This window comes from Marmota flaviventris, chromosome 4 (assembly GCF_047511675.1).
Source record: "Marmota flaviventris isolate mMarFla1 chromosome 4, mMarFla1.hap1, whole genome shotgun sequence".
NCBI classification, from domain to species: domain Eukaryota; kingdom Metazoa; phylum Chordata; class Mammalia; order Rodentia; family Sciuridae; genus Marmota; species Marmota flaviventris.
Genome location: NC_092501.1, coordinates 43,544,409 through 43,616,497, shown reverse-complemented (window position 1 = coordinate 43,616,497; position 72,089 = coordinate 43,544,409). Strand labels below are relative to the sequence as shown.

Genomic DNA, 72,089 nt, shown 5'->3' with positions numbered 1-72,089 from the left:
GAAGTTCTAAGACCATGCGAGGATTTGAATGCCAAAGTGACAGCTGGATTTCTCCTTCCCCCATAGGAAGAAAGCAGAAACTTATTGAAAACACTGAAGGGATGTCAGGAAATTGAAGTGAAGCCTGTAGGAGTTTCTAAGCAGGGAGAGCCTCTGGGAGGGAGGGCGCTGATGCAGGCAGGGGGCAGCCTCTGTCATCAGGTGGGCTGGACCAGGGGATGTTCCGCAGGGAAAGTCTCGGGACACAGGTAGGGTAGAGACAGAGAAGGCACTGAACAGAACTGGAAACAGGTGACAATGGGCCACACACAGTGGGCTTTCAGGGTGAGAAATGGGGCTCTTGATCTGGAGGGACATGCAGGTGGGCAGATGTGAGCATTGAGCATGTGAAGGGGCAAGTGGGACCCACAAGCATGAACAGAGGGAGGGAGCACATGGAGGAAGAGGTGCCAAGACTTTGGGGGATGACATGTTGGAATGTGGAAGGGAGCCAGTGCAGGAGGCCACTGGGAAAACAGTCATTGGGGTCATCAGGGTTAAACAGGGAGGAGCCATGGGGACTCAAGGGCAACAGGAGGCCTTCACCACATGTGCTAATGCTTGCATCACCGCTGACCTTCAAATAGGGACTGCAGGACAGATTTCAACACAGCAGGGAGAGAGAGGCCAGGGCCCACAGGGTTGGCTCTGGAGGCAGTGCAGGTAAAGGCCTTTTATTGAACAAAGATAAGTAAAAGGACCACAGTGAGACCCAGGCGGAACTGACAGCCTTCCCAAGATGTGGCGAACTGTGCATGTGCAAAGGCAGGGACCCATATGTCTGAGAATGGTTAAGAAATAAGTTTGTGACGGGAAGTGGGGAATCCACATATAACAGCAAGGCAAAAAAAAAAAAAAGAAAGAAAATCTAGAACAATTTGAACAATGTTTTTGTATAGGGGGAGAGACAGACAGGGAGGTACATCTACAATGGAAGAGTTTTCAAATAAGTAATTCTTTTCAAAGTGGACAATTCTTTGAGTGCCCAGATTGTGGAGGGCTGAAGAGGCAGCTCACCTGAGTCTTGGAGTCTGGTCTCAACCAGGGAAGGACACCAGAGCGCCTCAGATCTGCCATCCGGGCATTGAGCTTGTGAGCGAGGATAATGGTAAGGGGCATGCATTCTTCTGTCTCATCAGTGGCATAGCCAAACATCAAACCCTGCAGCCGAACATCAGGGAATGATAAGCAACACCCACTTAGACCAACAGGACCATGGTTTTCTCCAAATCTAAAATTTCACTAGTGCTTCAACATTATTAGATGCCTCACTCATGGAACACTTTGCACTGGGCATTTTTGAAGGGAAAGACATCATCCCTGGTCCCCAGCACTGTAGGAGGGGGTGGGATGAGAGAACCCAGGCTCTGGGAGTCTCTCTACACTGGTTCATCCACTGTATTTTTTCAGTAATTGCATACTTGGGTTAGATACCTTAGCTTCTAAATGATATTTAAGGCCCTTGATTTTTATTCAATGCAGTGATTTTTCAAACTGGGTACTGGGGGGGCTCTGGAAAAACCTAAGGGATATGAACAATCATAGCCTTTCACAACACAGCATGGCCATACCCTGAAGTCACTGCCATGAAGCAGGGATGTCCAAGTCACTCCGGGCATGTTCCCCTATAACTCTCATGCAGCATGCTGGGTCTGCCTGATAGTACAACTAATCCATTGCCTGTGAATTTTCTCTTGAAGCCACACATGTCATAGTCTGATCCAAGAGTGAGATCACTGGAGTGATGTCCCACACAGCTCCCACAATGTTGACCTACCTGATCTCCTGCACCAACATCCTCTTCATTTCTGTCTAGATGGACACATTGGGCAATATCTGGGGACTGTTGCTCCAGAGCCACCAGCACATTGCAGGTTTTGAAGTCAAAGCCTAGGCAGAAGGGACACATGTCAGAGAGACAGGGGTTGCCAGCTTCCTGGTAGACTACTCATCCTTGACATGGCCCTTTGTGAAGGGGTCTATGATCTCTAACCAACAGGGGTCTACCTAGGTTCACAGCTGCCACCCAGGATAGTGTGGAGAGGCCATGTGTCTTCTCCACGCAATCTTTTGTCAGAGAAAATTCTCCACGGTACATTTTACTGTATTCAATTATACCTTGGTTTAAAAAGTATACCTTACATGGAACTGCAGCATAAAAACCAGGTGACAGTGGCTGATAAACAGGTTAGTGACACTAGGCCTTAGGTTTTTCCAGAGGCGTCATCAGTACCCAGTATGAAAATCACTGCATTGAATGAAAAATCAAGGGCCTTAACTGTCATTCAGAAGCTCAGGAGCCTAACCCAAGTATGAAATTACTGAAAAAATACAGTGTGGATGAACCAGTGTAGAGAGACTCCCAGAGCCCTGGTTCTCTCATTCTGAAATGTTCACGGGGCCAGCAGCAAATGGAAAAACCATACCCTTGGGGTCAAGGCCCCTGTCTGCAAAGCTGAGGCACAAAGTTGGAGGCTGGGTGAGACCAGTGTGTTGGGTGCTGGTGCAAGGAAGTCTCGCAAATTGTCGCCCACTGCAGATAGCCCTGGAGGAAGCTGCTAGGTGTGAAAAGCATGTTCCTCTCCCAGTTGGCCCTCACAGAATGAGGAGCTAAACACAGATGCTCACCATGAGTTCTCTTTCCCAGAACCCCAACAGCCATCCCCTTTCCAGTCTGTTCTCCTACTCACAATGCCAACTTATGTTGTTTATGTTCAAGCCTCAGGTGGGGATCTCCCACCAGAGAATAAAATGGAAAACGCCTCTGTTCAACAGAACTCTTGCTGTGGGAAATCCTTTAGGGTTAGTCTTCAGCACGACATGCTTTTCCACCTCTATTGGGTCTCTCTGCCTGCAATGCTCCCCTCCACACACATGCCCAAACCCTACTGGCTCTCAGCAAATGTCCCTGGGTGTTTACCCTTCAAGTTTGGCTCACTCCTTGTTTACTATGCCACAGACTCTGCATTCTCAGTGATGTCATCTGAGGTCAGGCAGTCCCTTCACCACGGGAAATCAGGTCATCTTTGCCCTTTGCACCCCTCTTTCCCCAGTGACTGTCATTGAGCATACAAATCAATGGCCAGTTTTTAGAGAGCTGTGAAAGGACTCCCTCATTTCAAATTAGACATTTCGTATTTTACCTAATTACTTTCTGTCTAAATAATAACTCTCCCCAGTGCCAAAAACCAAGCAAGGGCTTCAAAAGATTTGGGGAAGCAGAATTTTAAAACCAAAGGGAGAGGGGAAGAGTTTGAAAAGGGCTCTTCCCCTTTGTGTAAGGAGCAGCTGGCCCTGCCAAGGTGGCTGTCACCATCCACAATGGGCCATCTGGCACAAGTCCATGGGCCTGCTTGGGTAAGGGAAACTCAACCAGCTGAGCCCAACTTAGCCAGAGCTGGGTGCTCTTTCACTTATCTCTTACTGGGGGACATTACCTCCTGGAAAATTTCTCTGCTACAGAGAACAAGGTTTGCTCTTGAACAAGGTCTAAATATATATACACAAATTGGCTTTTTCTGGTACAAAGAGGAAGGTTCTGCATGGTAACGTCTCAGGAAGCTGCTGCTCTAGAACAATGCCTCCCCTCTATGAATACCCTCATGTCCTGATGGGGGAAACTCATTTGAAGCCTTGTTTTTCTTTCCAGTGATTCTTGACACATTCCTGGAAAACACTTATGCATTCTAGTGACTTCATTGCTCATGAATGCTTTGGGCCAAGTCAGACTATGGTTGAACTGAGTGTCTCATACTGTGATTGGCTCTCTCACTTATAAACTCTGGACATGGGCATCTCTCTCCTCCATGACCCACAAAGATGTGACAGAGGCACAAACAATCAATATGTGACAGATGCAGAAATAAGCATCTTTCAACAGTCATGGTCCTGTTTGTGAGTCTTGATTATAGGTCTGAGTATCAGCAGGTTGTTCTGAAAATGGACCTTCTTGCCATTGCCTAAGATCACTACATTTTTCATGGTGACTCCAGAGAATGAGAACCAAGCCAATAAAGACTCAAAAGGAATTTTTCTTTTAAAAAAACTGAACTTGTCTAAATATGTACTACCAGGGACTATCACAGAATCTCTAAGAATTGGAGCCCAGTGCTCTTCACAGGAGGCCAGCTTAAATAAACAGCCTTTGCAGTGCCCATGGAATGGTGCTGTACACAAGTCCTCAGTACCCAGCATTCATACTTGGGGCCTTTGAAGTACCTTCAGGCCGTGTTGCTCTCTGGCCGCCCAAGCTCAGACACTGGGATCTGCTTCCAGGCTCTCATTTCTTCCAAGCTTTCCCCCTCACCTGGTTATATTGGTGCTTCTCCTCAATTCCATCCTAGGACCTGTGCCTCTATCCTGGGTTTTGGCTTCTGCACCATCTGGCACCAGGGCTAACCCGGGCCCTCCTGTCTTCTTCACCTGCCTAGTTCTGGACCAAGACATCTTTCTCCATGCCTATAATGAGGGAAATCATGGTTTGGTGGAAAGAACAGGGATTTCAAACCTGGTGGCCTTTCTCTTTGTTACCTTAGGTAAGTCCCTAAGTCTCCATCTGCATAAGAATTTCAGAAAGGATGAAGACAAATGATGCAAAGAGTAGCACCACTGCCTAGCAGAGAACATTCTCAGCAGAGAGCATCTCCCTCCTTTCTGTGCTTCTTTTTCTTCCAAAGCATCTGCCAGCAGCAAGAATTAAGACTTCAAATGACACCAGTCAACAATGGACAGCCACATGCTGGTTCCACCAGGTATGTCATACACAGTCAGACTTTCATAATTTTACCAGAGCCTTTGACACCTGAAACCCAGCAGATAGGTCTAGGAAAGGATTTTTTTTCTTCTAGCAGGGTTTGTACTTACATAAAACTGAAAGCTCAGATTTGACAGCTTCAGGGGGGTGTTTTCTGCAGAGACCAACATGGATCCCAGACCCAGGGGCCCGCCCTCACCTTTGGCAGAGTCGTCATAGCCAATGTGCTTGATGGTGTCCCTCACCACCCGCTGGTAGTCCACCATGGCCATTGAGGTGATCTCCCCACACAGTAGCACCATGCCTGTCTTGCATACTGTCTCTGAATGGGAAGGGGAGAGGTTATCAGCCATGGGCCCTGGAGGAAGCTCAAGTACCTAGACCTCTCACAGTATGGAGAGGGGAATAATGAATGTATTCCAGAAAAATTCAATACACAGAATATCATGGGATAAAGAAATCTGTTGCAGACCAGACACCTCTTTGGAACTCAAGAGAATGACTCTATGATTTTATGCCCACTAAGACCCTCAATGCAGCCCACTCAGGTCTCTGGCAGAAAGGGATGTGGTCTCTTACCACAGGCCACCTTGGCATTGGGATCTTGCTTGAGGTGGGCATCCAGCACTGCATCACTGATCTGGTCGCAGATCTTATCTGAATAAGAATAAACATGAGTGAGAATGACACAAATAATAGGTCTAACAAACTGACATGCTAAAATAATTTGAGGTGGTCGATTTACATATCAAACTCACCTGCCAAAGAGAACACTTTCAAATACAAGAAATCAGATATATTTTGAAATTTTTATTTCTTCTCATTTCTGCCTACTTTTTGGAGGGCACATACTATATCATAGCATTTACTAAAAAATGAAGTACATTTCAAACTTCAGCTCTTTGAGACTCTAAGGCAATTCACACACATACATTCATTTAACTAAAATATCTCTCATTCTTGGGCACATTCCCTTTAATTCTAATATATGGAAAAGCCCTAGAAATAGAAGTTAAAATTATTATTGATGCCAGTCAGTAAGATTAGGTGCTATGATGAAAAAATCAGATGGGACAGAACAGCTGCATGGCTGTATGGGTTCCAGAAGATGCCATGCACCATGTATAAGATACCACCAAAAAGGGACGAAACTTGAGAACATTTTGTTAAATGAAGTGAGCCAAACTCAGAAAGTCAAGAGATGTGGTTTTCCTCATATGTAGAAGCTAGAGAGGAAAAAGGAAAAGAAATTGGGGTGGATCACATGGAAAGTTGAATGGAGATCAGTAGAGGAAAAGGACCATGGGAGGGAGGAGGGAGGAATGAGGAAGGAGGAGGGAAGGGAAAGTGGAAATACCAGGGAATGGTTTTGGCCAAACTGTATTGTTATATTGTGTGCATGTATGAATATGTAACAACAAATCCCACCATTGTGGGCTTTTGTACACTGTGCTATACATTATGAGTGCACAATAGTGCACCAATAAAAATATGGAAAAAAAAGACACCACCCCCAAGTACATGGTTCCACCTGCAAAAATTCTACAAGCACACACTGTACAGCATTGCTATTCCACAGAACTTTTCCATCAACTTCTCTCAGTTCCTCCTCTGGTTTCTTGGCCTCCTGAACGTCAGATGTCCTCATACCTGAGTCAAGGTAGGACTACCAGGGGTTCAACATGGGCTGAGTTTTGATCATATTCTTCCACAATTGGCCTTAAAGACATTACCTGGTCTAATAGGTGGATCACTAAATGGCATTGTGGAAAACTCTACTCTTGCTTTGGGGTTATGCAAACTGTGAACACCCACAAAGAAATAAAAGTGACCTCTTTTTACACATGTTACATCTCATTTAGTGTTCAAAATACCCATGGAGTCTGCTCCTCTAAATAGGTTAATATGTTTTTAAATTAAGAATCCAGATCCAGAATCAAGTTGTTCAGCTCTCAAAAGCAAATGTTAAGTTCTGAAATTAAAGATATTAGTTAATCTGCCATTAAAAGTGAATTTTCTAATGTCTCTTTTAGAAACTACTCCTAAACATATTTGGGCTTTCTTCTCTTTCTTGCCAGTGGCAAATACTGGTTATAAATCCAGGCATGTCCAAATCCGTAGCCTCTGTACATCCCTACCAACAAAGCCCTCTTTTGGCTAAAATATCCTAAGATTTCAGGCCATCAAATTGCAAAAAGTTATCACAGGTTGGTTATTAATGTCTCTGCTTATTTAAAGGACTCAGCTTAGATGTCCCACTCTGGGTGGGGAAAAACAATTGCTATAGGTACGAAACCAGAGTTCAGCAAGCTTGTTGAGATAACAGTACAGAAAGCATAATGCCTGACAGAAAACAGTCTTTTTAGGCTTACAAAATTTCTCCAAGTATCACTCAAAAGGCTTACAATAGCTACTAGTTGCTTTTCTTGGAAGTTGAACAAGAAACATGAATTTTATCTTTCTAGTGGAGAAGAATTCATCCCTGAAATAACAAGCAGAAAGTCACCAAACATTAGAAGAAACTGACTTAGTTGGACAGTTCATTTACCTTGGCAAGTAAGAGGGGAATCAGACAGATTGGTGGTCTGTCATTAAGCAGACAAGAGAACCGATGGCTTGGTGGGGATTTTCATTTTCTGTCCACTGAAGCACATGACTGTTATGTAAAATGGACCATGCTTGGGACCACTGGCCACTGCATGCCAAAGAACCCACTTCCTTTAGGTGGAACAAATGTTTCTCCTAACCTGCAGATGATCTTTATAGGGCATGGAGCTGAGCAGAGTACATTGGATATCAGCAGCTTACCTAAGATAAGTATAGTAAACCTAGAAACTATAAAGTTGTGCACAATGAAAGAAACTATTTACATTGAATTAAGTCTCCTACAAATTAATCTAATTCAAGGTTTTCAACAGCTGCACTATTGACATTTTGGGCCAAATAGTTGCGGTGGGATTGTCTTATTCATTGCAGGATGTTCAGCAGCATGTCTGGCCTCTATCTAATAGAAACTGGTAGTATCTTCCTGCCACCCCCATAGTTCTGACAACCCAAATTGTCTCCAGACATTAAAAAATGATCTTGAGGGAAAGGGAGCAATATTTTTTCTGATTGAAAGCCACTGGGTAACACACACAGAAGGATTACTGCAAGAAGATGTCCAAAGCCAAGTTACAAGGTATGAAAGTTAAGTTTCTTTGAGAAAGAACAAGAATAGGGAAGATGGGAAAGGCAGAACCGGTGATCAGTTACCATACACTTCAACTTCTCAAATGGATATGAAGGAGTGTTTAAATACATGCATCAATCTGTCTAGCCCCCAAAGTTCTCCTAGAATCGCCTTTCTCAAAGTGTGGTTCCCACATCAGCCATCAGCATCTCCTGGGAATTTGTTGAAAATGCAAATTCTAGAGCCTCTACCAAGACATACTGAGTCTAAAACTCTGAAGATGGGGTCCAAGATCCTGAGTTTCAACAAGCCCTTGAATAATGCTGATATGCCCCAAGGCTAGGCAACTTTTGTCCTATAATTTGAATCTTTGCATATCTGAGCATTGTCCTCATTGTCACCAAGGAAGCCTCTCCCACTTTCCCATGTCTAAGTCCACCCACCTTTCAGGGACCAAAACAATGCTTGTATTTACTTCCTCTTGGAAGTCATCAGTCTTCCTCTTGGAAGATGAAATAGACCCCTCAGCAACTGAAAATCTATGTCAGCACTGCGCGGAGTGCAGGGCTGTTCATTTCTAACCTCACATGCTTTACATGCAAAACTTAGTGATCGATGGTCTTCTGTTGCCTTAAAATGCACATTGATAACAGGTTAAAGCTTTAGGGGGAAAAAGACTATAAAAAGTTAAGATCTGAAGGTGCATTTTTGTATGTATCATATACATATAGATAACCAACTGCTTGTTCTGTCTTGACCCCACTATGCTGAGATGCTGGTGGCGGGCAACTGCATGGACCTTTGACTTCATAATGAGTAACTGTTTTACAAAACTATTATATATTGTTTCTCCAGAGATACCTTATAATAAGTAAATCGCATACATTATTTTAAGACATCTAGTAAAAGTGGCTACCTTCGTACAGGCTGGGAATGAAGGACTTACCAATCAGTCCAGGACAACCTACTTACCTGGATGTCCCTCTCCTACAGATTCTGATGTGAACATGAAGGCTCCTTTTTCACTTAGAGAATAGTCACACAAGCCATCCACAGGTCCATTCATTTTTCACACTTTTCTACTCCACTCCTTCAAAGTAACAATTTCAGTGCTATAACTTCACCTGGGGTTTTTCCTACAGACCCACAGGCTTGTCTTTGGCAGAGTCACAGGGATCACTTCTGCCTAACTGCCCAGTGAGCGAGCACGTGAAAGTAAGGTGAGAATGGGCGAGAGGGAGGGAGTGGATGGAATAGGATATGTCACTCCCCTCGGCTGGTCTGAGCTTGCTCCTGAGTGACTCCTATATATGGAAAAGTGAAAGTGCATGAATAATCATGTGAGAACATTGGAGGAGTCCATTTCCTGGGAGGGGAGTCTTCTTACCTTGAGGAATTTCAGTCCTCTGCTCTGGTTGCCCAAACCCTAGGCATCTGGTCTATGTAAGGTGAAGAAAGCTGTCTAGATTCTGCAGAAGTGAAGCTTCTTTGGGACTTTCCTTCAGCTCTCCAGCTAATCTCCGTGTTGTTTCAGGGTTAATAGCCCACTTTGGAGGGTCGACGGTCAGGGGGAAGGGGTCAGTGGTTACTCAGACACAAACAAGCAGCAAGAAACTCTTTCCCAGAGGTATGGTTTAGGCTTAGATTGCAACACGGTGTGGCTTTGCTGTTGGGTGCTACCCCCTCCTCCCCCACATCTTATCTGGATCAGGCTCCCCACCACCTCCTCAGGGCACAGCAGGAGTGTACACCTGTACTCTGAACCAGAAGTGATATTATATAACAGACTTATTTTAAAGGAAAACTTTTGAGTCCACATTTTTCTGCTAACAGAAATCCTCTAGACTATTAACTTCTCAAAGCAGCTGGCAGGCATATATCAGGCAAGGTTTGTTTTGTTTTGTTTTGTTTTGTTTTTGTTTTGTTTTTTAATTATCTGAACAGGTAATGGAGAACAATAGATTCTTTTGGAAAGGGTTTTTTGAGAGGCACATTCATTACAGGAAAATTATCGGAGTCCAGTTTCCCAAAACTTCCCAGGGATAAAGTAAACATCTGTGCATTTACTTCTACACACTTGACAAACATCTTGTTCATATAACTCCTACATTATTTTTGCCTTGACACAGAAAAATAGGTAACAGGATTATAACTAGTTTGTGTGCCAAATGACAGCATCTCTTGTCTCGTTGTCTCCTACTTTCAGATCTCCTATTTCAGATCCTCAACTTATGGAATAATAGAGAATTGAGATCACAGAGACTGAGTATGGATGGAGTAACCAGTTTCCAATAGAATGCAATAAAAAAGCAATCAGCCACAACCTTGTGCATCAAAGGTGGAACTGTGGGAAGCAAAAGGCAGGAGGCAATAGCTCCAACTAGTAATTCTGCTGACCCAAACCTGGCATAAATGTTCCAGAATGTTTTCCTGGCATAAATTCTAGTGTTCTAAATCTTGGGTTTTTGCCAACTGGCCAGCATGATCCCTCCAGGGAATCAAACAATGTTGAAGTGACCTTTTATGGAATAATCTGAGGGATTCTACATACACATATTGACCAAAGGCCTTTAAAAAAGAGTGAACTAAATTGCTTAGGCACAAGACTGCTGGAAGTTCAGAGAGGAAAAGGGCACTGGGAAGGGACAGACAAATGGGGAATCCAATTGGGACTTTAAACAACAAACCTTGACAGCACACAGGACCTCTCCCATGTGTACTTAAGTTATTTCAACATCATCATCCCTCTGTAAATTTATTTGGGGTACATTAGTTTCAAAGCTAGAGATAATATGAGCTAATTTTTAATTTGAACTATAGACCTAGGTTACCCTAGTAGTTAGAACTGTGTAACACCATTCTGTTCTAAATTAGCCTGAAGAGTAAGATGAAGTTCAAGTGTCAAGCACTCATCAGAGTTCTTAGATCTAGCAAGAAGACAAAAAACAAGGCAATGACTGCCCTTTGAATTCCAAAATGAATAAAATCACTGGGTAGGGAAGTACTAAGGCTAGGAGATGTCTTGTGCACAGAAGTGATAGTTTCAAAAATGTATGCCAGATACTCATGCAGCCTGGCCACCAATTCAGAGTGAGCAAAGGATCTGGGAAGGATCTTAGTTCAGTACCCATATCATGTATGAGTTTCTTATAACATCCCTAGTAAATACTGGGAAGCTTAATATTCTTTCAGAAAATAAGTGTTAAGAAACAACATACAGGACATGGTGATTAGAAGTGCAGGCTTTGAGTCTGGTGACCCAGTGTTGCCTCTAACCTACTAGGCTGCCTAGAGTCAGCCTTCTAGCCTTTCTAGGCTGTTGTTTCTTGAGTTATAAAACAGGTAAAATAATTTCCTTTTAATAGCATTGTTGTGAGAACTAAATTAGACCATTTAGATATGATGAATGCTGAACATACTGCTATCAAACAATAAAAATTTAATAAATACTGCAAAATATTATGATTAAATCTATATACATACACATGATTTTCTTCTGAACAAAAAAATATCATTGTGTGTATATGTTTGGGTGAATGCATAAGTGTGTATATATGTGTATACATGCGTGTATATATGTACATACATACACATATTTATTTATTTGTTTGTTTGTTTTTGCATCTTGCTTTTTCCCACAAGGTCTTCTTTTCACATCTCATCTAGATAGACCTCATTTTGAGCACCTGATTAGTATTTCACACTAAAGATGTACCATAAATTATTTAACCAGTCACTCCCCAATTGTTGAATATTTTCAACTTCAGCTATTTAGTATCTCAATAATGCTGTAGTGAAGATACCTATCATAGGCATATTTTTGTAAAAGATAAAATGAAAGGCCCTGGCAAAGCTGAATGAGCCAAAAATTTTCACTTCTGGAATACATTTTTCCAGTTAGATAAAAATCAATAGCAATCCACTCAAGAGTTAAAATCATAGCTTCAATCTATTTCAGAAAGAATCAGCAGATCTTGGCAAAAACATAATTGCTTTGATAGCTGAAACCACAAGGACTTCCTAGCCCTAATTTGCCATCATAAATGCAAATTGAATCTTACCTTTTGCACAGACTGTCCTGTTCTCCCTTCTGCATGAATTGTCCTAATGCCCCCAGCCCCACTGATTACTCAAGTTCAATGTCAAAGGCCCACAGTTGAACTCACTTTCCAGGCAGCAACCTTCAACTCTGACACTTCACTGATGAGTCTCAGAAAACACTTGGCTTTGAAAATAGATCTCACTGCAAGCCAGATTCGCTCCTAATGAGTCTCTGAGTGTGAAAGGGAGAACCATTTTCAATGGGCAGTGTATTCAGGACACTCTGACAAGTTTATGGAAGGAGCTTTGAGGGCATCTGATCCTCAGCACCACCATGAGGCTAGTGGAAGGGTGCTGACCAGATGGTGCCCTTCATTGGCAGCCATACTACCATGGCTGATGGACATGTGACAAAAAGAAGAAAGGGCAAATCTGACAACCTGGAACTCTAGATGCAGAGACACCATGTGCAGGAACTATTTGCTTATTTATTTTTTAATTTTTTATTTGTTCTTTTTATTTATATATGACAATAGAGTGTATTTTGACATATCATACATATATGGAGTACAACTTCCCATTTTTGTGATTGTACATGATGTGGAGTTACACTGCTTATGTAGTCATATATGAACATAGGAAACTTATGTCTGATTTATTCTGTCTTTCCTATTCCCATCCACCTCCCTTCCCTTCATTCTTCTTTTTCTAATCCATTGAAATTCAATCTCCTCCACCCTACTACCCTGGCTTATTGTGAGTTGGCATAAAGGAGCTATTTAAATACAAACATTTCTAAACTTCAGTTAGAAGCTCCTCTGGCTTAAATGGCATAGTAATTACATAGAATATTTTCAGAAAGAAAGATCTATTTCTTTTGTCTTATTAATTGATTTAAATGCAGACTTTCCCCCATGTATGTCATCCTAGAACCTGGATAACTTATTTGTGAAAGAAAAATGAAATCGATTTAGAATGTACATTTCTAAAATTTTTAGATAATTTTCATGATATATGGCCTTCATTGGGTAAAAAGTTCAAAATGAGATACACTTCATGAACAATAAACTATTTTGAAAAGAAAAAAATAAATATTGAAAGAGTTCATGCAAAAAGCAGGACATGAACTGGAATGATGGACTTTAGGAAGGCAGCTGAGAGGCCAAGAGACCCTGGAAAGGGGCAATTTCAGTCAAGAGCCACAGCAAAAGATCATTGTCCAATGCCACCTGAGGATGGCAGGGTAAGAGAGCTGGGCAGGGACACAGAGGTCTGGGAAGCTGGATGCTTCAAGCAGTGAGTAGCCCTGAAGAGGCAATGAGATGGAAGTTACAACAAATTATGTTGTTGTATTGTGTGTTGTGTGCATGTATAGGTATGTAACCACAAATCCCATCAGTATATTCACCTATAATGTATCAATAAAAAACAGGGGTGGTGGTGAAGATGGGAGTTACAGCTTGACAGGAAAGTGCAAGCAAGGTTGTAGGAGGAAGAATCCAAATTCAGAAAGAAGAGTTAAGATTCTTGCTTTTGATTTAGGAGCAATCTAATAAGAAAAAAACAGACTCTGCAATGTCCATGTAATTGAAGGCAAAACCAGCTATGCCTTGTCATTTTTCAAAACCATGTGGCTTTTCTTGGTAGAATCATTCCTTCCCCCAAATATGCATATTTCCACTTTAAACACTTGAAATTCTGAGAAGTTGATTCAATTCCTGATTAGCTATCATCAATATTCAATTTTTCACAAAACCTGTCAATTCTTCTTCAACAATGCATTGGAATACTCCCTTCCATTTCCAGGTCCAGGTATAGGTATCTGTGCACCCCTCCATGTTATTTTAGATTTGATTCAGGCCCCAGCTGGGCCTGCCATGTTACACCAACACACCTTCCACAGGTGGATACCATGTTGCCTATGGTAGGAATTTTAAAGCTACTCTTTGACTCTTACATAGAAAAAGGAGCAATCTCTTATGCTAACTATCCCTAGTTAAGGCATACAAACAATGTTTACATAGTGAAAGCCAAATCACTCTCCCAGAAACAGTCCCACTCTGCAATCTCTGTCAGCAGTCAAAACATGAATCAGAGTGTCATACACAAAGACAGGGAAGAATCACAGCAGTATAGAATTCAGTACCCCCCGCCAAAAAAAGCCAAATAAAATATATAATATAATTCTCCTTTCACAAAAATAAACACATTTTTATTTTTAAATATTTATTTTAAAATATTTAAATATATCAAGATGAAATAAAGGATATATAAAGGTAAAGAAGGGAGCAAGCTCACTAAAACTGGTGAGCTCAAGAACTCCAGGGCTCCACAACGTCATCTAATGAGCAAAAACTGTTGAACACACTTTTGTAGAATGGTAGAAGCTAGTCAAGAACTTGAGAAAAGCTCTGTGAGGAAAGAAGCTGTCCCACAGCTGAAAGACAGGGCTACAACAGTAAAACAGTTTGCCTACCACCACTCTCCAGGTCAGGGCAACTGTGAAGGAGCCAGCCCAAGCTCTTTGTCTAGGCTGCAAATGCCAGAGGGTGCACATGGAGCCTCATTTTCAAAGAACCATGATTGTATATCTGATAACTCCCCGAGGGATGGGTACAAGGGCTGGCCTTTGCTCCTCACTTTGAGCAGTCCCAGGACTGGACCAGTTTCCCAGGCTGTGAGTGCTTGCAGAATACATTTAAAGGAAAAATGGTATCTGCAGAAGACTTGGGCAGACCAAAAAGACTGGAAGAAAAAATGTTGGAAAGGAGATACATGGGGTTGGGCAATAAAGACTTTTAAAAATACCACATATTCTGGAGAATCGAGATAAGGCTCATGCCCAGAGCTGCACGTTGTGTTCAGAAAAGGCCTGAGAAGGTTCTAAGCTATGACTTCAGGCTAAAGTTCAAGATTTCTGCAAAAATAAGTGAAGGCTTAGGCAGAGGTGTCAATGTCCTGGCTAAGCATTGAAGAATACCCTGACTCAGAAGCAATCTGAAAAGAATGAAAAAAGTATTGAGGTATTTTTCTTTTTTTTTTTTTTTTTTTTGCTCAAATTCAATTTTATTATTTTCCCTTGCCTCCCCTTCTCCCTTTCCCTGTCTCCTTCCCTCTCCTCTACTGATCTTTCTGCTATTTTATTAAAGAAATTGGGGGGAGGGGTTATGTATATCTACAAGACACTAACCAAATTCCATTAAAATAGAAGAAAAACTGGTAGACTAGTTGAAGGGGACTGATGGGAAGGAAGAAGGAACAGGATAAGGCAAGAACAGAGGAATGAATCTAACCTACCTTTTCTAGTATATATATGAATATATCACAGTAAATGGACAAATCCTAATGGAAACAAATAAGAATATCAACATAGTGATAAAAATTATTAAAAAAAAAATTGGATTCTGGAGCCAAAAAGTATAACAGAAATACAGATTTCACTAGAGGAGTTCATCAGTAGATTTGGGCAGGCAGAAGAAAGAATCAACAAATATGAAGAGAAGCTGTATTAGTCTGCTTTTCTGATACTATACCAAAATACCTGACACAGGTTAACTGCGTACAGCAAAGGGGTTTATTTAATTCACATCTCTGGAGGTTCAAAATACAAGATTGGGTAACCCCATTGATTTGGCCTCTGGTGAGGGTCTAATGATGAATTGTGTCATGACAGCAGGAGCTTGTTTGTGTGGGAAAGGATGGCAGAGTGTAATTCAGGGCTCAGATTTACTTTTTTTTAATGTTTATTTTTTAGTTGTAGTTGGGCACAATACCTTTATTTTATTTATTTATTTTTATGTGGTGTTGAGGATCAAACCCAGGGCCTTGCACATGCTAGGTGAACGCTCTACCGCTGAGCCACAACCCTAGACCTCAGATTTACTTTTAAAACAACTTACTCTATGAGTGCTCATGAAAAACTACCCATGAAAACTACTTTAATCCCTTCCAAGGGCATCTTCCCCAATGACCCAAGAACCTCCCATTAGACTCCACCTCTTAAAAGTTTCACTCCCTACATCACTATACTGGGGTCAAGCTCCCAACATAAAAACATGTGGGGGTACACTCAAACAATATTCAAACCTATACCATAGGCCAACTGGTACATTCCAGCTGAGGAGGAGAAATGAAAAATAAATAAAAATGAACCAAGCCTAAGAAACCTATGGGACAATATCAACTATAACAACACATGTATAATGAGAGTTTCACAGGGATAGGAGAAACCAAAAAAAGAAGATAAAAAATACTTGAAGGGATAATGACCAAAAACTCCCCCAAATTTGGTAAAATACATGAATCTCCATATTCAAGAATATCAACAAACTCCAAGCAGGATAAATTTTAATATATCCCTACCAAGACAACAAATGGGTCAAAGAAAAAAATCACAAGTAAAATTTAAAAATATTTAGAGATAAATTAAAATGAAAAGAGACATACCAAAACTTATGAGATATAGAGAAAAGGGTATTCAAATTCATATTTATATCCATAAATCCTTAGACTGAAAAAGAAGAGGGGTCTCAAACCAATAACCTAACTGTACATCTCAAGAAATTAACAAGAGCAAGATAAACCCAAGCTTGGCATAAAGAATTAAACAGTACAAATGGCAATTATCAAGAGTACAAACAACAATGAATGTTGGTGAGGATGTGGGGGAAAAGATACATTCATAAATTGCTGGTGGGACTGCAAATTGGTGCAACCACTCTGAAAATCAGTGTGGAGATTCTTCAGAAATCTTGGAATGGAACCACCATTTGATCCAGGTATCGCACGCCTCCACATATACCCAAGAGACTTAAAATCAGCATACTATAATGATGCAGCCACAGCAATGTCTATAGCTGTTCAATTCATAATGGCTAAGTTCTGGAATAAACCTAGGTGTTCTTCAACTGAATGAAGAAAATGTGGTATATACACAATGGAATATTATTCAATCTTAAAGAAGAATGGAGTTATGGCATTTATCTGTAAATGGATGCAACTGGAGACTATCATGCTAAGTGAAGTAAGCCAATCCTCCAAAAAACAAAGGCTGAATGTTCTCTCTGATATATGAATGCTAACACTCAACAAGGGAGTGGGGAGGGAAGAATAGAAGTTCATTGGATTACACAAAGGGGGATGAAAGGAAGGGGCGGGATGGGAATAGGAAAGACAGTAGAATTAATCAGACATAACTTTCCTATGTTCACATATTAATACACAACCAGTATAACTCCACATCATGTACAACCACAAGAATGGGAAGTTATACTTCATTTATGTATAAGATGTCAAAACACATTCTACTGTCATGTACATATAAAAAGAACAAATAAAAAATTTTAAAATGACAAAAAAAGAATTAAACAGTACATAGTATATTGAAGGTAAATGAAATAGAAAAGTAATGAAGCCAAAATGATTGAGAGCAACAAAATTGAAAACATTTAGATCAACAGACCAAAAGAGAAGAAGAAAGAAGCCTCAAATAACTTAAATGAGAAATGAAACGGGGAATATGACTATGGACTTTACAGAAATAAAAATAATTATAAAAGAATACCATGAACAACTATATGCCAATAAGATAACCAAAATGAAATTATCAAATTCTTAGAAGTATAAAAACTACCAAAACTGGCTTTAAAAGTAATAGAAAATCTAAATAGAAATATAAGAAGTAAAAAGATTGAAATAGTTATCAAAACATAGAGAAGGTGTGGTCCAAAATAGGTGGAGTCAATACCTGTTGCTTTCTTTGTCTGTGTCCTCCATGATTTGACTTCAGGTGTAAACATAGTCATGGAAAGTATGCAACAGACTGGGTTAACTAAAACTGGGTTTCTGCATAAAAAGCCAATCGTGGGAATCCTAGAGAATGAGGGCAAACTAAGAACACAAAGTGAAAGCTGCTCAGGAAAGTATCATTGGAAAGTTGAACATGCATGGAACTGATCCTTAACAGTATGCAAAATATATTGATAAATGAACTAAATGACATATGATTGCCCTGGTCCCAATTTATTTGAGCTAATTAACTTAAGTCCACTATGATTGAAAAACACATTTTGTTTGATTTCAAATCTTTTAAATTTCTTAAGACTTGATTTATTGTCTTGCATATGTGGTCTTTTCTGAAAAATGTTCCATCTATGCTACTATGATTTGGGGATTGTTGGATAAATAGCAGTTAGAGCAATTTAATTGATAAAGTTATTCAAGTTTTCTATATTGTTGTGGGATTTCTGGCTGGTTGTTCCATAAATAACCACAAGTCAGTATTGAAGTCGCCAACTATTTTTGTTGATTTGTCTGTTCCTCCATTCATCTTTGCTTTATGCATTTTGGGGCACTGTTATTAGGTACATGCATGTTTAAAATTGTTATATCTTCTTGATGATTTTGACCCTTTTATTATTATGTTACTCTATGACATGTTTTTAACCTTGAAGTTTACTATATACATTACCTTTCCATATCTCTTGTAGACAACATATGTCTGGATCTTGATTTTTCATCCAATCTGACAAATTCCATGGAAGTGTTTGACCATTAAAATTTAATGCAATTATTGAAATGGTTACGTTAATATTGCCATTTTCAATCTAACTTTTTAAATTAAATCTTCAGAATTAGAAACATTAGTGTGAACTCATGTTTAGCTTAAATATATACAAATATTTCCACATAGAAATATTTATATATACATATGTATAACTGTGTTTGGATTAGTATACATAAATATATCTCTTTATTGTATTGGCTGAGCAATAGCATTTCTGTAACAACCAACTACCTAGATCCTGGCTTCTAATATCATTCTCTAATTAAAGGAAAGAGAGCTCCTTGATTCTAGGACTGGGGTAGAAAAAATACATAAGATGAACCTGGAACATCTTTATAGTGCCAGAAAATGAGGAAATGCTAAAAAATAATGATGAGGTTATGTCAAAGGGATCTAGGAGACAACTGAAAGAGCTCTTAATGGTCAAAGCTAAAATAATTTGAGTAAGAAAATAAATGAGGTCGAATTTATAACCCAAAGTATAAAATAAAAATTCATGTGTCCATACCAACATAAAAAAATTATTGAATAAACAAATATGGAATACCAGATGAATCTCCCATTTATGAGAATTCTAAATAATTTGTTTTGATGCTGTAGAGGTAGAGTGTAACTCATGCTCCTAAAGTCTAAGCTGCACATGTAACTTTTTTTCCAAAAAGTACACCATGGAAAGGGAGGGGAGGGAAAGTGACTTTACAGTGCACTCACGTGACAAATACTAGCTCAGCCAGTGACCAAAGTGACAGATATCAACAGTGATCCAGCATACTGATGACAGTTTGTGCTCTTGATATGTGATAACAATGATGTTGCTGTCTTACTCTTCCTCCTAAGAACACACAACTTCAGTCTAATAATGATAAAAGGATCAAACAAATGCACACTGAAGGATACTCTACAAGATACCCGACTAGACTTCTTAAAACTGTGAAAGTCAACTAAGTGACGAAAATCTGAGATATGTCACACTCAAGAGTAGCCTAAGAAGACCTACCTCATAAATATAGGAAACCTAATGGGATCCTAGAGCTAGAAAAAGAAAAGACATTAGGGAAAAACTAAAGAAATGTGAATAATGTATGGATACTAGACAATACTAGATGAACTTATTAATTGTCACAAATAAACCATATTAATATAAAATGCTAATGACAGGAGAAACTAGGTATAGGCTACATGGAAACTTTCTGTGGTATCTTCATAATAATTCTGTAAAGTTAAAGTAGTTCTTATTTTTTCCCGAATTTTTAAAACTTAAATAATGATCTTGGCTTATTCATTCCTGTATTCATTTAATCATTTAATTTAATCATTTTCTGAGCACAAACTATATCCTAGACACTGCTCTAGACTCTGGAGATACAAACCACAAATAAAATCCAACATGTCTTGCTTTCAAAGAGCTTATCTTCCAGTGGAAAATGAAAGAACACTAAGTTACCATTAAACCCCATAAGAAATAAGCAACTACCTTCCAACTCAACACTCATCTTCTTGAGTCTTCATTACAGACAAGAAAACTTTTGAGAAAGGTCTAGGCAATCTGACAACTGAGAAGCGTGATTTTCAAAGAGGAACAGAAGTCAGCTCCTGAACCAAACAATGCAAATCCCTAGGAGGAAACTCAGCTTCCTGACCCTAGCAGGAAAAATTATTCTGAGTCTAGGGCTATGCCACAGGACCAGGCTAGCTGTTGGTTCTCTAAAAGCCAGATGAGTGCTTGACAATGTGATATGGTTAGGAGACATCATGCCCTTGGGTGCTGTCTTAGCAGTAGCCGTGCTGGCAGGAAAGATGGGTAGGCAGCCAATAGAGAGACCAGGCTCCACTCCAGCTGCGCAGGCAGCCACCTGTCCTCTGTTCTCCATCCCACTCCTCCATTCTCTGACCATGAATTAAACACCGCCTGAACACTACCATTAGACCTAACGGGCATCAACATGTATACCAGGTGACACTGGGAATCAGTGTTCCAGGCAACTAGAAGAGCAGGTAAGACCCAGGAAGTGAGCCATGAGTAAAACCCTCAGGACATTTCAAGGGGTTCCATGGGTTGTGGGTTGAGAAAAGGAGTGTGCGCTGGCAAATGGCGACAGAGGATAGTGTAGATGGTGGCAGAGGCCAGATATGAACAGCTCTGTGGCTCCTGCACAGAGTTGAGACTTTATCCTGAAGACAAAGAAAAACAAATAAAGGGGTTTGAGCAAAATCTGTTTACGCCTGGGGCAGACAATCAGGTATGGATGTTTAGGAAAACTGTGTTGCTAGCTGCTGTTTGTGGTACCCGGGCTAGACAGGGCTGCCCTGAAGGCAGGAAATCACATGGCAAAGTCAGAAAGCAGGGGTAGAATTTGATACCTCCCTGGATGTAGTAAGGAAAGGAGCAGGAGGATTCAGGGATGACTTCCAAGTTTCTGGCCTGGGTAAATACGCAGGATTCCAGATTAGAGTAATAATGACAATAAACACAAATACTGTGTGTTGCCAGGATGTATCAGGCAAAGCAAGGGGGTAAATGCTGGTCCCTAGGGGAAAGTGAGGGACCCAGTCTAGATTCCTACCATTCAAATACTGGTGTTCCCTCTTACACGCAAGCCAACATCTCACTTGACAGATAAAAATGCGTTTAATGAGCATTAAAATATCTGAAATATCCAGGTGCTGTGGCGCACACCTGTAATCCCAGCACCTCGGGAGGCTGAGACAGGAGGATTGTGAGTTCAAAGCCAGCCTCAGCAACAGTGAGGCACTAAGCAACTCAGTGAGATCCTGTCTCTAAATAAAATACAAAATAGGGCTGGGGATGTAGCTCAGTGGCTCAGTGCCCCTGAATTCAAACCCCAGTACCCCCCCAAAAAAACTGAAATAAACATTCTTTTTATAGATATAAAATATAAAAGTAATCACAAACCATGAAGAGCAACTTGTACAAGGAATTTTAATAATATATGAGTGTATATTAAATAAGTAATATTTCACAGGTTGTTAGGATCACTAAGTAAATCCTATTCATCTTACACAAGCAAATGCATCCACCAAGATAAATATACAACCGAGACAAAAATGAAAATAGCATGAGTGTGTTCGGAATTAGTAATTTCAGAGGGGAAAGTACAGGGCTGGGTGGAATAGAAAAGCGGGATGTGATTGGCCAGTTAATTTCCCAACCAAGGGTAACATCAATAGAAGGGAAGAAGGAGGAGGACTGTAGAAATTCAACTGTTGGACAGAGTATCATGAATTACATGTGCCTCTCTGGGCTTCTCTTTCCAGCTACTAGTAGCTTCTTCTGTAAGATGGCTTTTAACATTTTCATAGAAAAACACCAAGCCAACTCTATGAACTGAAAAGTGCTACATATGGTTTTAGGAAATTAGCCATGATGTCTCAACTCTAAACCTCTTCACTTAGAACACTGCTAAGAGGTATCTAGATTTCTACCAGGCATGCCTGAAGACTTCTATGTGCACACAAAAATCTCCATTTTGAAATAGAATCATGATGATCATAGATAGTGTAAATTAGTTGTATTTTTAAAACTGAAGATGATCTCAACTGACATTATTAAATCTATAAAAAATTTAAAATATTACGTCTTTCCCTCTAAGTCAACTCACCATAAACTCAACAACACACTGGGATGTACAGAGATTGACAGGGGACAATGTGGCCTCAGTCCATACTTCACTTGCTGGGATTGTGTCATTGGCCTAAGGTTACACAGCACCACCAAAGACTATAACAGAGACAGATTCTGTCATCTTCTCCCTAGTTTCTTCACTAAACAAATCCCCATCCCCCAAAATGAAGCAGAGTTACAACATTTGAAGGTAAAGTTGGTAGAAAAAGATAATTATAGTTGTGGTATTAGTTTTCTCTCAACATTCTATTTTTCTTTTATTTTCTCTGAAACATTTTTGATATAAATACTATATCATTGGAGTCTAGATATTTTAAGTGAAATAAAAAAACTAATATTTAGGTAATTTGAGCCAACCTGGGTCCCCCCCACCCAAGCTTTCATTCCCAAACCAGGAATGCTGCTGTGCCCCCAAACTTCTGGAGAAGCTTCTATCAAACTCTTTCCTTTCCTTTCTAGTCCACACTCTGAACTTCCCCTCTGCCTCTGTGAAATGTATCTGTGCTACAAAAGGAACCAAGATCATGCAAAGTGTGTTGTGTACCATGCTTGGCTCACAGTAGGTGCTTTTTTCCTTTTAAATGAATATACAGTAATGTCAGAGATAACTGGATGTCAAGATACTATTGATGCAAGTAAACATCTAGCTGACGTCCCTTCAGCCAGGGTGATCACGAGAGACACTCTGGAGAATGTAAACATTTCTTGTAATTCATAAAATCCCACCATCAGCCTAGCTACACTAGAAGTCACCCATGAGGTCTCCTTGTGCTAATGTATTTTGGAGTGTTATGATTTAAAAACTATTTCCCTTTCTTCTTAAAGTTTTCTGTTTCATCAGCAAATTAAAGAGCCAATGTAACAGCAAGGCTGTAAGCAGGTTGAAATGTCTAAACTGCAATAGATGAGCTCATTTGCTGCTTTAAAAATAACTTTTCAGGGCTGGAGTTGTGGCTTAGTGGTAGAGCACTTGCCTGGCACTTGTGAGGCACTGGATTCAATCCTCAGCACCACATAAAAAATAATAATAAACAAATAAAATTATAAAATAACTTTTTTTCAGCAATATCACCAATGTACAAATAATGAACTAGAATTTTTATTCTTCAGTATAACTGTGAAAGTGTGCTTTCACAAATGCACTATCCTAAAAAGGTAAAAATAAAAATAAGAACCTACTTGGATCATTGCAAACATATTTTTAATCTGTTGAATTGCAAACAAAGTTGAGAATTACTTAAGAATATTAAGAAATTTACCTTTGGGAAGGTACCCTCCAGATACATTTATCACCGAAAATTTCTATTTTTAAATGGATATAGTTTAAAAGTATGAAATGTGTAGTATCTGTATTAAAATAACTTTTGTTTGGGGAAAAAAACAGTGTGCTTTCACTCATATTTAAATTGTCAGTTTCATCATTGGCTATACTTGAAGGGAATTCACTTGAAAAGATAATCCTTAAATCAAACTACATATCCCAGAAGTTTTCAGAATTAATACTGGTTCAACTCATGAAACAAGACAAAAAAGGGACAAGACATACATGAAAAATAACACATTTACATAAAATCAAACTTGACATTCTTGCCACAAAAGAAATATGGTAAACCACGTTAAAGGACAACCTGCCACCTGGGAGATTTCCCAACACATACAACCAACAAAGAAAGTCAATAAGAAAGAGAAAAACAAATCGATAGTGAATGTAAGCAAATAATCTGAACATGTACTTCCCAGAAGAACAAATCTGTTGTCCATGAACCATGAGAAGAGGTGTAGCCTCACTATTAATCAAAGAAATGCAAATTGAACAACAAAGAAGCTACCATGTTACACTAAGGTGGGCAAAAACTGTTGAAATGACATAATGTGACAGGGCCTCCCATATCCTGCCTGTCGGGGTGTACACTCACATGACCACTCTGGAAAGCAATTGAGCATTATCTAGTAGCTTGAGAATGGACATGACCTGTGCCCAGGACTCTCGCAAGTGTGCCTTGTATACCCTAGTAAGGTTTTTCCCTTCGGGTGATTGCTGACCAACCACAGAAGCAGAATCTGGAATTATTTAGAAATGCATATTCTCCAGCATCAGCCGAGGTATACTAACTTAACCAGGAGTGGGTTCTTTTTATTTAAAAAATTGGTTCTTCTTAGTAATACGTGGCAGTAGAATCCATTTTGATAAAATTATACACACATGGAATATATCTTATTCTAATCAGGACCCCATTCTTGTGGGTGGGCACAATGGTAAGGTTAACTTAAGTATTTTCAAATGTATACATAGGAAAATTATGTTAGATTCATTCTATTGTCTTTCCTATTCCTATCCCCCCTCCCTTCCTTTCATTCCCATTGTCTAATCTACTGAACTTCTCTTCTTCACCTCCCCACCTTTATTGTAGTTCAGCTTCCACATATCATCGAAAACATTCTGCCCAGGAGTGGGTTTTAAGGAGCCCTCCTGCAGATTATGATACATGCTGAGGTTTCAAAATTAATAGAGAAATTTCTTGCTTGTTTCAACAGAAGATTGCATCAGAAGGATACTAGAGACATGGTCCTTGACACATTCTGTAGACAGGATGAGTCGGAAAGAACTTGGCTTACTAATAAATATAGTGTCACTTAAGAGTCAAAGGGACAGTGTGCAATTTGATTTCCTCAAATGCCTATATTTGCATAAAGAAATACATATATATATATATATATATATATGTATGTGTGTGTGTGTGTGCATTTAAGTATATACAAAAATAGAGTATTAAAAACCATCTAAACACCCATCAATAGAAGAATGGGTACAATGTGCTATGAAGTCCACTGAATTTCCATCTGTGTCTCCATCTGTTTCTGGCGAGGAGGAAGGCAATAAATGAAGTAGTTATATGTGTATTGATGGCGTAGATCTTGAAAATAATGGAAAAAAGCAAGTTGCAGCATAACAACTATAGAATGATACCATTGTACATTAGTTTAAAAATCACACTCAAAAGAAACTGTCTTTTATTTGGATAAACAAATACACATGTATTTGAAAACATTGAGGATGTGTAACTGTAAAGTGTATCTGCTGATCTCAAGATAATGGTTACCTGTGGGCCAGAAAGGAGAGAACTGGGATGGAGGAGAATTATCAACTGGTTAGTTTTTTTAAAAAGCTTCAAGCTTATGGTAAAGAGATAATATTTGATAAATTTGGATCAGGAGAAAAGATACTGCTAAGGTATTCTTTGTACTCTCCCACATTCTTAAACTATTTCATAATGACTTTTAAAGTAAAAAGGAGTAGAGATGGTCTGATATGAAAGTTTAACTTATGATTTCTTTGATTTTGCAGAGCTTTCAGTAAAATCCATACTTCAAATTTTGAATTTTGATCTTTTCCTTGGCTAGCGATGTATAGTATCATGACACTCCTGCAGTTGGCTGGGCAGTGAGTCACAGCTCCCAGCCAGCCACGCCATCATGAAGAAAGCAACTAACACTGGACAGAGTACTGTGTTGGCAGCAATGTTGGGATATTGTGTTCTATGTTTTCCACATGCCATCACGTCCACGGAACTCCCATCTGTGTCTCCAGTCTCTGGTGAGGAGGAATTCCTTTTGAGAGGCAACTTAAGACACCTGCCCAGCATGAAGGCCACATGCCCAAAATGGCCATTGCATGTGAGTTCAGACTTTCACAGTAGATATCTTGAACAGCTTAGAGGATAAGAAGTGAGTTAGTTGGTAATTCAGTGAAATTATCAGCTTTAGTTAATTCACCATCTTGTAAAGGAAACAGCCAGGCCAACTGCTGATGGGTAAACATTACTTGCAATGTGGGTGGAAGACCAGATGCAGAAGTGCATGCGATATAGTCTCCTGATGACACAGTCTTGGGTAAGATACCTTTCCCATGAGCATGCTGGAGACCCTACAAGTTTGCCAATATTTGTAGATAGAAAGTGACAAATGATACCAACACTTCAGAAGGCATCAGTTTAATTTTCTTAACATGAAGGTCAGCAGCAAGCAGCAAGGTGCTAGTCCTGAAGGTGTTAAGGGAGAGCTGCATGAGACAACTGTGTATGAGAAATATTTGCAAGACAAAATATTTAATGTGGATGAAATTAGCCTGCTCTGGAGACATATGATGAAGCATACATATATTCATCAAGAGTCCCAGATGATGCCAGGTGTCTAAACATTCAAAGACTGTGTGATGCTGCTTTGGGGGAGAAATGTTGCAGAGTTCACATTAAAGTCATTCCTCATCAACCACTGAGAACTCTAGAGCATTCAAGAATATGTGTCATTTCATATTTTTTTATGACCACACAATAAAGCCTGAATGACATCAGCATCGTTCTTGAATTGGTTTTTGGGCTATTTCATTCTATAGGTGAAACCATAGGCAAAACAAACAGCTATTCAATCAGCAGGGCATCTGAAGCACAGGGCAATGTGCATCCTAATGCAAAGGCTCTGTATTTGTCCGTGGACACGATGGCACTCATTCAGCCAATGGGTCAAGTTGTGATAGCAGAGTTCAAAGCATACTATTTATGCCTAATGTTTGCTTGAGTTAGTTGTCAAAGTGACTGATTCTGGCTGAAAGCTCACAGAGTTTTGGAAAGTTTTTAACATTCTAAAGGCTAACCAAAATATTGCCGAAGCCTAGGGAGAAGTCACACAGTGATGCAAGAAGGGCATTTGGGAAAAAAAAAATTTAAACATGAATGCATTCAAAAGTTTTGACAGAGATTCTGCTGTTAATGAAATAGTAACAAGGTATTAGGGCTTGGGAGATAATTAGGATTGCATGTCGATGAAGAGGAGACTCATGAGCTTATTACAATGGAGGCCAAAGAGCTTTCCAATGAGGAATTGATCAAACTGGAAGAAGAAGAAGAAGTAAAAAAGTTGAAGCAGAAGAAAAGTACCCAAGGAACCAAGAGTGTTCACGGCAAAGAAACTGGTGGAGGTGTTTGCTGCTATCAGCAATGGTATACGGATATTGGAAGAAATGGACATCAACCATGAGAGAGTCACATGAACTGACAGGTAAATACAAGATGTTCTTGCTTGCTAGAAAGAAATATGTGATGAAAAGAAGCAACACACTCTACAGTTAAAAATTGATCTTTATGAAGAACACTATGCCTGCTAAATAAGCAAGTGTTGATGTCCCAGTGCCTTCTAACTCCTATTCTTTTTTTTTTTTTTTTTTTTGGCAGGAAGGTACTACTGGGGATTGAACTCAGGAGAACTCTACCACTGAGCCACATCCCCAGTCCTATTTTGTATTTTATTGAGAGACAGGGTATCACTGAATTGCTTAGCACCTCACTTTTGCTCAGACTGGCTTTGAACTTGCAATCCTCCTGCCTCAGCCTCCTGAGCCACTGGGATTACAGGCATGCACCACAGTGCCCAGCTCTACTTCCTATTCTTGAGTCTCATCAAGAGAGAAATGGATACCCTGTCACTGAAGCAGCCCCATCAACCAGCAATGGATTTTAATTTAATGACTTAAATTCCTTCAGGCCCAGTTGTGCTTTCAGTTAATGTATGTTAATAAATTATATGAGTTATTTAACACTTTATTATAATATAAGGCTTGTGTTCAACAATTTTGGCTAATGTAAGTATTCTGAGCATGTCTGAGGCTAAGCTATGATGAGTGACAGGCTACTTGTATTTAAATGCATGTTTAACTTACAATTTTTTCAACATAGATTGGCATATCAGGTTGCAACCCCATCAGAAGTCAAGGAACACTTGTAGTTTGTCATACTTACGAACACTAGAAAACCTTATTTCTGCAAAAGAAATTTTCCAAAAGGACCACAAGAGCTTTTTAAAAATTGAACTTTTGTGACATCTAGTGGTAGTATAAATTATTACAATTTCAAACAAATAGAAACAAACTTGGCTTAATATAATATTAATATCTGAATTTTTGGTTTAATTGGGTTTTCATGAAAATTTAATATGAATTTTAAAAGCTTGTGCTTTTGTTTTTTATTTGCTATTTCGAGTGGTACACACCTGAAGGTTTTTATGAATGTGAGGCTTTAAAAATAAGCTAATTTTCTTGTATATATTAACTAATGTGGTTAGCCACTGGCTTCTTAGAAAATGTATGAATTATATACAGATGAACCCCTGCTGTCCCACTCTCTAGGTCATAGATAGCAACAGGAAGAAATTTTTCCCATCATACCCTGCTACACACCAGCTGGGACAGGTGTCCCTCCCAACCCAGACCTGCAACTCTGCCTCACCTCCTGAGCTCTCAAAGCCCACCACTGTTCCAGAAACCAGGCTTTTCTTTGTCCTTCACTTCCATCCAGTCAGCTTCCAAGCCCATCTTTGAAATGTATCTTACCCACCACTGGTTTTCTTTATATCTTCTACAAATTTTGAATTACTTGAGAGCAGGGAACATGTCTTGCACACATGCTCCCCACAAGAACCTAATACAGTGCATTTTCACCACCATGACCTGGGTTCAGGCCTTTACTACCTCAACCCTGAACCTCTACTTTTTAATGCTTTTGGTATATTCAAATACATTTAGTAGTTATATGTCAAACATACTAGGTAATAAGACCAGTTCCCACCCTTAGTAGTCATATGACTCTTAACATTAATTTCTACCACCACGACCTAGGTTCAGACCTTCACTACATCCGTCCTGGACCTTGACAAACAACAGCTTCCTAATCTCTAAATACACCATTTGAGCTTCTTAATACATCTTTTTGCTCTGCCTCCCCTGAGCCACATCTCCAGTCCCTACCTCTTGACTTGCCTACTTTCTTATTACCAGAACACTAAAAAACAACTTTGTCCACACAAGGAGAATATCTTCCAACCTTGCTACAGCCTCAAGCCACTCACTCTTCATCACCAAACTTCTCCACATAACTTAGGCTTTACCATTCATTCCCTTCTTTCAGAATTCATGACTTTAAACCACATGATGTGAATTTCACTCCCCCCCCCCTAGAAAATAGTGAAAAGTCCCAAAAGGACATCAGCTGTTGTCTGTCAGGAGGTGAGGCAGAGTTGCAGGTCTGGGTTGGGAGGGACACCTGTCCCAGCTGGTGTGTAGCAGGGTATAATGGGAAAATTGCAAGGGCACTCCTTATAAGCCTGAAAACCACAAAAGGGATGTTCCGGGGGTCTAGCCAATGCAACTAAAAGAAATCCTAGAACTGAAAAATTTACAAGTGGGACTCAACAGCTGGTCTGAGCTGGCAGAAGAATCAATCAGTGACTTCAGAGACAGGTCAAATGAGATTATCCTTCTGAGAACAAATGAAAGAGTAAAGATTTTTCAAAAAAACAACATCATCTCAGAGCCCAGTGGGACACTATCAAGTGTAACAAACATATGCATAATAGTTACAGGAGAGAGAAAAGAGTAAAAAGAACATTTGAGAATACCCAAAACATCCTCAATTTGATGGAAAACAAGGTACAGCTGCACAAGGAGACAAATCATATTCGATCTTCCCTAAGAAAAAAACAAAGACTGAATTTGAGTAAGAAGAGAGAAGACTCAAATTATTAATGAAAGAAATGGACATTACTACTGAACTTACAAAAATACAAAGGATTACAAAGGAATATTATGATCATTGCATGCTAATAAGTGAGGTATCCTAGATGAAATAGACTAACTGCTAGGAAGATACAAACTACCAAAACTGACTCAATAATAAAAGAAACCCTGAAAGTAAAGAAAATTAATTAGTAATCAAAAAGCTTCCAAAGAAGAAAACTCAAGCCCATATGGCATCAGAGGTGAATTCTATCAAATTTTTAAAGAACAACTAGCATTGATCCTTCACTACCTGCTTCAAAAGTAAAAGAAGGAATACCTCCCACTTATTATATAAAACTAGTATTACTGAGATACCAAAGCCAAACAAGAAAAAAATTCCAACATGTTTTGAATATAGGTGCAAAAATCCTCAACAAATCACAATTAAAATGACTCAAGCAATATATAAAAGGATCAGACATCAAGAACAAGCAGAACTCTCTAGCTGCCATCTTGCATCCTCACATGTGTATGCCTAATCTCAGCTGGTCTGCCTGAGACCCCTTAAGTGCCAACCCTAGTCCACCCCCCACCAAAGTATTGAAGAGGTGAATATGTTTACATGTGATGTATGTACAGTGATTCACCTTAACAACCCTAAAGTTCAGGCATCTCTGACAGCAAACACTTTCACCATTACAGGCCATGCTGAGACAAAGCAACTGACAGAAATGCTACCCAGCATCTTAAACCAGCTTGGTGCAGACCATCTGACTAGTTTAAGGAGACTGGCTGAAGCTCTGCTCAAACAATCTGTAGATGGAAAAGCATTAATTGCTATTGAAGAGGATGATGATGATCAAGTTCCAGATTTTGTGGAGAATTTGGATGAGCCTTCTTAGATGCAGTAAACTGAACTGATAAACTTATGAAGAAGATAAACTTGAAGAAGTTACTGGGAGCTACTATTTTATATTATGACTGATATTTAAAATTGTTTTGTTTCTGGAACTCATAAAATTGAGATCTCTAATATTTTTAAGCCCAAGCTCCTTGGACACTGCAGCTCTTTTCAGTTTGTGCTTATATACAATTGACTCTTTGAAGCTAATTAAGCTGAAGAAGCCTGGGAATAAAGTTTGAAACAAAGTTTAAAAAAGAACAAGCAGAACTTACCCCCAAGACATCAAGATTTGTTCAAAAAATAGAAATCAATCAATGTAATACATTGTATTGATAGAATAAAGGACAAAAATAAATAATCCTCTTAGGGCTGGGGATGTGACTTAGTGCTTTCCTGGCAGGTGTGAGGCCTTGGGTGTGATCCATAGCATCACACACACTAAGAAAAATGATCATCTCAGTAGATACAGAAAATGGATTTTGTCAAAATCCAACATCTGGACTGGGAATGCAGCTCACTGGTAGAGCACATGCCTAGCAAGTGTGGGGCCCTGGGTTCCATCCCCAGTGCATGTGCACACACACAAACAAAAATGAATTATGTATACAAACCAACTACCTCAATTTGCTTAAAAGCATCTATAAAAAAAGATAGTAAAATCACACTAAATGGTCAAAGACTTAAAGCTTTTTCTATTAAGTCCCTCAAATCAGAAACAAAACAAGGATGTGCACTTTCAACACTTTTATTCAACATCATGCTGGAAGTTCCATCCAGATCAATTAAGAAAAACTGTGTGGGGAGGAGGGAGGCAGGGCTTACAAAGTGAAAAGAATCAGGAATGTATAAAAATAAATAATAAAATATAAAAATAAAGAATCACATATATTACATATATTTAATATTTATAGAGGACATGATCTTGAATATAGAGAATCCTAAAGAATATATATATATATATATATATATATATATATATATATATATATACACATACATACAGAGAGAGAGAGAGAGAGACACACAATTAGATCTAATAAATGAATTCAACAAAGTTGCAGAATACAAAACTAGTTTTATTTCTACACACTAACAATGAATTATCTGAAAAGGAAATTTTCAAAAGTTTCATTTATAAAAGCATCAAAAAATACCAATAATTTAGGAAAAAAATTAATCAAGGAGGAGCCCAAATTTGTACACTAAAACTACAAATATTGCTGACAGAAATGGGAAAAAAAAACTAAATAAATGGAAAAACATCCTATGTTCATGGATTGGAAAAACTTAATATTGTGCAACTACCAACTACTCAAAGCAGTCTAGAGATTCAATGTAAGCCCCATCAAAATTCCAATCACTTTTTTTACAGAAATGAAAAACAAAAAAAGCAATTCTAAGATTCATGTGTAATGGCAATGAGTCCCAATAGCTAAAACAACTTTCTATTGTTGGAAGAACAAAATTGGGGGACTCACAGTTCTCAATTTCAAAATTAACTACAAGCTACAGTACTTAAATTATGTGGTACTTGCATAGGAATAAACATATAGGTCAATGAATGGAACTGAAAATCCTAAAATAAATTCATTTGTCTATGGTCAAATGATTTTCAGTAAGAATGCCGAGATTATTCAATGGAGGAAGGATAATCTCTTCTAACAAATGATGCTGGGAAAACTAGATAGTCATTTGATTACCTCACATAATATGTACAATTACTTTCTGCTATAGATAGAAATTAACTAAAAGTAATCAAAGAGCTAAATAAAAGCTAAGATGTATAAAACACTTAAAAGAAACCATAATGTAAATCTTTATGACTTTGGATTTGGCAATGTTTTCTTAGAGATAATGTCAAAAACCTAAGCAACAAAAAAATGTAGATAAGTTGAAACTGATCAAAATCAAAACCATTGAGCCACAAAAGATCACTATCCAGAGTGTGAAATGACAGATCATAGAACAGTAGAAAATATTTGTAAATCATGTAACTGATGATGGTCTATTATCAGAATGTATAACTAAATAACTCTTATAATTCAAAAACAAAAAGAGAAACAAATTAAAAAATAAACTGACTCTCCAAAGAAGATACAGAAATGGCCAAAAAGCACATGAAAATATGTTTAGCCATTAGTCATTAGGGAAATGTGAATCAAACCACAAAGAGATACCATCTAACAGAAAGTCTATCAGAATAAAAGCCATATCCCTCTGTACCCTTGGGTGGGTCCATAATGAATCTTCCTGATATCAGCAATAAATCCTAGGATACTGAAAGACAGCTCAGGGTAGCCAATCTAACTGTGACTCATCTTCTTCAGAGTCAGGAGTCTCTTCCACCTTCTGCCTCTTGTGTCTGGCTATGGCCAGGAGGGCTTTAAATAAGACTATAATATCCAAACTAAGCTCAGATTCTCTTGCTGCCACACCCCAGACCCTAACCCATACCCCAAGGATGACCTTCCCAAGACTGCGTCCCCCTCCCAGCCTTTCATAATGGGCCCCTTGTAGGCTGAGGCTGAGGTCTGGAAGGAAAAGATGCTCTCAGACTCTCATGCCTGGGCAGATATGAATGTAGGTCATCCATGGGTCACAGTGCCTTGCAGCCAGACTGTCATGAAGTCATTTCTCCAAGGTCCATGGGACTTTATTCTGAAAAATGTACATGGAACTGATACAGGATAACATGTATTTTTAACAAAAATGAACATTTCTCCTATTTTTCTCTTTTAGTCTTTCCATTTAAGCAGTGGGCTGTTCAGTTGTAATTGACTCAGGAAAAGCAAATTATAAGGAAAAAACACAATTGAAAAAAAAATCTCTGAAATGGGTGTTTTCAAACCAGTGTCCTTGAGAAAACACTCATCCCATAGACTTGGATTTGGAAGAATTTTGTAAAGTTCTCTCCAGAGTCTCAAACTAGGCCTGAAGTTGAAGGAGCCAAGAGCACAGTGCATAGTCTGAACCCAGTGAGACCCGCCCTTCAGCAGTTGCCCCCATACCTGAGCCTACTGATGGGTCCAGAAGAAATGATACCTTTTAGCACCCTAAGACTTTGCCTGGACCCCACTCAATTCTTTCCATATGGACATTCTATACAAGGTCCCTGGACTTCATAAACCCCAAAGAGGAAGGCAGGATCCTGGATATCCCACTGGGCAGAGAAGTGAAGAAGGAGAAGTTCCTATGCCTATACTTGAGGGGGCTGAGCAAGCTAAGCTTGAGAAAATTCCCCAGCAGGATAGTGGAGAATGTTCCTTCCCCAGACCAGTCACAACATCGAAGTGGGGATTCAGAATTTCCAGCTCCCAGCAAACTGGAGAAAGCCCTGCAGTCCCCTCCCAGGAAGAAAGCCATATCTAAGGCATGCTGAACTGTGCTGAGCTCTCCTCGGTGGCTTCCTCCTTCATTTCCTGCAGACAGCTCATCTTTTTGCCTGTTTTTGCTTGCTTCAGCAAACTCCATCCGTCCTGTTCTCCCAAAGTAATCACACAAATAACCAGATGCATTGGAATATCCAAACAATATTTTAAGGTACTCCTTTGAAGCCCATTTATAAAGTTATCCTTAGAGGGAAAAAAATGTAGAGTTCAAGATTGGAGGTAAAAAAAAAAAATTCTTACAAATCAAGAGCTCATAATTTGAAACTTAAAATAAGCAGACAATTTTTATTGTTCTTAGATTTATTGATCCTGCAAATCTTGATCAATGTTTAATGCGACCTAGAAGCAAAATAAAAGCAAACAGACTTTAATACAATGAGAACTGTGAAAAGGTACAAGAAAGGAAATAGAGCTTACATAATTGCTATGTAAATGAAGTTTTTTTTGCGAATTTCAGATGATTTAGAAGAATATCCAAATAGAACATGATAATGAATGTGTTCTCCAGGTGGTCATCTCCCTTCCTTTCTTCAACTTTTCTTGCTTCCTTTCTCACTCTCTTTGTGAGGTCCTCTTTCTGCGGCCCACCCCTAAAATTCTGGAATTTCCCAAGCTTTTCCCCTGAGCCCGCAGGCTTATAAACACTCACAGCATGCTCTCCCAGGTGCCTTGCTCACTCTCCTTGCTCACTTGGCACCTCTGCCCATGGCTGCTGAATTTGAATCTCCTGCCTGGACTCTTCCCTGTTCTTCAGACCCATACCCTACATCGCATCAAGTGGTCATTTTTACCTGCATATCTCAGAGCTGCCAGAAAGTCAACCTCTCCACACTGAAGCCCTCTTGTTCAAAAACCTTCCTTTTCTAATATTCATCAACTCATCAGATGGTAACACTCAGCTCAGTTGCCTGAGGATAAGAGTTTGGCTTTCTTCTGGGATCCCTCTTCCCTTGTCCACTCAGCCAATCTCGAATTCTCTTAGGACTCATCTCTACCTAATCCTGGTTACTTTGCATCTGGATAACCATAATAGCCTCCTAAATGGTCACCCTTATCCACTGCTGCCCATTGCAAACCTCTCTGCAGCTTATAAAAAGACAGATCTAATCCCTAAATCCTTTGAATAACTCCCACTGCATTTAAGATCAAAATCCCTTACATGAACACTCGGAACCCAGTATCATCTGACCTTTACCACCTCTCCAGCTTTCAATCTTCCCATCCTCCTAGCTTCATGCAACTCAGCCACAGTGCTGGACTGTTTCAGTCCATTCTCAACATCTTGTGTGTGGGCTCTCTCTCTCTCTCTCTTCTCTCTCTCTCTCTCTCTCTCTCTCTCTCTCTCTCTCTCTCTCTCTCTCTCCATCCTCTGGGCTCATCTCAGGCTGAGGCTTCATCTTCATTTCCTCAAGAAGACTCATCCAGCCAGGTCTTGTGGCACATGCCTATAATCCCAACAACTCAGGAAGCCCAGGCAGGAGGATTGCAAGTTCAAGGCCAGCCTTGGCAACCTAGTGAGAGCCTAGGCAACTTAGCGAGATCCTGTCTCAAAAATTAAAAGGGCTGGGGATGTCTCTCAGTGGCAAAATGTCCTGGGTTCAATCCCTAGTACCAAAAAATAAAAATAAAAAAATTTAAAAATCTCTGCCTAGTCCCTCAGAGCACCTTACTCACTGGCCCAAGGCCCACAAAGGGCAGGTACATTGTTCAATAGTGTTTTCTAGCTCCCACCACAGTGTCAAATAATAGCAGATATCCAATAAAAATATAGCCATAAACTGACAAGCACTGAGTCCTTCTAGTCTAACTTTTTGAACAGCTCTTGAAAACAACATTCATGTCCAGCCATGGCTGCCTGTCTCTAGACTACTCGCAAAGCTCCTAACAGGTATCGCACATTCTCTTCCCACAAGATAGCCAGCCTGGCCTTTCTGAAATGCAGCTCTGGATATGTCAGCCTCCACTACATCAAACTCCACTGCCTGTAAGGAAATATGATTCTCTGGGCAGCTATTATAGTCCTTTCAGGGCCTGGCCCCTGCTTTGTCCCTTGCCTCATCCCTTACCTGCCCCCGCTAAATCACTCCACTCCATACTCTCTCCTGCCTGGATCTTCACACTTTTTGTGTTACCTGGAACTCCTCATCCTCCACCTTACCACTGAGTAACAAGTAGGTGACTTCCTTCCCTGACCAAGGTTCCCAATCTGCGCTGGCAGTTCCATCTCATCAAACTAAAGTGCTCCAATGTGCCCTTCTACCAGTACCATCCAGGTCCACACCTGCTAATCTAGCTCAGTTATTGAAAGCTCCTCCTTTCATTCTCAAAAGCATACTAGTTTGGACAATAAATTACCTGGTCATTCTACTAAATTCTGGCCTATTTTCCCTCTAGAGAGTAACCTTGTGTTCAAGGTCAAAACTCTTATTCACAAGTGCATCTGGCACAGAGCCTGGCACACAGAAGACATGATATGTTTGCTAAACAAACAAATGTATTTATACACTGAAAAAGTATGCACTCTCATTAGGATGTGTATGTGGTTCCAGGGCTTATTAAAGAGAAGCAAAATGGTGTGCCTTCCCAAATATAAAGATTATATAATACCCATGTGCATGCACACACATACACACACACACACACACACACACACACATACACACACACACCTTTTGAAGAGATTTTGTTATTTTCAAAGTCTAACCCCAAAATAGACAGATAAGGTGACATACATAGATAGACATAGGCAGATAATAGGCATAGACAGATACAGATATAAGTATGGATTTTCCAATGACACACTTCATTAAATAACATAGTGCCGGGGCTGGGGATGTGGCTCAAGCGGTAGCGCGCTCGCTTGGCATGCGTGCGGCCCAGGTTCAGTCCTCAGCACCACATACAAACCAAGATGTTGTGTCCGCCGATAATTAAAAAATAAAATAAAATATTAAAATTCTCCCTCTCTCTCTCTCTCTCTCTCTCTCTCTCTCTCTCTCTCCCCCTCTTCAAAAAAAAAAAAAAAAACATAGTGCCAATTATGCAAATGGTCAGCAACCAGGGAACTGACTTTCTATGAAGAAAAATAGCCTATTTGCCAACCAATTCTGGCCTTATATGTATTAGGCTTTATCAAAGTAAAGAAAAAGATGAAATAATTTGCTTTTTAAAAAAAATATTTGGGGGTTGGGGTTGTGGCTCAGTGGTACAGCACTTGCCTACCATGTGTGAGGCACTGTATTTGATTCTCAGCACCACATATAAATAAATAAATAAATAATAGAATAAAGGTCCATCAACAACTAAAATATATGTGTATAAATATAATTAAAAATTTTTGATACTTACATCAGAAAACATTGATTCATCAAGTTCTTCTACTCTGCTCAAGTTAGGTGCTCCATATCTATCACTAATTTCAGCAAGTGTTTTGCTTGTGTCTAGAAATCCTTCCTACAATCACAAAACTCACTTTCACTTTTAAGTGACTTGAAACTAATATCTTTCAGATTTAATATGAAATTTCTCAATAACATCATAAAAAGTCAACATTGTTAATTAGTGGAATAACTAATATCTGCTAAGGACAAGAAAAAATTAGAAAAACTACATTCAGAAACTTAAAATACATAATTTGTAAATAATTCTATGGCCAATATTTCAAGATATTCTAGTTTTTAAGTATATAAACACACTGAATGCACAATTTTTGTTTGCTTTGAGATTTAGCTTCAAAGCGCATCACGCTTGTGATCTATCACAAGAACATATATTTGTACTATTAGTTTTGATAATACCCCTTTAGCTACTTACTGATGCATCAAAATTAAGATTTACGTCCTAGCATAGTCATTCATTTCACATAACATAGATAACTTTTTCTTCTCACCTCTGAATAAAAAGTATCCTCATTCTTCGGCATACTTTCCACACTCGTTCTCATCTCCTAGAATATATAAAAGTTAATAAAATACTTTAAATACAGCCCATTTGATTTCATGTTTAATTTTCAAGCATTTTTATTTTTACATAATCAAACTAAGAGTAAAAACCCATCACTCTTTAAGGTGTGGTCTATACACACCTCACACACAACTGCAGATCACAGTTTAATTGAAATACTAGCAGAAGACAGCTATGCTTTATTTATAATTAAGTAAAACTTTTTTAAAACTAAATGAGCTAAAAACATTAAATCTGAAGCCAAGTTATTAGCAAATGTAAAGAGTGACAAAATAAAAGTTCTAATAAAATCTTAAGAAATTTTAAAGAGAATTTGCAGGTATAAGTAGAGTTTTATACATAGTATGAAAGAAATAAGTGTTTGTGTTTTCCCCAAATTCCTATTCGATGAACAAGTCTTCTTCATAGTGTGTAGGCAACACTCTCCATAAGTCTACAGTAGAAATGTATTGCCTAACAGGGGAGGCCTTTTCGTGAATGACAAAGTGTTCTCCCAACCAAGCCAAACCTTGCTTACTATCCACCTTTTCATTCTAAAGCAGCAGGGTGACCTGACAGATCATTTGCTATCGGAAGGCAATAACCTTGTACTCATACATATGGTCATCCTAATTATAGGAACATATGTGATACTATTTTCCAAAGACAACTCCATTTTCCTATGTTCTTATAGCCCCCAACCACAGAAATAGATATTTGAAACAAACAAAACCAGTCAGAATCTTTCCCCCAAATTCTTTTCTTAACTGAACCAAAAGAGAAATCCATTCCTCACCAATGGTGTCAGCTACACACACATAAACCCAGGAACCATTAAAGACCACATTTCTCACTCAAGTGCTACAAACCAGACCATCATGAGAGAGACTGGAAATAGCAACCAGAGAACAGCAGAGGTGAGAGCCCTGGCAGCATTTGATTCTCTTGCTCTCAACAGTCTGGAAGGCCCAAATGTACCAGAGTTCTTCACAGTTGAAGTGTTCAATACTTTCTCCAACTGGCAATCCTTCCTATAAACTTATTTTGAGAATGATAGTTTAAATTGTCTGTCTGCAGCCACGATAAGACCAGAATAAAGAACATGAACAGACTGGTCTCTGAGCAATGGGAGAGGCAGAGGTACTTTGCAGGGGAGAGATAAAGGATGATAATCCAGAGGAGAGACGAATTATTAAAATTACCATCACTCTGGTCACACAGACTGCTGATACCGGAACAGACTGAAATAACATGGGTGTGAGGCTTTGGAGCCATAAAATGATATCTCCTATTTTTAGGCACTCAAACAGAACCATCATTTCACCTCAATAAAAGATACTTTAAATCCCTTATTTTGATTGTTATCTTCTTGATATGATCCTGTTTTTCTCCTGTCATTCTGGGTCACTAACTCAACTAAAGAGAAAGGGTGTGCTTGCATGTATGTGTACATATGTGCATATCCAGGCGCTCCTCCTACATAGACTAACTTAACACCCGCATCTATATTTTATAAAACTATGTAGAGGGGTTTAAATTTATACATCAAAATCTCATCTTTTTGATTCAATTCATTCTTGACACTTTTAAAAACACCCTTTAAATAGAGATGCTCTGATCTGAGCCATTAATAAACATATTGGAAATATTCTATAAAACCTCCTTCTGACCTTATTTTTAATTATGGAATCAACATGGGAGTAACATGTGAGTGTGAGATAGTAGCCACAAATTCAGTCATTCATAAGTTTGGTCTATATGATACATACTTTTCTGATACCAGGAAATATTAGTAAACTGGACATTTGACATTCTATAGACACAATCAATGAAGACAGGTTTTTAAAAAATCAATTGTGCACAATTTACGTTAGTAAAAGACATGAAAATCTATATAAATGTATTTCAAAATGCAAATTACTGTTAACCCATTTAACCTGAAGAAAACAGACATGCTGTTTTCTTCAACAAACTTAACTTCCAACAGTAGCTACCACCATCAGAAATGGTAAGCTTTTTTTTTCCCCTTTTCCTACATTTAGGTTTGTTTGTTTGTTTTTAGAGCATTGTAATTATACACAGTATTGGGGTTCTTTTTTTTAGGATCATAATCCACATGTTTATTAGTGCATTACAGTTGATAATACTGGGTTTAATTTTGACATAATTATGGAAGCATGGAATATAATTTTTTTCATAGGATACAATTTGCTTCAATTCAGTCCCCAGTATTTCCCTTTGCCCTCTGCTATTCCCTACCTGTTTCTTTTCCACTACTCTGTCTTCCTACAATTTATTGATAGTTTGTTTAAAATTAGTGCTTAATATACATAAGGGTGAAAATCACTGTCACATATTCATATGTATACAGAGGAAAGTTTTGACAATTTCATTCCATCATTCCTCTCATCTCTCTTCTTTTTTTTCTTTTTTTAGAGCATTGTAATTATACACAGTATTTGGGTTCCTTTTGACAAATTATATACAAGGAATTTGATTTCAATCCCCACCCCCTCTTTTCCTCCCTTCCTCCCTCCTCCTCTTTTCCCTTCTCTACTGATCTTCCTTTCACTCCTTTATTTATTTGTTTTTGATTGGTACTTTCTACATACATATAAAGGTGAAATTCCCTTTGGTGTGTTTTTATATGTATATAATATGATTCTGTTAGATTCCTTCCATATTTCTTCCCCTTTCCCTCCCTCCTTCCTTCCTCTTATTCTCTGCTTCTACTCCATTGATCTTCCCTTTATCTTCATGATATTTGATACCCTCCCACAACACCTTCTTTCCCTTATTTTGCTTTAGCCTCCGCATGAGAGAAAACATCTGACCCTTAATTTTTTGAGTCTGACATATTTCACATAGCATGATTTTCTCCATTTCCATTCACTTACCAGCAAATGCTATATTTCTTTCTTCTTTATGCCTCAGTAAGACTCCATTGGGAATAGCTAGCTCTTGACAAAAATGTTGACAGAGAAACTTGGTGCTCACAAAGCGGTTTCACATACATGACTGTACTTGATCCTCACAATAATCCAGTGAGATATTACCCATAATATTATGTTTCTATCCATATATTTTGAAACAGGTAAACTGAGATGGAAAAGGTGATGATATACTTAAGTCACCCAGCTAAAGTCTGACAGGTCTTTAGACAATCCCTTGATCTTTTTACTATGATATCAGTTTAAGGATTCTAGAAGATTTTAAATAAACATATTTATAAAACTTAAAATTACCTTCTCTAATTGTTCTTGAGTTCTCTGAAGTTCTTCTAGTCTCTCTTTCTCTTTTTTTTGCATTTCCAACTCCATTTGTAATGCCAGTTGTTGCTGAATATTCAGAAATATGTAAGTCATATTACAGTCTGATTAACCACCAGGAAAATACTCTATCACTCTTAAATGCCCCAGGCTAATTTAATTTATACCTACCTGAATTTTAGAAACTTATAGAAATAAATGATCACAGCCACATAATATTTAGTTTCTACAAATATTTCCTGAAGCACAAAAAAGGGGGAAGATTTCTAATTGCTAGTTGTAGGAAGAACAGTTTGTACAAAAATCAAGTCATTTTCTGTTTATCTTGGAGCTACAAATGCAATTGTGATAATTTTTTCAGATAAAACCTCTTTAAGCATAAATGGATCTTCAAGTAATCAAAACTTGGATGCAAAATAATGGGTGAGAAAAATCTTAAGATTATCTGAAACCATGAATAATCATCAATATATTTGTTCCCAACCCAACACGTATATACTAGAATCTGGGTCGGCTATAAGGATGGTGGGCTAATCTGATGCCACTCATTTTTTTTATAGCTTGGGAGGTAAGAATGCTTTTTACATCTTTAAATAATTGGTAAAGAAATCAAAAGAATGAAATTTCATCACACCTGAAAGTTATATTCAATTCAAATCTCAGCATCCATAAATAAAGTTTTATTGAAACACAGCTGTGCTCATTCACTTATGTACTGTCTGTGACTGATTTTGCCCTGCAACAGCAAAGCAGAGTAGCTGCAACAGAGACCATGAATGGGCCTCTCACAACTTTACACTGCTGCTCAGAGTGCTATGAATTACAGTGACAGCATTATAACTTAACAGGGTTTGGAGTGTCACATTATCACCGTAACATAACATTTAAAAAAAATTATTTCATCTATCATGTCAAAACAAGAGAAGAAATGAATTTCAGATGTTGTGCTTTTAAGGTACAATGGACTGTGGATTATTTTGTTATCAAATTGAATGGCAAAATATGGTTTGTATTATACAATGACATTATGCTAAAAAAAATACACTTAAGCATCAACATTACCACTCTAAGCCTTCACCATGATATTCTTGACTCACATGAAAGCAAAGTTCAGATAAAATAGAAAATTTAAAACAGAATTATCACAGCAGAATTTTTTCACCAAAATTATAAATGAAAGCAAGACTACAACAAATGTAAGTTCCCAACTAGTTCATATCTTATAAAAGCAAGGAATGACATTAGCCAGCAGTGAGTTATTAAAACTCATTTCATTTCAGTGGCCAAAAGATGTGTCCAGGAAAAAAAAAACTTGTTGGATTATTAGTCTTTTGGTGAGGACAGTTGTGCAAAGAGTTGATGTTGGGAAAAACATCCACAGTCAATTAAAAAACAGGCAAATGACTTTGTTTTTCCTTGGCGCTTGATGATAGTCACATGTTCCTAAGGCTGCCCAGTTGTTATTCTAAGAGTCAATTCTGGGTTTGGAACAAATTAGTCTCCATGAACAGTATTCATGGAACAATTATAGGTAAGAATATTTCCAAAAATGTTGAGAAACATAAACACATATACAAGTGTTTATGAAGTGAAGTGAAGTCTGATGTGTTACAACTGATAATGATTAAAATATACATTGTATAGAAAAAGGCTTAGTTGAAAATGCTGGTTAGACACATAGGTGTGTAAAGCTACTACAGAAAATACTTGTATCTCTCATGTGTAATTGAGCCAGCATTGATAATGGTGACTTTCATCCAATCCTATAAACTTTTTTTCTTTACTACTAGAGATTGACCCAAGGACTGTTTATCACTTAGTTACATCCCTAGCCTTTTTTTGTTTTTTTCTGACTTTTGATTTTTTAACAGGGTCTTGCTAAGTTGCTGAAGCTGGCCTCAAACTTGTGATCCTCCTGCTTCAGCTCCTGAGTACCCTGGATTATAGGTATATGCCACAGTGATGGGCCCAATCTTATATACTTAACCATCATGGGTTCTATAATTTTTGTCAGAAATAAAGCTAAATATATCTTGATTTGTCCCACGACACAGCAGTTCTGCAGCTTAACAGTGTTAACATCTTATTGCGAATTTTTAGCTTGGAGCCAAGATTTAAATGTTTTACTATATAAATTTAAGGTATACAATATTATGTTTTCATATACATATGCATACAGAAGTGATTACTAATGGTAGAGAACTTAATATATCCATCTGGTTGCTGTTTGTGTGTGGGGGGGAGATAAGAGTACTTGAAATCTACCATCTTAGAAAATTTTCTATATACAATACAATATCATTAACTACAGTCCCCATCCAGGACCTTAGATCTCTAAATTAGTTCATCTTACCTGACTTCAGTTTTGGACTCTTTGACCTACATCCCCCCATTTTCCCCTCCCACCTCATGTATCCCACCTCTGGTAACCACTTTTTCATTTAAAAAAAAAAAAAAAGATTCCATAAATAAGCCACCTACCCCAGGGCTGTTCTTTTAGTGGGTATAATATAGGAATATCAAGGAATTGCCTTTAAAAGTCTTTTGTAAATAAAATATTACTATTTGTTACCTTTGTAAACATGTTGTTTTGCTAAATATGTTATTAAAATGTATCTGTAAAATGTTCTGAATGTGAGGAGCTTAACTTTTTACTAGACAGTGCTGGGTTGGTGGTGAGAAGTTACTTTCTGGCTTAGGAATGGATAAACTTATTTTGTAAAGGGTCAGATGGTAGTTTATGCTTCACAGGCCTAGAGGCAAAATTGAGGATATTATAGTATCTTATACAGTTATAGAAAGAGAGAAAAAAATTCCACAATATTTTATTGATGAAATTTAAGTAATAATAATCCTTGAATAGATTTTTTATAATACCAGCTTACTATTAAGAATTAAAAAAAATTAAAGATAACATTCCACTTAGTTGGATTTAAAACTTAGTGTTCCTTATTATCAAAGTTGAAAATGTTAATGCTAATCTTTCATCTTTCAAACTGTCTTTTCACACAGATAGTTACTGTCAAATAGTGATATAATCCTGTGTGCCTGTAGTTTAAATTGAGCATATTTATCTCTTAGAAGGCATTTACAGAATCCTATTAGATTTTTCTCCTGATATTTGCCAGCTGAAGTCTGGTAGAAGCTTCTTAATGGCACAGTTAAGTGAATTTTGAAATATGAGAATTTTCTTTGTACCTACAATGTGGTCTAATGAACACTCTGGAACTATAATTTGAGGCTGGAAAATACATCTAAGCCAATCATCTGGGGATGAGGATGTGATTTCTCATTCCAGTTTCTGGAGGCACTGGGAAGTACATAATGCTGGTTGACATTTCTTGTGATTCATGCAACATGAGTTGTTGAAATGATATTACTGCAGTGTAAGATTCATATATGAGTGTTGTTTGTTTTATAATTCTTAGGTTGAATTAAGAAACATAATCAAGAAATTCAAAATCATTTAACATTTGAAGTAATGGTTGAGTGTGATTCTTCTTATTCCAAAAATTTACAACTTGTATGCCAATAACTTATCTATAAAAGAAATGTCATTTATGATAGCATCAAAAAGAACAAAGTACTTAGGAATAAATTTAACCAAGGAAGTAAAAGATCATACACTGAAAATTGTACAACTCCTATAAAAAAAATGAGGATGGCACAAATAAATGGAAAGATAACCCTGTGTTCATGGATTGGAACAATTAATAATATTAAAATGTCCATACTGCCTAAAGTAATCTATAGTTTAAACTTAATACATATTTGGAACCTATCAAAATTCCAAAAAAAAAAAAAAACTATTTACAGAACTAGAAACAAAATGTACTAAAATTCCTGTGGAATCATAAAAGATCCCAAATAGTCTAAGTAATCCTGAGAAAGAAAACAAAGTTGAAGACATTATACTCCTTGATTCCAAATTATGTTACAAAGTTATGGTAATTAACAGTGTAAAAACAGACACGTACATGACCAATGGAATGGAATAGATGGCCCCCACATAAGCCCGAGTATATATGGTCAACAAGTCCTGCAAGATACACACAGGGGAGGGATAGTCACTAGAGTCCAACATGCAGAAGAATGAAGCTGGACCCTTCCTTTTCTTGCACAATACACGAAACTCAACTAAAAATGGATTAAAGATCTGAACTTAAGACCGAAACCATAAAACTCAGAAAACATAGTACGAGAAAATCTCTTTAAAATGCGTCTGGTTATGACATTTTGGATACAGCACTGAAAGCACAGGTAACAAAAGCAAAAATAAACAAGTGGAACTAGATCAAATTAAAATTTTTCTTTCTTCATAGTGAGGGAAACAGTCAACAAGAGAAAAGGCAGCCTGAGGATTGGGAGAAAATATTTGTGAATTATATAGTTGATAAATAGTTCATAACCAAAATATATAGGAAGCTTAACTCAATAGCAAAAAAAAAAAAAAAAAAAGTAGCTGAATTTAAAAATGTGACAAGGTCCTGAAACAGTAGGCCATAGTGTAAAAACAGACGTTTCTCCAAGGAAGCCATAAAAATGTTGAAGAGGAATATGAAAGCTGTTCAACATCACTAGCATCAGGGAAATGGAAAAAGGAACCATTTTGTACACTGCTTGTGAGAGTATAAATTAGTAGAGTCAATATGGAAAAAAAGAGTATGGACATTCTTCAAAAAAATTAAAATATGAATCTAACAATCCCTCTTCTGGGTAAATATCCAAAGGAAATGAAATCAGCATCTCAAAGAGATGACCTGAACTCCCATGATCATTGCAGCATTATTTAGAATAGGCAAAATGTGGAAGCAAATGTCTACCTATAGATGGCTGGATAAAGAAATTCATATAATATCCCAGGGTGGCCAACACTTCACCAGGGAACTTTTGCCTGCTCAGAGGGATAAGCCTGAAATCATTAGTAAAGAACAAAAGACAGAGACAGAATCCCTGTCATTCTGACAGGGGGGCAGATGCTAGGCATAGGAACAGTCAGAGGAGGACAAATCCCCCAAAGTTGCGGCTGCTGGAGAGATGGCTGGCCTGTTTGTATGAATGGTTTGACATCCAGCTCAACATGCTGCCACTTCCCCTCAAGAATAAGCCAAGTAACTGAGGGTGAAGACTCAGAGCAGCAATGTTCTCAACAGCCCTATTCATCTAGACACCTTGGCACCCAGACACTTCTATCTCAGCATCAAGGGAGATTCAGCAGAGAAGCTGTTTGTTAGTTTGTATTTTTCTTTTTATCCACACATCCAAGTAGTGGGCTTCTTTCCCTTTTTAAGATGTGTAGATCTGAGACTCTAAAGTGAAGTCTTCTGTGGTGGAACTACAGAGGTGGCTTACAGTTAGTTCAGGAGTTCTCTAAAAATTGTTAGTTCAGAGGCCACCCTAGAGCTGTCCATTTGAGACTCCTTGACCTCTCCCTCCACTCATTCCCTTACCAGCATGTTCAGCCCCCAGTCCTGCTACCCCAGTCCTGCTAGGCCAACTTTAGTCAAGGAGTCTGCCTCCTCTACACTTGCACTAAGTAGGAAAATCACATAATGACACAACCAAACCAAAGGGCACCACTATGAATGTGTGATCATCCATCAACTGCTACCAAGTACCAGCTGAGTATCCCTTATCAGAAATGCTTGGGACCAGGATTATATCAAATTTCAGAGGTTTTTTTTTCAATTTTGACATATTTGCAGATGTATAATAATATATTTTGGGGATAGATCCTAAATCTTAACACAAAATTCATGTATGTTTCATATACACCCAAGTAATTCCATATAATTTTGGACAAGAAACAAAATTTCATGATGTGGTATCATGTTGCCACTGAAAAATCTTTCAGGTTTGGAGAATTTCAGATTTAGGATTTTTTTTTTTTTTTGTTAGGAATTTAGGAATACTCCATCTGTAATGCTAAGTTTCTTTGGTCAACTCTCTCTTCATTCCCCAAAGCCCCTGCAACCCTTCACATTCCCACTTGCCAATTCATTCTTGGCAGATGGTCATGGTCCCTACTTCACAGAGATGGAAACAGTCACACAGAAACTGTTTCCAACCTGTGCCATGGAAAACCACATGTGCCTCTCCTCTCTTCTGTCCTTCCATTATAATCAAAGAAGTGCCTTCCACTTGCCTCACCATCTTCCAGACCTCATCTCCTCGTCTCCAAGGGAAGCTGACTCTGAATCATCCAGTTTCCTAATGTCACCCACTCCCCGTACTGTGTTCCTAAATCAAAACAAAAAACTCATCTCTCCTGAAAATCTCCTTGAAAATATTATGTTCACTCGCCATCTCCTACTTTACTCCACCCTGAATGAACACTCTTCAGTTCAGCAGAGACATGGTAGACCATTTAGGTCCTGCTCTCTCTCCTGGTCTTCCACGACAGCAAGCTCTCTGGGTTTTCCCAGCTGCACTGCTGCTGTTTCTGCAACAAAGAGGATGCACAAGGGCAGCAAGTTGGATCTATCAGGAAGCCACATCCATGTGGCCAGAGCTGAGGAGTTTGCCCGTGTTTGGGTTGTGGCAGAGGAACTGAAGTTGACATCACTAATTCCTGTAACCACCGAGCTCCCTTTCTTGCTTACCTGCTGCAACAAGAGCTCCTCTGCCTTGAGCCGCTCCATAATTTCCTGCTCCCTCCGAGCCAATTCTCTTTCATGCTCCAAGTCCACCATTTCTTGTTGCCTCTAGCATGGTTAAAAGCAATAGTACGTGACTCATTAGAGACCAAACAATTCAAAAATGATCTTGAAAACTTCACCAACAATAGGAAAACGGGCAAGCAAATTATAGTCCATCCATTTAGAAGCGATATAGTAATTGGGGGAGATGTGTGTTTTATCTGAACAAAGAGCACAAAATTAAAATTATACATTGAGAATGACCACAGGTATGTAAAAAGAAAATCTACAGGCAAACTTGTAAAAAAAAGACTACCTGTAGAAGAAAATACCTAAAAAATGTAAACAGAAATCTTATTTGGGTATTTTTTCTCCTATGTTTTCACATGTTATTTTTCATAATACATACTATTTTTTACAATAGAAATAACATGTATGAGAAATAGTCTGGTGGTCCATTTTCAGAATAAAGTATTCAGTCTTAATTGGATCAAATTATAGTCCTTCCCTTTTGCCCACCTGAATTTTAAAATTAGCCAATAGCCTAGGTTGTACCCTGGAGTCCTCCAATCAGGGTGAAGGGCAGTGCTGCATTAGGTATATAAACCTGCAGAGCCAGCCCAGGTGCTCTTGCTAGCCAGGTTCCTATAGCAAGCCCTTTTGGCAGAAATAAAGGTTTGCCTTTCCCACCCATTTTGAGCATATATTTGATTTCTTATTGCTAACACATGGAATCTTTAAAAAAAAAAAAGAACCAATTATTTTACATTTCTTATTTCATAAAAGGAGATTCATACTTACTAGTTGTTCCATGGTTAAATTTTCCTTATACTTGTAAATCCACAATGCTAAATATTCTATTGGATCCTCTGGGCGAACTCTTGCTACTTCTGCAAGACCTAGAGTTAGACACATTCCAAGGTGCTTTTGAAGATATGACGACTCCATTTCTAACTCATAAATAAAAACCTCTAAAAAAATAAACATTTTGCATTAGTGCAGGCTTTCAGTTACAATACAATAGGAGTAAAGTCAATGAGACCAACAAAGCACTCTACTCTATCATGGGTACTTCCCAGTATGGGTGGCATAAGCAAACTGCCCCGAGGAAACTTCTAACAGCTTCCAAAAGGGCTGTTCTAAAATCATTACAGCTAAAATAGTTAAAAATCCTGAAGGGCTTTTAAGTCCAGTGCATGAGACAGAAAGGGATTATTGACTTCAAGTTGACTTTATGCCAAGCAATACCTGATTCATTTAATCCTCACAACATACCTAAAACTTTGGGTATCACAATTCCCCACTGAGCAGATTGAGGAAGTCCAGGCAAAAAGAGCATAAGTGGACAGTTCAGATTGAAGAGTTGGTACTCACTTCTCGATTCTAGGGCTTCACCCTACACTCTACTAAGATGGTCCTCCTACACCATGTATGCCATCTTTACAAAAAGTCTCAACATTAAAATTCCGTGTATTTCCAAGGTTAAGAGTATAAAAGAATAGAATACAAGGCTCTATTATGGTTTAGATATGAGATGTCCCCAAAAGTTGGTGTTTGTGAGAAAATGCAAGAATAATCAGTGGCAAAATTACTAGATTATGAGAGATTTAACCTAATCAGTGGATTAATCCATGGATGCTGATTAACTGGGTGGTAACTGTAGGCAGGTAGGTCACTGGGGGTGTGCTTTTGTGGTATAGATTTTGTCCTTGGTGAGTGGAGCTCTCTCTCTGCTTCCTGGTTGCCATGTCTTGAACTGCTTTCCTTTTCCTTTTTACCACACCTTTCTGCCATGATGTTCTGCCTCACCTCAGAGCTAAAGAGTAGGCTGACCACAGATTAAACCTTGAAACCCTAAGCCCAAATAAAAACTTTCCGTCCTCTACTTTGTTCTTGTCAGGTCCTTCAGTCACAGCAACACAAAGCTGACCAAAAAAAAAGGCTTCTCACAACCTGGCCCCAAATTTCTTTTCAGGTTTGCTTCCAGGCAACTCCCCTGCCCACAACACACCCTGGGCTCTTGCTCCACTGAACATCCTGCCACTCTGCTGATAACACTTTATGCCTTTCCATCATTGTGATTTTTGTACATGAAGATGATCCCTTCCTCTCAACAGGAAAAAAATATCTCCTCACCTGCAGGACAGAGATCATTTCTCATTCCCTGAGCTTTCCCATGCAACTCAAGGAAGTTGCTCCTTCTCCAAGCAGCTCACATAGTCACAGAAGAAGTTCTCTTAGGGGTAACATCTCAGCTAAATTTGAAGTTAGCTGAGATGTCACCCTAGGAGAACCTTTCCTAAAGGGACAATAAAATTCACAAGGCAACATAGAGAAGGAAGAGCCTTGGTAATGACAGTAGACAAAATGCCAATGTGTCTAGATCCATCCCTGGACAACTGCACCTAGCATTCTGCATAAAATTTCAGAAACACTGATATCTTGAGGTCCATCCATAAGCCTCAAGGCTTTTCTTCTGTCATGAGATGTTGGTCCAAGAGCAAAACACAATCCTACAGAGGGGAACTGACAAAAATCTAGAAAATCATGTGTTTGATCCACCAATCTCACTTCTTGAATACTATCTCAATGATATACTAGCAAAAGTATAAATGGCATATGTACATAGTTACTTGCACTTTCATTTGCCATAGTCAAACTGGAATACCATTCAGATGTTCATATACTAGGGATCAATGAGATACAGCACCCTGGATTCTTGTGCAGGCATAAAAGAGAAGGACAATGCTCTCTAAAACAAGAAATGTTCTCTAGGACCCAAAATGAAGTGAAAAAAAGCAAGGTCCAGAAATGACATGTTATCTTTTGCATTCGCAACAGCAGTGGGGAAAGGAACAAGTATGTGTTGTATGCATAAACACAGTCCAAAAAACTCAAAATTGAAAACAGAAAAGTGACTCAAAAATGGACCTAATTTCCTATTAAGTTGGTATTAGTGTCCTAATCACACAGAGAAAAGCATTATTGCTACTGACTTGGAACAGTCTTCACTGTGCTTCTTCAGTGGGATCCACTCAAAAAACAGTGCTACACAGACATCTCAGGTCATTTGAAGTGAGTAACATGAAAAAGGGAAGGGAGTTCTGCTGCTGCTCCAGAAGGATAACACGTGGGAAGGGGAGAACCTCTGGCCTTAGGGTAAGCCAAGTTCAGTGTGTATCCGTCACAGCCTTATCAGTGGGACCTAAGGGTTGCTTGTTGGGCCTCTCATTTAACATCTGGTCCCTGTCCATGAACCTACAATAGTGCCCATCTCTCCTGCATTAAGTAATGTTGTTTTTATTTGCACCACTAGGGACCTAGGCCACTAAAGCCCTTTCTACAGAAAGAGTTAATTCTGGCCTGAAGAAGCTTCTGCAGCCATTAAAAGGTGGGAGAACCAGCCTGGGGGAGAACTGGCAGCTGAATAAGAAGGTAAGGTACTCAGGCAGAGGTACCAAAGTTAAATTTAAAAAGAGCTGATTCAATTAAATTTGAACTTCAGAGAAACAATAAATAACTTTTATACCATTTTCCTACTAGAAAGCAATCCGTCTATCTGAAATTCAAATTTACATAGCCTTGCAGTATTTTATCAGTATTTTATCTGGCAACCATCAACCTGGGGCTTTTAGGTCACTTTTCCTATTTGGGTCTGCAGAAGAGTCTCTTCCCGGGATCCAGGGATCCTGCTAGGAAGCCGGGAGGAGGATAGGGAGAGAGGGAAGAGGAGGAGGAGGAGAAAAAGAACTAGAGGCACAAGGAGAAGGTGCAGGAAAGGGGGCCTAGAGGGAGGAGACAGAAAAGGGTGGGGAAGAAGACGCAAATGAAGGCAGGGATTGGGAGGAGGAGGAGCGGATCCACAGAGTGGCGACCCACGGAGCTCCCAGGAGTGAACCAACTCTCCCTCGGCCTTTGGGGTAGAGACCTGTGCCGCTCTCAAGGTCCAACCGTGAGAACCGCCTCTGCTAGGCGAGAGGAACCGTTCTGAGAAAAGGGCTCCTCCCTTCTTGGTGCGCAAACCCGGCGCATGCGCCCATCCCAATCTGCTAATCGCGTCCCGGTGCTAGGCAACGAGCGCTCCCCTCCAGGGCCAGAGCAGGCGTCCTCTCGGCAGGGGCGCGCGCGGAACGGTGAGCTGAGCGTGCGTCGTGGGGGATGGAGCGGAAACGCGCGCCCTACGGGAGGGGACTCGCGCGAAGGACAGGGGGCGCGCGGAGGGGAGAGATGAGGAGGCTTGCCACCCAGAAGCTGGGAGCAGGCGCTTGCTGAAAAGAACCCTCAGACCTGGCGGGTGGACCGGCTCTGTGTGGGAGAGGTGAAGGGGCAGCGGACTTTCTGGAAGGAGCCTTGAGGGACTGCCAGACCTAGAAAGCAGGAGACCACAGCCCCTGGGAGAGTCGCTGCATGCTGCATGGTCTGGCAGTGTCACGCCTCCGCACTTTGGTACTTCCTGGTGACCTCCGGACTCTCACGATTGCACTGTAACCGGGCCCAGGCGTGTGTGCAAAATACTTTGCTAACATTTCCTATGTTGTTTTTTGTTTGTTTGTTTGTTTCTTTGTTATGTCAGTTTTTGCTGTATTAGGGATTGAACCCAGGAGCGCTTTACCACTGAGCTACATCTCCAACCCTTTTTATTTTTTATTTTGAGACGGAACCTGACTAATTTGCCCAAACTTACCTACACCTTGTGATCCTCCTGCCTCAGCCTCCTCCGTAGTGTCTGAGTTTACAGACATGCATGACCAGGCCAACTTCCCGGGTTCTGTTTTAATTTATGGGTGTAGCATTACCTGCTAGGAGAGGCATCAATAAAAGCTGGTTGAGTAGTAATTGCCAGAGTGGGCACTGATGAATCAAGGAAACAGAAGCTCTAATCTGGGCCCACACACATCAGAAGATGTATTTACCGAGCACCCACTGTGTGCCAAGCAAAAGGGATAAGTTCTCCCAGTAGGGTTTGTCACACCTAAGCAGTGTGACAGCTACCCAATGAACAGGGAATGGAGAGTCACCCTGGGAATGCAGAGTTGATGGCTCTTCCTCCTGGTATGGACAGTTCTGCAATGACAAGGTGGATTTCTAGGTACAAATCACTTGGGGATTATGTTAAAGTAAAGATTCTGAATCTGTAGCTCTGGGTGGGACCTGAGAATCTGCATTTCCATAAGCCTTCAGGTGATAGAATTCCAGTGCTCTTTTGTCATCAGACCACACTGAGTGAAAAGGGTGCAGAAGATTGTTAATCCTCATTCATTTGTTTAGTTGGGCCACAGATTGGCAGAAAGAGACACCATCCACCCTCCTTCCCACCCTCCACACCTACACCAAACTCAGTGACTTTAAACACAAATTTATTCTTTTAGTTATTGAGGTCAGAAGTCCAAAATGAGTCTTCAGGGCTAAAAGCAAAGTGTCAGCAGCCTTTTGGGGGATCTGGAGGAGAATCCATTCCTGACAACATCACCTCTTCTCCCTCTGCTCTCTCACCATGTTGCCCTCCCTGTCTGACCTTGCTGATCTGTCTTAGAATGAACCTTGTGATTACATTATACTCACTTGGATAATCTACTTCCCATCTCAAGATGCTTAATTTAATCACATTTACAAAGTCCCTTTTGCCATATAAGCTAACATATTTATAGGTTTCAAGTATTAGGACACAGAGACCTTTGGGAGACATTAAATTTCACTCAAATTTTAATTATTCACAATAAAGTTAATAAATTCTACTGTATAATCTACAGTTTGCATTTTATTTATACAATTTTCCCAACAATATCTTTTACAGAATTCTTTTTTCTGTAAAAAAAAAAAAAAAACCTAGTATCATGTGTTTAGTCCGCTTTTCTCTTTATTTGTTCCCTGTCTCTTTTTATGACCTTGACATTGTGGGGCAGGTCGCTTAGAAAACACATCAAGTCCCAGTTTTACCCAAATTGAAGAGTCTTTATTCTGACCAACCAGGACTGCTCCCTGCAGGACCAAGTTGTCTGCAGGAAACAGCCTACAGCCTCAACATTTTAGGATATTTAAAGACAAAAACCACATCCAGGTTGACATAGCAACCAGCAAGCAAGCAAGCAGGATATACAGAAGCTGAATAAAGCCATTAGTGAAAGAATGCAATGTCCTTAATCATATTTTCATTCTCATTCAGTATTTCTCATGGGATTTTCCATAATCATAATCAAAAGAGAAATGGATCAAAGTGACCCTAGTCGAGTACAAGTTAAAGAATACCAACTAACATCTAATCAGTTATTCCCGGATAAGGCACATTGCCCAAGAAAAACGGAGACCAATGAGAACAATTTTACATTGTATAAGAATTGCTATTTTGTGTTGCTAAGTATACTATGCTAGGCAATTAGTAATGGGTACAGAGGTGGGGCTTTCCCATGGGAGAAGCATTTCTTACATGAGTCTAGTCATTGCCCATACAGCCTGGCCCATAATATTTTGAAGAGTATAGTCCAGTTGTAGACTGTTTCTCAATTTACTTTGCTTGATGTTTTTCTCAGTTGGATTTAATTTTACATTTGGACAGGACTTCACAGAAATGTATAATGTGCCATAGGAAGGGCATCCCAGCAGGAGGTATGGGATGTCTTTGTTGCTTCACTGGTGATACTCAGTTTGATCACTTGGTTAAGGTTGTGTTGGCCAGATTGCACCACTATAAAATTTCTATATTTCCCTTTTGAAAAATTAATGCATATTTTTGGAGAGAAACTTTGAGGCCATGTAAATATCCTGTTCCTTATCAAATATTATTTACCTGCTCAGGCAGGATGGGGCATGGCCATTTTCTCAGTGACTCAGGAGGCTGAGGCAGGAAGGTTACAAGTTTGAGGCAATCCTCAGCAACTTAGCAAGCCCCTTAGCAATATAGGGAGATCCTGTCTCAAAATAAAAAGGGATGGGAATGTAGCTCTGGGTTCAATCCCCCAATACAAAAAAACAATTTTAAATAAAATAAACCAATAGTCATTCACCCATTAATGATGTGTTTTAGCACTCCAGCTTGATTCAGTTATACTACAATGGTTATAAAATAGCAATTTTGAAACTTCCATTATTCTTTCCACATATATTAATCAGCATTCTACTCTGGGAAGAAATTTAGTTTTTTCCCTGTTCATCTACATTTGTTTTGGGATGGACTTATGGATACTTTTTTATTCTGAGTTATTTGTGAAACTTATCAGAATAAAAATACAGCCACTTGTGCTAAGTCCAAAGAAACAAATAATAAGTCAGGCTCTCAGGCCGTGAAGGACAGGATCTCACACACATGTGCCTGATAATAGGAACTATGGCAAAAGACTGCCAGAGCCACAGCCTTGCACAAACACCAGTGCAACCTGAAACAGAATATCTCTGCAGGGACATTTGCCCAGCAACAGTCTAATCTTGCACTGATGTCACCCTTGCTATGGATTCTTCATGATCAAGGATTTTTGTTCAAAATATTGATAAAATCCTCCTCTTTTTGCGTTTGTAAACCTCCCCTGGACCTGGGCACTGTTGTGCCCAGCAGTTTGGGAGACCGATACAGAAGAATAGCAAGTTCTAGGCCAGGTGGGTCAGAGACCCTGTCTCAAAGTGAAAGTAAAATGGGATGCAGCTCGGTGGTAGAGCACCCCTGGGTTCAATCCCTAGTCCCACCACCAGCAACCACCCCTTCCCTGGCCTCAGCCTCTGTGAATGCACAGTTTGCAGGTAGCGTATGTTTTCCTGTTGCAGTGCTACTCCTGTATAAACTTAATTTTTGGAGAATCTGTTTGTTATTTAGGTTAACAAATCTATTACACTCATTTATTTATTTTAGTGATCAACGTGTCCCATATTTGGCTGTAGGAGCCACTTGAACATGGCTCCAGGGTCCTCAACCTTTCAGTTCTTTAGAACTCCTTTACTTTCTGGCACAGTGAGTGATCAGGCACTTTAGGCTTTTCCTGTACCTGGCTTGGAGCCAGCTGTTTCTTGAGGAGCTCCAATGCCCTTTTCATGATGAGGGATGTTTGAAAACACTTTCCCAGTGCTCAGGGCTCTCCTTGCTGCTCAAGCATTTGGCTTCTAGGCCCTGCAGCCCCCAGAGCTGGGAAACACTGGTTTTTCCTTTTTAGCTTCACATCTCTCTCTCTCTTTCTCTCCTTCCTTCCTTAAACTGAAAAATGGAGAGAAAGAGTTCCAGGGAGGAATAAACTAAAAAACGCCTCCAGAAAATGCGAAGGCTAGATCTGACCCTCTGTTATTCCCTGGATTCTTCTGGAGTTTAAATATGTAACTTTCAGGAACATGGAGTTTGTCAGGGAGCCAGGTGCTGGAGAGCTTTAGAACAAAAGTCTGCTTGAACATAAGGCCTACTGGCAAGTATACATTTGTTGGTTCTTTTGAGAAGAGTGGTTCTATGGTTTGGATTTTAAATGTCCCCAAAAGCCAGATGCTGCCATTTCAGTCTCTAGCCTGAGGTGCTATAGGGAGATGGTGCAACTCTACAGGGGTGAGGCCCAGTGGAAACCCTTGAAAGGGGACTGTGAGACCCTGACTGCTTCCTCTTTTTCTGTTTGTTTTTGGCCACTATAAGAAGAGCTTCTCTGCTCCACCTGATGCTCCCTGCCATGGTGTTCTGCTGAGCACCCATAGACTGAAACTACTGGCAAATATAAATTCATCTTTATGTGTTGATTACCTCAGATATTTTGTCACAGCCATGGGTAGCTGATGAACATGGGTGAGACCAAGTAACATCTCATATTTATCCTAAAATAAATCTGAATTGGTTAGAATGAATCTGTTTTTAAGATATGATTACCTGTGTACAAGAATGTGTCTGTTTGGATGCTTCCCAGGTCCCCAGGATGGAAACGGAATATCTGAAGAAGTGCTTTGGAAATTCCTTGTCCCAGGCACTGGCAGAAGTGGCAAAGGTTCGGCCCAGTGACCCAATAGAGTACCTGGCTCACTGGCTTTACCATTACAGGAAAATAGCTCTAGCAAATGAAAAGGTGTGTGTGTGTGCAGGTGTGTCTAGGGAGGGCTCAGCTTCCCTGGAGGGACTGGGATCCAAGGCAGAGTCCTGGAGTTGGCCAGGAGGGTTTTGGTTCATTCACCTTCCCAGGATGACTTAGTCTGCAGCTGGAATCCAACTCAGGGGTGTGGAGTTGGTGGGTTTGGAGCTGCCAGCAGGCTAAAGTTAGTTACAGGAAGAAACTCCATATGCTTAAAGGGCCTGGGTCCAGGACTATCCCCAGGGATGGCGGGCCCCCTTATAAGACCTCTTGGTGCTGACCTGACTTGAGCCTGTGACATTACCCCAGAATATGCGAGAACAGATCCAGCTGATGGAGGAATATGAGAACAGCCTCAAGGAAAAGGAAATGGCAGCAATGTTGAAACAAGAAGAGCTTCAGATTCAACAGAAGTGTGAAGAGTGTCACAAGGTAGGAAGGGGGAACTCACCATGGCCCATTCCCATCCCAGGGATGGACTCCAGGAAATCCCCAGGGCAGCCGCCACCACCGTGCTGAGCACACTGAGGCCCCTTTAGTCAACTTTCCCTCCCTGTCCCACATTTATGTCTGAACCAGGTCTTGTCAATGACATAGGGAAGGTTCAAGGCAAATTCATGTTAGATTCAGAAAATGCTACTGATGTTACTGACATACACATCTAGATTTTTTTAAAACAATCTATTCACCTGGAACAAATATTTTTTTTCATGAAATCCTTGAGCCCTTGTTCAAAAATTATTCAGTATTTTTCAGAAACCAAACATGATTGTTATCAGTGCATACTTAATGCATATGATTACATTAACTATTTGGTATATTATTATTATATTCTGCTTAGGTGTCGAGCCTCTGGTGCCTCCTCTTTGAAGCTATAATAATGAACATAAATTCGTAGTTCAGAATAGTTGGAAAAAACTGTACATTCATCACTCTGACAAGCAAATCTTTTATCTCCCACAATCTTCTCTACAATTTCCTAAAAGATGTCCCCTGCCATTTTATGCTTTCCAAAAATTACATTATGCCAGAACAGATAATTCACTTAATGGGGATGTCAGGCTGGAGATCTGAATCTTATTCAACTATCACTACATCCTGTGCATTTGAGTCTTTAGTGCAGTCTGGTACAAGTCACTAACTTTTGCTGGTTTCCAAAACCGACTTTGAAAATATGCATATATTAAACTTATTTTCATTTATAATAAAATGCTCAGCAACCTCATAAACAATAAGTAAATTTATTTTAAAGGCTGAACATATGTAAATAAATTAAAAGAAAGATGGTTTTATGCTATTTTTTGAGGTGATCTAAGGAGCTCTCCCTCAGAAAGGGTTCATGTTTGAAGCAGTTTTGGGGGGATGGAAGAAATGAGGCTCAGTAAGCAGAAGTCACTATCACCCTACTGACAACCCAATCATTTTCTAACACCATGTTTCACTGGTAATAGAAATAAAAATACAAGATGATAGACTCCCAAGTCTCCACCCTAGTTTTGTGGTAGCTTTATTGAAAAAAACTTTGCACACTCTGGTATTTTGAGTCACACTGAGGATATTTTGCACCCTGCAGCAATATTCCTCAGCAAGATTTTGAAAAGCAACAGGTTCGCCTTTCTTTTACCAAGTGTGAGACAAGGAAATTGTAAGGGAAGATGGGAACTGAGAGATAATGCCTGGGCTGTGTGCAAGTTCTCACTTTTAGGAAAGAGTTCATGTGCAAGTTGTGGTTATGAAAATTGATTCCACTTGTTAGAAGGGAATAAACAAAGAGAACTCAACAGGGATTTAAAATAGAGCTGAAAGGATCACCTGCCTGGCAAGGGAGAAGCACATCATTCAGTTCTGAGTTAATTTCCAAGTAGAAGTTGAAAGGGCGAGATAAAAGGCAAAGAGGTAGTGGGAACCAAGATCTGGTTCCAAGTTGGCTCAAGGTGGATTATGGACTATCCCTTGCTATTGGCTACCTGTAAATTTTGCATCACTAGTACTGGTAAATCTGGTTTCAAACAGGCCCAGGAGGGATTTCATGAAATTTCAGCAGTACTGCTAGTTTACACTCAAAGCTTTGCCAGATTTCCCTCCCTTAATCCTTTAAAACCATCTTTGTTTTTGTCTTAACAAGACTTTGTTAATTTTTTTCTTGAGTACCCCAGATAGAATACTAGTCTAGAGGAAGTGTCAAAAGAAGAATAGAAACAGAGTTCTCAGTGTGGCAGAGGTCATTCCAATTACAGGAATCAAGAAGAGCTCCATAGAGTGGGTAACAGTAGAGTCCAGGCAAAGAGAGCCAGCGAGGCTTGACCTATATGGGTTTCTCTTCACTAAACAGAGGAGCTTTGACAATATAAACCATAATTTTGTATATTAGTCAGAAAGCAATTCTTGTTGTTTATAAAGCTCCGAAGCATTCATGTTTTAGGAAAACATTTTCATAAAAATCAATACAGGTATTTGCTGCATAGACTCAATACTTTGAATACAGAAGGGTCTTAAAGATCATGTGACCAAGTGCTTCACCCAGAGCTCTCTGCCCGGTCCCTTAAGGTTCAGTATGGAATGAGGCTCTGAGACTTCTAGGCAAAGATGGAGTGGAGGTAGCCCCTGGGGCTTAGGTTCCAAGGACTCCTACCTCAGCAAGAGACTACAGTCACCTGAAATTGTTTCATAGGTCCCTGAGGGCCCTGCTCATCTTTCCCCCTCTATACTTCAGTTTGGACAATTTCTGTTGATCTGGCTTCAAGTTTGTAGACACTCTCTTTTGCAATGTCCAGTACCCTATGTTAGGATTTAAAAAAAAAAAAATCAGATATTATACTTTTCAGTTCTAGAACTTCTAACTGGCCCCTGCCCTTTTTTTTTTTTTTTTCCCTTTCTCATTTGTGGTACTGGCTGGGGATTGAACCCAGGACCTCACACATGCTAGGCAAGTGCTCTACCACTGAGCTACACCCTCATGCCTTTTTGAAATTTTATTTTAAGAGTCTCACTAAGTTGTCCGAGCTGGTCTCAAACTTGCAATCCTCCTACTTCCACCTCCTGAGTGGTTGGGATTACAGATATGTGCTACTACACCCAGCTTAGTTCTCTTTTTTAAAATAATTTCCATTTTCTTTGCTGATATACTCTTTCAAACAATATGTCCATTTTTCCCCTTAAAATTTTGAAAAGTTTTAATCATTTTTTTTTAAGTCCTTGTCAACTAATTCTGGCATCTGTGACCTTTTCAGGTCTCTTTCAATTGAATACTTTTTCACTAGATTATGGTTCACATTTTCCTACTCCCTCCTACGTCTAGTAATTTTTACTCCTATGCTGAACATTGTAGGTGGTATTTTCTAGGGAGCCTAGACCATGTTGCATTTCCTTTCAAAGGTGTTGAGTTTTGTTCCGGAGGCAGTTAGATCATTGGTGAGTCACTTGATCCTAGCAGATTTGATGGTCTGCTTTGCTATGGCAGCTGTATTTCAGTTTTGTACTTAGTCTTTGGCGTGAAAATAGCAACATTGTGTTCCTGCCATTCTTGAGAGTGTTTCCAGAGTGTGGTTAGCCTCTACTCATGTATTAGTCTGCTTTTTGTCACTGTGACCAAAATACCCAACTAACTTAGGGGAGGAAAAGTTTATTTTGGGCTCATGGTTTCAGAGACCTCAGTCTATGGTCTGCTCTGGTTATAGTTGTGGGCATGAGGTTAAGCAGAACATCATGGCAGCAGGGTGTGATAGGGAAAACTAACTGGACTCATGACAGCTAGAAAGCAGAGAGAGTGTGAAGAACCAGAGACAAAATATAGAATCCCTGAGGCATGTCCTCAGTAACCCACCTTCTCTAGCCATGCCCCACCTGCCTACAGTTACCATCCACCAAGCAGTCCATTCAAATGATTAATCCATCAAATGGATTAATGCACTGATGAGGTCACAGCCCTCATGATCCAACCACCTCTTAAAAGAGATACCTCTGAACTTGCCACATTGGGGACCATGCTTTAACATGAGCTTTGCGGGGGACATTCCTAATTCAAGCCATGACAACTAATACCTTTTTTGCTTTTTTTGTCTCCTATTTAGAAAGTGATTTCCCCTGCTTTCAATCAGGAACTAACAGAACCCTTTGAGGAGGAGGCCTTGGAGCAGGAACCCCTGCCCGGTACTGCCAGTAGAATTCCAGCAATGCCTCAACAATTTCCTCCTTCAGAGCTAGCTGAGGAGATTGAGCAGAACTTGGAATCCCCATAAGATCAAATCACCAGGAGGCTTTGCCCTGTGAAGTTGCTGATTAAAATGCCTTTTGGAGGCTGGGGTTGTGGCTCAATGGTAGAGCATTTGACTAGCACGAGTGAGGCACTGGGTTCAATCCTCAGCACCACATAAAAATAAATAAATAAAAATAAAGGCATGGGCTGGGGATGTGGCTCAAGAGGTAACGTGCTCGCCTGGCATGCGCAGGGTGCTGGGTTCGATCCTCAAGACCACATAAAATAAATAAAATAAAAGATGTTGTGTCCACCGAAAACCGAAAAATAAATATTAAAAAATTCTCTCTTCTCTCTCTCTCTCTCTCTCTCTCTTAAAAAAAAAGGCATTGGTTCCACCTACAACAAAAGAAAGAGAGAGAGAGAAAGAAAAGAAAGAAATGCCTCCTGGCTCCAAATCTCCTTCTTTAATTATAAGAATGGGAAGAATTTGAGTGACCTTTCCCTCAACACTGCAATCCAAGAAAATAGCCCTGGAGGGAGAGCTCTTGCCAACCAAGGTTGCAGGACTCTGAAAGGCGGGATCTACAGGGCCTCTCTATCATTGTCAGGCAGCTAGCCATGAGAACCCTCATCATGTGTAAATCAACTCAGAAAATAAAGATTTTAAAATAAGGAATGGAACTGAGTATTTTACCTCTTGTTTTATCATTTATTTGGAGACTGCCCAGTGAAAGCACATCATCTCTTATGCACATGTCTTAACTTTAGCTGTACTTTGCAGTCAGGCCTCCCAGAATATTTACACATACCCTGGAGTCTATCTGTCATTAATAACAGGTATTTTCCCTCACTGTATATGCCAGTTTGTCTCATGTTTTCCAATTTTTTATTGTAATCAAACACAACATAAAATTTACTATCATAACCAATCCTGAGTGGACTAAGTGTGTTAAGTAAGTTAATATTGGTAGGCAAACATCACCAGTCAGCACTGAGACTCTTTTCATAATGCAAACCTAAGACTCTATGCCCATTGAATGAAAACTCCCATCCCTTCCAGCCCCCAGAAGCCACCATTCCACTTTGTGTATCTATGATTTTGACTATTCTACATGCCTCATCTGAGTCACACAGTATTTGTCTTTTTGTGGCAGGCTTGGTTCATTTAGCATACTGTCTTCAAGGTTGATTCAAATATCATCAGAATTTCCTTCCTTTTTAAGGCTGAATGATTCCACCCTATTTATGGAACACATTAAATGCCAGTGTTTCTGCACTTAACCACCACACTATGGTGTCTCATGTGATGTAAGAATTAAGAAGGAAACCAAAGGGCATTTGGTCCCCAAAAGGGTAAAGAATGGGTGTGGGAAATCCAAGACAGCTGCCAGGCTTCTGGCTTGAGTCCCAGGGGTGGATAGTGGTGGCTCTTCTTTCAATAAAGATCACAAGAGAAAGAGCAAGTAAGGGCATGCTGGGTATATCATACCTATGAAGGGGACAGGCAGGGGATGCCACAAAAGGGAGCATCTTTGAGTTATTGTCCCCACCCAAGCTTCAGGAAAGACCAAAGCCCCCAGCCCAGCTGTGGCTTTTCTGTAAGATCCTAGAGCAGAGGCTGGATTTACTGTTCATGAACTGAAGGGGCCTCAGAAGTTCTTCATTTCAACTCTGTGATTGACAATGTTCATTTCCAAGTGTAACAATTTTAAATACCTGAGATCCTATAAGAGATATTCTCCTGACATTAGGAGATAATAATGCTTGGCTTAGACGTGTCTTTATGGATTTCTTCTACTCCAGAAGCAAGTTTACCTTCTTAGCTATGTTTTAAAACTCATCATAAATTGGGTGATGCTTGGCGGTAGCACTCGGAGTTAGAATACTATTACAAATATTCCTTAGAATTATTTTCAGGCTTTAATTCCCACAAGACAGCAGGTTCGCTGTGAATGTGTTCATTCCTCCTGTTCTCCAAGAACCCAGAATGCTTCAGTGTGTCCAGGACCTACCTAGGACAGACCCCTGAACTTAGAATCCCTTCTGACTTTCTAAGAATGCTTTAGCTGAAATTGTGAAACATGATCATCATGCTTTCTTTAAAGATTGTAAAACTGCATATGAAATACAAAAAGAGCTTGGAATCCCAATGATATGGTAATGTAAATGAAAATGTGGACTGTTTTAAAAACAACTAAAAATCATTGTGACACTGTTTTTCTCTTCCATTTTTCCAATGATCCTGGCATAAATTTATTTAGCTGTTGTGTGGTATTGATGAGCTCAGCTATATCAAGTCAATTCCTATGAGGGACACAAACCAGCCAACTCAATGGGGAGCTGAGGCAAACAGCATACAGGCCATATAGGAAAACTTCATTATTCAAGATCCATATCCAAGTGATATGGGAATAAAAATTGAGGGTCATTAGGGTAAAATCACCTTAATTTTGTGTTTTGTGCTTAGTGAATAGGAGAGAAAATGCCTGAGTCATTTGCATTAGTGCTCTACCAAAAAAGTGAATAGGGTCAATGGAGGTCCCTTCAGATACCCCTCCCATCCCATGGGGACCCTCTTCTCCTAATAGTTTCTTATCCAGTTCCTTCTGGGTATAGCAACAGAGAAAAGAGTAAGGGTCCTCTGTCCTACATCTTAACATGGAAGACTGAATGTATTAGTTTTCTATTGCTGAAACAAATTACCACAAACTGGCAATTTAAAACAACATCTATCTGTCACAGTTACATAGGCCAGAGATCCAGGCATGATTCACATGGTATTCTGTTCAGTCTCCAGGTAAAAATCAAAATGTTGGCCATAGCTCATTAGTTGTTGGTAGAATTTAGTTCCTAGCAGTTGTAGGACTGAGGACCCCTCTTTCTTATCTGCTTGCAGTGGAGAGACTGTAAAAGCCATTCCCACTATGTGACCCTATCCACAACATGTTGTTTGCACATTCAAAGCCAAGAAAAAAAAATATCTGCTTTGAATCTCTCTGAACTCTTTTAAGGGCTCTTCAACATGGATCTCTCTATTGATGAACTTGATCACCTCCCAACCATAGCCATGATATCCCATCCTAGTCACCAGTTCTACACACACTCAAGGTGGGGAATTATGCACAGGAGGTAAGGGTCCTCTAACAACTCTTCCTGCAACACACATCTCTTCAGAAAGAAGAGGGCCACATTACAGAAATAATGCAAAATAGTTCATGATGAATTCAAAGGCTTTCAGCCACCCAGAGTCAATGAAGTTCAAGCAGTGGAGGAAGCCCCCAAACCAGCATGAATGAGAGGAAACCCCAGTGGGCTAGAACATGAATGGAGGAGAGGAATTGTCACTGGAGGAAAACGGAGTTCACTAAATGCCTGGCTGCTTGGCCCGGCAATGGGAAATGGAAATAAGGAGAGTGGAGACAGAGGAGGAAAGAAATACAGATGAGAAATGGAAGAATATTTTCACTGAGAAACATCCCCATCTTGTGGGCTTTTAGAATAAGTACTAATGTCTCAAACTAAATACCCAAATACTTCTTTTACCAAGCGCTATAAGTGAGATAGCACCTTTATGATTCCCAGTTTAGTAAAAGTTTAAAGACCACAATCCAATCTCTTCATGTCAAAGAAAGTGAAGACCTCTTCTGGCATATGGTACTCATCCTTCTGCATGTCTCTACTCACTCAGAATGAAGTCTGAGTTTCTTGGAACAGCATAAAAAGCTATTCATGATGGGAGGGGGGAGGGGGTTCCTGCCAACCTTTTCTTTTCTTTTTTTAAAAATTTTTGTTCTTTCTAGTTATACATGACAGTAGAATGTATGTTGACACCTGCCAACCTTTTCAATGCCAGTGCCCACCCTGTTCCCTGCGGGGCCCTCCAGCCAGCCACACAGAATATCCTGCAAATGCCCAAAGACACCGTGCCTTTTCCCAGGCCATTTCCTCTCCCACATTCTGGTCCCTGTTTTCATGTGCTGATGTGTCACTTACCTGGGCAGTTGTTAATAGGCACCACAGGCTTTCTGCTCACCAGGTTTTCCTTTGGCCTGCCCCGACTCCCTTCCCCTGCCTTGACAGAGGGAAAGGCTGGAGGCGGGGGAGGACCCGGCATTACAGCAGAGGGAAGATGAGCACAGAGTGCTTTGGCTTCTCTCCCACCTCAAGGGGCAGCCCCTGTTGCAGCAACAGCCCTCCTTTCCAGCCTGACCTCTGCTCCCATGCGCCCCACATCCTGAGACACAAACTCTCTTACACCCTCAGCCTCTTTTCTGCTCTTCCCTCTGCTTCCTGCCATCACAGAAGCCTGCTATTTTCCCCTTTGCTTTTACCTTCCCCACATTCTCCCTTCCAGACATCCAGAATTATTCTGGTCTCCTTCAACTGCTGCTCCCAGAGCTTTACTCCCCACCCTCATTTTCACATGCTTCCACTGGAACAAATGTCATCTATCCAAGAAACTCTCTACCTCTGATAATTCTTAATGAAGTTGTATTTTCTTACATATTTCATTGAGTTTGTGAATCTTAGATATATTTACATATTGCTGAGAGAGTTATTATGAATTTGTGTGCAGGCTTTTAAAATAATAAAGTTTGAAATAAAAACTGCATGATAAATGTCATCAGTGCCTATGAAAATGAAGGACTATTGTCAGGCCAGATGTGGTGGCTTGCATCTGTAGTGATGACTACACAGGAGGCTGAGACAAGGGGACCTCTTCGGCAACATATAAAGATCCCATCTCAAAACAAGACAAAACAAAGAATATTAGGGTAAAATGCAAGAACTTGTGTTTTTCTTCAATTATTCCTTTCATTGCTTTCATTCCTGATTCTAGAGGAGCCCATACTTACACCGAGGGTGTGTGTGTGTGTGTGTGTGTGTGTGTGTGTGTGTGTTTATTTGTTTAAGGGAAAGACAGATTTCTTTAACCTCTTGCCTAACGTCCTAGTTCTCTGATTTCTCTGCCTCAAATGCTTGGATGTACAACCCCCTATAGCTTGGTTCAGGTTTCTTGATTCTATTCTCCATTAAATGCACCAGGTCTCTTCAGAAAGAAAATTCTTTCTAGGGTACAGGAGAGCAAAAATGACTCTGGGACATTATGTAGTTATTATCAGAAATTAAGAATGCTTTCATGGGAGAAGGATCAGTTTGGGCCTTGGTAGACCTGTGGTGACGCCAACTTTCAATGATAAACCTATATTTATAATTAGTTGGAACCATTTAAATCCATGCTGACGCTGAAAGAGAATCAACAATAAGAGCACCAGAAGAGTACTTCCTAGGTTGTAACGTTCATGCAACTTTCCTGGAGAGCTTTCCATGCAGCTTTCCTGTTAATCAGCAGGTCAGTTATCATTCCCTTGATTTGGAGTAGAGCCAGAGACTCTGCATTTCAACAAATATTCTAGGTAATACTTAAACTGCCAATCCAAAAACCACATTTTGAGTAGCAAAATGCTAGAGGGGAATTTCTGGACTACTAATGTTTTAGACATCCTTTGTTGTGGTGGGCTTTCATATTGTATATTTGAAAGATGCTCAGTAGAATTCAGTCTACACACTGGTTGCCAGTAGAACATAATTTACCTAGATGTTAAAATTTGGATATGAGGTGTCCTCCCCAAAGCTCTCGTATGAGACAATGCAGGAATATTCAGAGGTGAAATTATCAGATTATGAGAGCTGTAATTGAATTAGTGGGTTGATGCATTTGATGGATTAATAATTCAGATGGATTAGTGTGTGGTAACTGTAGGCAGGTAAGGAGTGGCTGGAGAAAAAAAGTGATTGGGGGTAGACCCTTGGGCATTATAACATCCATAACTCCTTGTACTCAAGGTCTCTGCTTCCTGGCTTCCATGGCCTGAATGGCTTTCCTCTGCCACATCCATCATGATATTCTGCCTGATCTTGGGCCCAGAGCAATGGAGTCAGCCAACCATGCACTGAACTTCTGAAACTATGAGCCAAAAGAAACTTTTCCTTCTCTAAGTTGTTCTTGTCAGGTATATTGGTCACAGTGATGCAAAGCTAACTAAAAACATTGGATGATAAGAACCAAATATTACCACATGTCCCCTCTGGGTAGGGTGACCAACCACCCCAGTTTACCTGAGACTGAGGGGATTCCCAGGACACAGACTTTCAGTCCCAAAACCAGGGAAGTTCTGGACAAACTGGAACAGTTAGTTGCCCTAGTTGGGGGTAAGGAAGAATTACCCCACTTTGAGAGCTATTATGCTAGAGAAAAGCCAGATTTTCTAAAATGGCATAACTAGTAGTAGCCCTTTTTAAAGTAGTCACTTCTTTTTTAAAAAAAATACATACCCTTTAGTTGTAGGTGGACACAATACCTTTATTTTATTTTTATGTGGTGCTAAGGATTGAACCCAGTGCCTCGTACATGCTAGGCAAGTGGTCTACACTGAGCCACAACTTCAGCCCAAGTAGTCACTTCTTTTTGCGTGTGTGGTTGGGAGAAAATAAACCATTTGTTGGGAAAAATATGTGAAATGCTGTAACTTGCATAATTAATTCCGTCCATACTTACTTCAGGTAGTTACTATGGTAATGGAAAGATGGTTTGTTTATTTGCTGCCTGAGGTGTAAGATGGTGCCTGAAGAATAAGATATTCTTATATCTTATTCAAAAAATTTTACCTACCAGGTTACTAGTGGAAAATTGTCAAATCTTAGGACAGGAATGGCTTGCAGAACTAGGTCCTAATGGGCCTCAGGAGTGGTCTTTGCTAGGGAGGATGTTGTGTCCATATATCAAAAGGGAACAAAGTTTATTATTACCTAACAGTTTTGAGGGAAGAGCAGGATATAATCAAGCCTTGAGAGAACATAGCTTGGAGACTAGCTTGAGTTTGTATTTGATTAGGAGTTAAGCCCAAATAGGAGGTCTTGTGCACAGGAAGCTGCTTTATGATGGAAGGGTAAATCTAGGAAACTGGCCTCGATCCATTCAATCTTTCAGTAAAGCACTCAGGGATGTGCTGAGATCATCACATAGAATTTGCACCTGTAGGTAAGCATTCGGCCAGACTTTCCAGGGTAGCTGGCAAAGACTAGAGGATTTTTTCCTAAATGTATACAAAGAATTATACATTGAAGAACAGATGGAAGTCTTTTTTTTTCCAGTACTGGGGATTGAACCCAGGACCTCACACATAAATTATTCAACTAAGATTTATCCTAGATGTGCAAGCCTTGTTTAACATTTGAAAATGAATTAATATTACCCATCAAATCAACTAACTGAAAAAGAAAAACTATATGATCATATAAATAGATGCAGAAAGAGGTTTTGATAAATCCAAAACCCATGCATGATAAAATTTCATTGGTGAGTAATTTTCTTAGCTTGATAAAGAATAACTATCAAAAACATATAGCTAATTTTATTCTTAGTGATTAGAAACTAGAAATTTTCCACTAACATCATGAAGTAGGCAAGAAAGTACTCCTCACCTCTCATTTTCAATATCATCGTGGAAATCACAGATAACACAATAAGACCAAAAAAATATATAAAAGGTATATAGATTGGAAAGGAAGAAATAAAATTGTTCTTTGCTCAATGTCATGATGATATAGGAAAAATGAACAAACAAACAAAACAACTCTTGAAACAAATAAGCAATGACATCAGGGATAAAGGATACAAGTTCAATCAACAAAAGTCCATCATTTTCCTGTATTCCAGCAATAAACACTTGAAATAATAATGTAACACCATATATATGATCTATATATTAGATTAGTACAAGTCTCTAAGGAATGAAATCAAAGAACTAAATAAATGAGGAAACATTTCATTTTCATGTATAGGAAGACTCAATATTGTCAGGATGCTAGTTATACTCAACTTTCTAGATTCAAGGCAATTCTAATCAGAATTGTATCAAATGATTTTGTGGACATCAACAAACTGATTATAAGTTTATATGAAAAGGTAAAAGTCCCCAAATAGCCTACACAATACTGAAGAAGAACAAAGTTAAAACTGGCACTACCCAAGTTCAAGTCTTATGATAAAGCACAGTAATCAAGACAATATAGCACTGGTGGAAGAACAGATGAATAAATCATTAGAACATAGTAGAGAGTTCTGAAATAAACTCACATAAACATAGTCGATTGATTATCTTTGACAAAAACGCAAAGGTAATACAATGCAGCAAAAATAGTCTTTTCAACAAATGGTGCTGAAACAATTGGGCATCTGTTTTAGTCAGCTTTGGTGTGGCTGTTACCAAAAAATCTGGGAAGAACAACTTAGAGGAGGAAAAGTTTATTTTGCTTGACAGTTTCAGAGGTCTAGTTCATGACCTGCTGATTGTACCTAAGGCAAAGAATACTATCACGGCAAAAGCACTTGGTCCACAAAAGCAACTCAGACCATGGTAACCAGGAAGCAGAGACAGAGTTCCACTCATGAAGGACAAAATACAAACTCCAAAGGCAGGCCCCAAGTGACCTACTTCTTCCAGTCACACCCTACCTACCTATAGCTACTGCCTGGTTAATCCATATCAGTGGATTAATCCACCAATTAGGTTAAGGGTCTTATAACCTAATCATTTCACCTCTGAATGTTCTTATATAGTCTCACACATGAGCTTTTGGGGGACACCTAATATATTTAAATAACAACAGCATCCACATGCAAAAATAATTGAGAAACTCTCACAAAAATTAACTCAAATGAAATAAAAAATTAACTCAAATGGGATCTCAAATGTAAAACTCAAAACTGTAAGACTCCTATAAAATAAAATGTAAGTGATCTCATGTACATCAAAGATTTTTAATTAATTAATTAAAATTTTAATTGACAATAAAAATTGTATGTACTTATGATGTACGATGTGATATTCTGAAATACATAAACATATGGAATAACCAAATAAAGCCAATTAACATATGCATAACCAGACATACAATAGGGATTGTTAAGCAAATATTGAAGATGTCTTAAAACTCAATAATAAGAAAAACAACAACCCAATTAAAAATGAGCCATAGACCTGAACAGAAGTCTCACCAAAGAAGATATGCAGATGGCAGCATGTGAAAAGAGGTTCATTTCATATGAAATGGGAAATACAAATTAAAACAACTCTGCAACACAACTGTACACATACCTATTTAAACAGTCAAAATAAAGTTCACAGATTAGGAGAAAGTATTTGCAAAACAGCTGATAAGTTTTGGTGTCCAGAATGTATATAAAGGACTCCTACAACTCTGATGAAAAGAAAACCAAATTCTAAATGAGCAAAGAATTTGAATAGGCATTTCTGTGAAGAACACATACAAATGGCAAATACATATGTGAAATGATGCTCAAAATCCTTGATCAACAAGGAAATGTAAATCAAAACCTCATGAGATGCCACCACTGCACCCACTAAAATCTCTGTAACAAAAAAGATAATAAAAATCATTTGTGAAGTGATTGCTAAGTTATGGAATCAACCCAAATGCTTGTCAATAGACTAATGGATTAAGAAAATGTGGTATATACACATGATGGAGTTTTACTCATCCATAAAGAACAAAATTATGGCATTTGCTGGTAAATAAATGGAACTGGAAAACACCATGTTAAGTGAAGTAAGCCAGACTCAGGAAGTCAAGGATTGAATGTTTTCTCTCATATGTGGAAGCTACAATAAAATAAAGGAAAGGAGGAGAGGAGTAGACATCATAAGATACAGGGAGCTCATAAAAAAAATAAAATAAAAAAAATAAAGTGACAAACTTCCCCTGACCAAAAAAAAAAAATAAGATACAGAGAAGATCAATAATGTAGAAGGAGATTGAGAAGGAGAGAGGAAGGACGGGAAAGGAGAGGAAATGCAGAAATCATTTTTTTTTTAAAAATCATGTTATGTGCATATACAACTATACCATAGGGAACTTCACCTTTATGTATAAGTAGAAAGAACCAATCAAAAATAAATAAACAGATGAGCAAAAGGAAGACAAATAGAGGAAGGACAACAGGAAAAGAGGAGGGAATAGAAAAGTGGGGGAATGAGAACTGAAACTGAATTCCATGCATATATGACTTTATTGGGGTGAACCCCAACTACTATGTATCATTATAATGCTACAATAATTTTTTAAAAGCATTTATGAATATATGGAGAAATTGGAGCCCTCACACTTTGCTGGTAGTAATGTTGATTATGGTACACACTTTAGAAAACAGTTTAGCAATTTCCCAAAAGGTTGAACATAATTATTGTATGACCAAGTCATTTTATGCCTAGGTATATATCCAAAGGAAGTAAAAATATATATACACGGAAAAACTTGAACATGAATATTCATAGCAGCATTATTCATAACATCCAAAAGATATATAAACACAAATATGTATCGACTGATGAATAGATAAACAAAATGCATGATGTTCATGCAATGGAATATTATTCATCCACTAAGTATGTAATGTCATGCCACATCATGAGTGAATCTAAAACATTACACTAATAAAATGAGCCAAATGCAAAAGGTCACATATTACATAACTATATTTATAAAAATTATTCACAATAAGCAAATCTATAGAGACAAAAAATAGATCACTGGTTGCCAGGGGTTGGGAGAAGGAAAATATGTAGAATAACTGCTAGTGGGTATGAACTTTCTTTTTTGGATGATAAAAACATTCTTAGATTATAATAGTAGTACAACTGTGAAAATACACTAAAATTGATGAATGATACTTTAAATAGAGAAAATTTTATTACATGTGAATTATATCTTAATTTTAAAAGGGAGCCATTTATAGAATACAAAGAAATATTCCATTTTCAAGCTGCTTGGGAGGCTGAGGCAGGAGAAGCACAAATTTAAGAGCAGCCTTGGCAACTTAGACCCTATCTCAAAATAAAAATAAAAAAGGGCTGGGGATTTAACTCAGTGGTAGAGCACCGCTGAAT

General features: G+C 39.1%; 3 protein-coding genes across 3 annotated transcripts in view; 1 reads left to right on the top strand and 2 right to left on the bottom strand.

The window, feature by feature from the left end:
- Mat1a (methionine adenosyltransferase 1A) overlaps positions 1-9,030 on the bottom strand; it is a 14,878-nt gene extending 5,848 nt beyond the window's left edge. The window contains exons 1-5 of the mRNA XM_027940006.2: positions 8,937-9,030; positions 5,372-5,449; positions 4,992-5,114; positions 1,817-1,929; positions 1,057-1,200 (exon numbers count right to left, since the gene is read on the bottom strand). Coding sequence (XP_027795807.1) covers positions 1,057-1,200; positions 1,817-1,929; positions 4,992-5,114; positions 5,372-5,449; positions 8,937-9,030 — 552 coding nt within the window. The remainder of the gene's footprint in view (positions 1-1,056; positions 1,201-1,816; positions 1,930-4,991; positions 5,115-5,371; positions 5,450-8,936) is intronic.
- Positions 9,031-34,352: 25,322 nt separating this feature from the next.
- On the bottom strand, positions 34,353-48,849 carry Dydc1 (DPY30 domain containing 1). The gene is made up of 6 exons (XM_027939934.1): positions 48,703-48,849; positions 47,866-47,967; positions 41,240-41,332; positions 37,942-37,998; positions 37,401-37,505; positions 34,353-34,391 (listed from the first exon to the last, which is right to left on the bottom strand). The coding sequence occupies exons 1-6, from the start codon at positions 48,847-48,849 to the stop codon at positions 34,353-34,355; spliced, it is 543 nt and encodes a 180-aa protein (XP_027795735.1).
- Positions 48,850-51,999: 3,150 nt separating this feature from the next.
- Dydc2 (DPY30 domain containing 2) lies at positions 52,000-61,273 on the top strand. The gene is made up of 4 exons (XM_027939875.2): positions 52,000-52,034; positions 56,763-56,918; positions 57,231-57,353; positions 60,992-61,273. The coding sequence occupies exons 2-4, from the start codon at positions 56,772-56,774 to the stop codon at positions 61,157-61,159; spliced, it is 438 nt and encodes a 145-aa protein (XP_027795676.1). The 5' UTR covers positions 52,000-52,034; positions 56,763-56,771; the 3' UTR covers positions 61,160-61,273.
- The last annotated feature ends 10,816 nt before the right edge of the window (positions 61,274-72,089 follow it).

Coding starts and splice junctions, on each gene's coding strand:
- Dydc1 (XM_027939934.1), bottom strand. CDS start 48,849: ATGGAGTCGTCATATCTTCAAAAGCACCTTGGAATGTGTCTAACTCTA. Junction 37,999..41,239: donor CTCAAGAACAATTAGAGAAG/GTAATTTTAAGT, acceptor TATATATTCTAG/GAGATGAGAACGAGTGTGGA. Junction 34,392..37,400: donor ATGAATCAATGTTTTCTGAT/GTAAGTATCAAA, acceptor TTTTGCTTCTAG/GTCGCATTAAACATTGATCA.
- Dydc2 (XM_027939875.2), top strand. CDS start 56,772: ATGGAAACGGAATATCTGAAGAAGTGCTTTGGAAATTCCTTGTCCCAG. Junction 56,919..57,230: donor TAGCTCTAGCAAATGAAAAG/GTGTGTGTGTGT, acceptor ACATTACCCCAG/AATATGCGAGAACAGATCCA. Junction 57,354..60,991: donor AGTGTGAAGAGTGTCACAAG/GTAGGAAGGGGG, acceptor TCTCCTATTTAG/AAAGTGATTTCCCCTGCTTT.